This window comes from Notolepis coatsorum (genome assembly GCF_963971535.1).
Source record: "Notolepis coatsorum genome assembly, chromosome: 4".
In the NCBI taxonomy this organism is placed as follows: Eukaryota; Metazoa; Chordata; class Actinopteri; order Aulopiformes; family Paralepididae; genus Notolepis; species Notolepis coatsorum.
The window spans coordinates 45567776-45639864 of NC_140168.1; the positions used below are offsets into that span (position 1 = coordinate 45567776).

Sequence of the window (72089 nt, forward strand, 5' to 3'; positions counted from 1 at the left end):
TGGAGACCAGTGACAAGACAATTCACACATAACTCGCGTCGTATCCTAAATGTAGTGCAGCAACACTCGTTTTGGAAAACATCGTTATTTACAAAACATTTAGAAGGGAAAGCAAGAAGAAGTGTTCAAGGTCTGGTCAGGACCCTTCCTACCGTGAGCGCAGATCAAGCGAAACTGCAGTCTCTAACAAGGCACCGTAGTAAACACAGCCGTCCTGTGTTGTCGACCTGGGCAGCGTCGCCGCTCCATCCCGCCGAAACCGTCCCCCTTGTTGACGCAGTCCTCGCCGGCTGGCCCCAGGGTAGGTTCGACTAACATCCTCTGTCAAAGATGACGTCGTAGTCAGAGTGTTTAAGCATGTTATAGTCTCAGAACGTTCAACAGTGTAGCATTAAGCTAACGGCCGCACTCGGCCGATAGCAGCAAGCTAACGTTACCTAGCCTAGTGACACAACAGGCTCCTGGTAAACACAGCGAGCTAGCGCCGCAGCTAACAGCTGACTGGCTAACACAGTAGGCCACAACTAGCACGCAAGCTAAGCAGCTATCACCTGAACTCGTACGCAACGATATAACAAGTCACACTCAGACAGGCCGCCGTTCTGAAACCCTCCTCACCTTTTAAGAGAGAAGAGAAACGAGATGTTAACACAGTTTTACAACGGTGATTTTACCATCCGGCGGAGCCGGTACAATCCCATCTGGGCTGTAGCCGACTTGAACATGGATTTTCCGATAACGATCATCCATGCTCACATTTCCTCGTTTAGGGTATACTCTCATTTGTATATGAAAGACGGGGCCTTATACGGTGACAGAGAAGTACCCACACGTCCAGAGATCCTGGGATCACCAGTTACTGGTCGTGTGGCCCACTAGTTGCTATAATGGGCTTCAAACCAGGATCCTCCGCCGTCGCCAAAGGACCCTAATCTGGGGCCGGTTTTCGTAAACATTGTCAGCTAGCCCCCATAGCACTAACAGACAAGTGGAGCTCGCAAGCAACATTACTCACCAACCTGGAACCCACCGCTTCTCACAACAGCGGCGCGTCCTACAGTCCAGCTGTGTCGCTGGAAGGTTTTACCGCAACCAGCCGCAGCAAGGAGGACTGCAGTTGAGAGGCATGTAGCGGCATAAACTCCCAATACGAAACCCGACGGAGGTGTAGAATGATCATCATCTTCCAGACACTCCAGTACGAAGACAATATCGCCGTATTTTCTCGAATATAGTGAGAGAGAAAATAAAGATATGATGTCAACGTATCTCTTGTTTTCCAACTTTCTCCTACTAACAACATCGTCAAGTGGGGCTATCGAGGCACTTCCTTGTGGTGAAGCGAGAAAGGAGGCGAGGGGGTGGCCCCACCCCTATATGGGAAGCTGATAGGGGTGTGGTCAGACAAATATTGGGATATAAAGGTACATTGTGGTCTTTTATTCAGTGCGCGTGCACGTGCAAGGACAGTGCATGAGTGACGCCGAGCGAGAGCCATACGATACAGAACTTGTTCCTCACATTTGACCCATTCACTCATACATTCACAGCGGAGGCAACCATGCAAGGTGCCAACCTGCTCATCGGGAGCAATTAGGGGATAAGTGTCTTGCTCAAGGACACTTCGACACACTGCCCGGGAGGAGCGGGAATCAAACCGGTAACCTTGATTGATTGAATTGATTGAACATTTTATTAACAGATTGTAGAATGGGTACAATACAGTACAGCTCAATACACACAATTGTTAAGGGGATGCAGACCAGAGAAAGACTTTTGTCTTGTTTACATCAGGGTCCCCCATTTTCAATTCATCATAACATATATGACATACATGACATACAGATAGACAGTACTGCTACATCTTTTTTTTTTTGTCTACTTTTTCTCCTCCTTTTTCTGTGATTTTTCTCCCCATCCCAATTTACCTCTCGTGCCAATTCTCCCTCCCCTGTCCTGATCGTTGCTCGCATATGCCCCCCACTGGCCGGTTGTAGGGAGGATAGAAGCCTTGCATCACATGTCCCCTCCGATACATGTGGAGGCAGCCGGTCACATCTTTTCACCTGCCAGCGCGGACTCTCATTTGGCGAGGAGTAACGTGTAGGAGGCTCACACTGCCCCCGCCATTTTTCCTGACTTTGCTGTGCAGGCGCCCCAACCGACCTGTAGGAGTCGCTGTTCACAATGACCAGACTACCACCCTTCGACTTCCCACCCGCTAACTCTGCCAATTGAGTTAGTATGATGGCCGGCCCAAGCCGGAGGCAACGCCGACAGCCGTATTCGAACCCGGTGTCTCTTGCGTTGGTGACGAGTGCAGTGTCCGCTGCGCCACCCAGCTGCCCTACAGTACTGCTACATCTATACATTTATGACATACCAGATTTACAAATACAGTACTGTTTGTGATACAAAAATAGTCTAAAAAAGAGAGTATATACATTTGACGAAGAAACTGTACATTGGAGGAGGTTGGGTAGGTGGGGTGGGGGGGCGTCTATATTTATCACAGCCGAAGAGTGCAAGAGCGCTTCCGCATTTTGCCCTGATTGGCCCCGGTAACGCCCTCCAAATGCCCATTTTCTTTTCCCCCGCTCAGACGCCCAAATGGAATACATGTATATTATCGCGACGCGATAACGTTATTTCCCTGTACATTGCAACGTTAACACAACGCAGCTGTCAACTGTACTTTACATATTATCCAAACGAGGACCACATAACAACATACAAGGACCACATAACGCCATAACACGCCATAATGTTATTTCCCTGTACATTGTAACGTTAACACAATGCAGCATTTCCCTGTACATTGCAACGTTAACACAACGCAGCTGTCAACTGTACTTTACATATTATCCAAACGAGGACCACATAACGCCATAACACGCCATAATGTTATTTCCCTGTACATTGTAACGTTAACACAATGCAGCTGTCAACTGTACTTTACATATTATGGAATACATATATATTATCGCGACGCGATTCACTTGCAACGCCATAACGTTATTCGGGCATTCATAAAATTGATTGAATGAAATTGATTGAATGAAAATGTTATTAACAGATTGCAGAATGGGTACAATACAGTACGGCTCAATACACACAATTGTTAAGGGGATGCAGACCAGAGAAAGACTTTCGTCTTGTAATGTGTGCTAATATGGCGTGTTAATATGTGATTGACCAGCGTTAATATGAACCAAAGGCTTTGGCGTGTTAATATGTGATTGACCAGCGTTAATATGAACCAAAGGCTTTGGCTTTAATATGGCATATGGATATGGCGCGTTCTGGCATCTGTGATTAATGGGGGTCTGAACCGCGTCGAACCAAGCGGCGACCTCATGCGCATGCGCGGCGAGCACCTGGGCGAAGGAAAAGGAAATGCGCATTACCGTACTGGCGTATGGCGAAGAATGCGTAAGCGATCTTGCACTCTTCGGCTGTGATAAATATAGACGCGGTGGGGGGGGGGGGGGGGGGGGCTGTACATTGGAGGTGGTTGGGTTAGGACATTTACAGGGGCCAGTTTCGAATTGCAGTATCCCGTAGCCGTAGGTGCTCTTTGAGAGTGGTTTTGAAAGTGGGTAGTGATTACCCGGATTACCCGACGACTATCTCCCGAGCCACTGTCGCCCACTTTTTTTTTTAATTGTATTAGTCATATCCCAAGTACACTTTCATCGAAGGCCATGAGGGACATGACAAAATAGGTTGTGTCAACTGAAAAAACAAGATCATTTCTGATATAAAAATAATTGATGTAGGTTTTTTACATTTTATTAAGTAGGGGATATTTGTATTTACATAAAAAGCTTTTAATGACCCAATAGATATAATACACTTAAGAATGTCAGAGGGACTCAAATCGAACCGGTTTCGTCGTTACAGTACAGACGGAAATGTATATTGTAGGCTTTGGTCAGACCAGTCCAATGTACAGTTTCTACGCCTAATGTATATACTCTTTTCTTTCTGGACTCTTTTTGTATCACAAACAGTACTGTAATTGCAAATCTGGTATGTCATAAATGTATAGATGTAGCAGTACTGTCTATCTGTATGTCATATATGTTACGATGAATTGAAAATGGGGGACCCTGATGTAAACAAGACGAAAGTCTTTCTCTGGTCTGCATCCCCTTAACAATTGTATGTATTGAGCCGTACTGTACTGTACCATTCTGCAATCTGTTAATAAAGTTTTCATTCATTCATTCATTCAAGTTTTTTTAGAGGGACTACAATTCCATAAATGCTCTGCAAACCGGATGGAACCAACCAACCCACCGGATATCTCCACGAGGCGCCTCGAAAAGGCCCTTTTCCGTCGCTGAGAAGTGTGGTACAGACTGGCAGACACAAGTGAGTTACAAATGTAAATGTTTGGTGCCACAAATGTCATTCAAATGGACATTGTCGAGTACATGGATAACAAATATCCCGTAGTCCTACGAGGAATAAGAGTAATTCGTCGTAAATGTGCCGAAATCAAGTTTAATTTGATATGACCGTTGCCTCGGAACACAGCAGTACAGAGCGTTAGCATGTGGCTAACCGCTGCTAACACACGCGTCCCTCCACAGACTCGGCGTGTTGATGTGCTGCTATCCCGTTGCCTTAGCTCGTCCCAGTGTTTCGACACAACAACGTGTATTTAAACGAAACGTCGCACCAATATGTACCGATTATATATTGTTTGCATCTTGTTCATGCAACACTTGGCGACGTTGGCGTTACTACTATTGCTAGCTGTAATTACTAGTACATAGCCCCTGATCGCAGTCACGTAAGGGGCTAACTAGTACACGGCTAGCATGACACCAATCTGCTAACGTTGGTTAGATACTGAGAGCTACGCTAGTACTTGATTCAGGCTTATATTAGGGCCCTGATATAGTAGCAAGCTTGACTTGAATCGTGGCATAATAATCGCACTTTTGATAATCATGGTCCACTCCTAGCAGAACTGTCAACGACTCTTTCGTTTTCTCATTGCTTCCTACGTTTCCCCCTCAGTGGTCTCGCAGCTGTGCGTGGTGATGGAGGATGTTGGCCATAGCTAACGTTAGCAACCGAGTTGACCTGCCTTCATTGCGAATACGATTAAATTAAACAAATATGTATTTTAAATTGGGATCTAAGTTAGCTGGATGCAAGGCTGCCACTGGCAGTATGAATGTACATACTTTCACATTGGGACAACACTTGTGATTTGATTTCCTATTATAGAACTGTTTGCAATATTTCCTGTTTGCAATATTTCATTACCACAAGGTTTATTTTAACTTTTAGCATAATAAACAAATACAAATAGCTAATTTACCACAGATGGTGATTTGGACAACCTAAATAGCATTTTGTAACATTTGTATGTGTTTGTATAATAAAGATTCTGTTTGCTGTGTAGGCAGGCAATTGATTGCCAGTAGTCCACTGCTGTATCTGAAATACACTGACTAAATCTTGGGTCATTGGATCTGTTTTTTTTAATGTCCAGCATAAACGTTCTAGCTGAAATGTGACTTGAGAATTATTTGTACCTGCTGTGTGTAAAGCGAGGCTAGAGTCACGCCTGGACACTGTCCCGTTGTCCTGGTGTGCTAGAGTGCTCGCAGAGCAAACGTCTTTGTTTATTCATTGGCTGTAGTCTGTTGTGGCCCAGTCGATCACCAACTCAGAAACATTTGCATTTTGAGATGCATGAAGATATTTTACATGTTCAAACGCTGTATTTTTCATCGCATGCTGTGATTTCTTCTCAGTGACTAGTGAGTCCTGGGAGACTGCCCCGGCAGTGGCTGAGACCCCAGAGATCAAGCTCTTTGGAAAGTGGAGCACTGACGATGTGCAGATCAATGACATCTCCCTGCAGGTAAGGATGAGCATCATGGGTGTTAAAAGTGTTATCAATTGATCAATAGGGGAGTGAAAAATTGTTCACTGTGGTGTAAAGCGAGGCTAGAGTCACGCCTTGACACTGTCCCGTTGTCCTGGTGTGCTAGAGTACTCGCAGAGCAAACGTCTTTGTTTATTCATTGGCTGTAGTCTATTGTGGCCCAGTCGATCACCAACTCAGACACACTACACTTTCTAATTATCCAAGTAAAACGTCAGCCCTAAAGCATATTGTAAATGCAACACAACCCCTCTTTCCTGACAGGATTACATCGCTGTGAAAGAGAAGTACGCCAAGTACTTGCCACACTCGGGAGGCCGTTATGCAGCCAAGCGTTTCCGTAAGGCCCAGTGCCCCATCGTAGAGCGTCTGACCAACTCCATGATGATGCACGGTCGCAACAACGGCAAGAAGCTGATGACCTGTCGCATCGTCAAGCATGCCTTCGAGATCATCCACCTGCTGACTGGGGAGGTGTGTACAGTGAATTAAAGACAGTCATACTCTGGATTGTGTCCAGAGAGCGTAGTAGTACTGTAGTCTGGCAGGTCATCTGATATGACCAGAGTACCATCCCACTAAGCCTTGGTTCCAGGACGTGGGACTATGTTTATAAAATTTTATGAGAGACTACTTAATGGTCTGACAAACGGCCAAATCTAGCAGTGCGGCTGCATTCAATTAATGTCCTTTGTAGAAGAGAGTATGCGGCCACAAGGTATTTGCGAGGTACTGCATACGCTCCTCTACATTGGAAATTAATTGTATGCAGCTGTGCTGTTAGACTTGGCTGCTACAAAATACTCAAGTAACCCCACCCCCTTTCATTTACATTTAGCTGATGCTTTTATCCAAAGCGACTTAGAATTTTGTATAACAAGTCAGCAGGAAGGGTACACCTCTGGCGGCTAAGGGTAAGTCGTATAGGTATTGTTCGTTGGACTTGCTACGTATTTCATAATAGTACAGTTTCATAGTTTTGTTTTACTGCGGGGTGGTACCTCTTTTAGGCCACATGTTTTGCCCTAGGAGGCTGAACGTGGGCATGGAGGTCAAGTGTGTATGTTCATGCCAATTGGCTAAAAGGGGAAATGGGAGGGGCCTATCGCAATATGGTTGCAACTTCTATTAATTTATTTAAATGTATTTATTTATTCTTAGTTATTTGTACCTGCTGTGTAAAGCGAGGCTAGAGTCACGCCTCGACACTGTCCTGTTGTCCTGGTGTGCTAGAGTGCTCGCAGAGCAAATATCGTTGTTTATTCATTGGCTGTAGTCTGCCGTGGCCCAGTCGATCACCAACTCTGATACATTTGCATTTTGAGATGCATGATGAAGATATTTGACATGATTGGTGCCTGAAGTTGGCACAAGGCGATTCGTGTTGGTATCTGCTTTGGCTGTTCCGTCTTGACGGGACGTCTTCCTAAATATGTTTGTTGTCTTTTTCTCTTGTCCTCAGAACCCCCTCCAGGTGCTGGTGAACGCCATCATCAACAGTGGACCCCGTGAGGACTCCACCCGTATCGGTCGCGCCGGTACTGTCAGGAGGCAGGCTGTGGACGTGTCCCCCCTCCGTAGAGTCAACCAGGTAATATATTTAACATTTAAGACTTTCACGGTAAAAGCTCCAACCCTAGGGAGTTTATCCATTTGCGCTCTGGTCCACGTAAACTACAGCACCTTGGTCCACCTGTTTTTGAAGTGGTCTCTGTCCACTTCCAAGTGAACTCTGGGGCTGTTTGTTAGTTTGAGCTGAGAACAATATCTGATGAATGCGGGGGGGGGGGGGTGTATGCATTTATTGTATGGCTGTCACTAATGACTATTTTGTTATCGATTAATCAGTTGATTATTTTATCGATTAATCTAAACTATTAATTTACCAGGAAAATCAACAATTGATTATATTTGCAATTTCATATTTCAAAATGTTTAATGAGAATCCGATTCCTCATCCTTTTTAGCTTTAGATAAAAAATAAAAACGACCAGCCTGAGATTTTTATCGGCCATAAATAGCTTTTTAGTATATTTCCATGAATGTATTGTGTTATATCTCCACTAGGGGTGGGAATCACCAGTTTCATCACGATACAATAGCGATTATTTGGACAATGATACGATATTTGCCGATATCACAGTCTGCCACGATTCGATTCAGGTGCCTGCGATCGATATGAGACTATTATATGCCCATTTAACATTTAGATCAACTCAAAAAAGGCAACGGAAATATCATTTGACATTTTTTTTTTTTTTTTAAACATTTATTTATTAGTCATCAAAGGTACAGTTGGATACATTACACATTGAATGACATATTTTGTATTTTCGCCCTTCCCCCCTCCCTCCTGGGTTCCCACATACATTGCAAAATTAGATTCAAGGACTTTCTCAAAAAAGAGAATTAAAAAATAAAAGTGATGCAGTTCACTTTTAAGTGCTGTTTTCTATAGCAAAAATTTATAATAATTAATAAAGAGTAAAGAATACACCTTTAGTCGGATCCAATATTTCATGGCTCAAAGCCAATCTCCGACAGTTAGCGCTACCTTGTGTCAAAATACAAGTATTTAGCATTTCAAGGACCTTGTACGGACCCTCCATCCTCCCTCCCATTTCCCATTTTCCCTCCCCTATCTTGCCCAATCCTACAAATACACAACAGGAAACATAGAACATACAAACGCATATCTCTCTCACTCATCCTTCCTTCTCATTATCCTAATGTCTTTAGCTTGGCTTTTTTATTTTTGAGCTCTTCCAGACATTTAAATGAAAAACAATCTTTTTATACAAATAGACCTCCTGTTCACTGTAAAGTGCCAAGTTTTGATAAATTGAGCTTTAAACTTTAAGTTACATTTTTTGGAACTCTCAACCTAAAACCCCTCTTTCCAAACGCAGACACACAGAAAGGGATAATCCCCCTCCAAACGCAGAAATGGATAATGCCCCTCCAAGCGCAGACACACAGAAAGGGAGAATGCCCCTCCAAACGCAGACACGCACAGAAAGGGAGAATGCCCCCCCATTCCCCAGTCCCTAATGGACCTCTGCTGTTCTCTCTATGGCTCTGATCAGGTTAGCTTACGCGAATGTAATGTTAATTTCGGTCTTTAACGTGACGTGGGCATAAAGGAATGGCGAAGATGCAAAGCATGTTGGATGCATTTGACCTGTTGTAAGAAAACAACAGGCACTTATTTCTTATTTCGGGTCGCAAAGTAGGTGGACTCTGGAGCTATGCTGTAACGTCTACACATGCGGAGATATTGTTTATTAAAAAAAAAAAAAAAAAAATCCCCCTCCTTTTTCCGATTTTTCTCCCATCCCACTGTTAGTCGTTATGCCGATTCCCAACCCCCTTCCTGGTTGTTGCGCACTCCCCCCTACTGTTGGTCCGGTAGGCCGGAGACTGTCGCATGCTTTCCTCCGACGCATGTGCAGCCAGCTGGCAGCCAGCCTGGCAGCGCAAATTCTCACCGGGAGAGTGTAACGTGTGGAAGGTCACACTACCTCCCTCCAGATCCTACCCTCGCTGGCTGTGCAGGCGCCCCGACCGAACTGTAGGGGTCGCTGTCCACAACGCCCAGGACCCACCCATCAGCTTTCCCACCCCTAACACTGCCAATTGTGTTAGTATGAACGACCAGCCAAGCTGATAGCAACGCCGAGAGCTGGACTCGAACCCAGCGTCTCCAGCGTTGATGGCAAGCGCCTTGCCCACTACACCACCTAGCCGCCCTGCGGAGATATTGTTGTTGCGGCCGGGCGGATATGCTCACTAGGGGATTTTCAAAATAAGAGTATCACAATATGAATCTTTTTACGTTGCATCGATCCTATTTGATCATTGATAATAGATCGATATCTGGATCGATGTATCGTCCCACCCCTACTCTCCACGCTATGGTAGTGCTTGTGCCAGCATAGGAGATACAATTAAAATGTAGAGCTTTTCAAAGACTCAAAGTCGCTGACAATAGGCAAAAAAGAAACAAAGAAAATAAAGAAACATAAAACCACAGGGAAACAGAGAACAATAAGAATACACGGGAACATAAAACCACGAGTAACTGATAACAAATACGGGAGTGAGTAGGGGAGACAGTCGGGAAGAGAGTAAGGGAAAACCAAGGGGGGGTGGGGGGGGGGCTGGAAAGGGGAGAACGTAGGGCAGGCGAAAGTGGTGGTGGGTTGGAGGAGGGTGGTTATGGGTAAGGAAGGTTGAATGCTAGGGAGAACAGGTAGGTTTTGAGGTGGGATTTGAAGGTGGAGAGTCTGATTGTCTGAGGAAGGGAGTTCCAGAGTCGGGGTGCAGCTCATGAGAATGCCCGGTCACCAAAACTTTTGAGTGAATGTTTCTTGTGATTATGGGTGATTTCCGACCGCCAAAACAACTGAATGTCTCGTCTCGAGTTGATGTCGTCATCAGTCCGCGCACCTTCTTCTAACGCAGTAACCGCCCCGGGCCCAGTGCATAGATTATTATATTCCACCAGGGGGCAACCTACCGCCACTGGATCATATGCATTATAAGAATGGAACTAACACAGTTCTATTTCAAGGGTTCTAATGTAATATTAACCAATATATTTAATTTGCTTCAGTTTGATATAGGGGTGGGACGATACATCGATCCAGATCGATATATCGATCTATTATCAATAATCAAATGAGATCGATGCAACGTAAAAAGATCGATTCATATTGCGATACTCTTATTTTGAAAATCCGGCGACGTCATATCCGCCCCGGTGAAACTCCGTGTAGCTCTGTACAGCAGAGCGAGAGCAGGGCTTCAGTCGTCTATTTTGCTATCCGATATAAGTCTGTGCAGTTTTTCCCCGCAACAGGTCAAATGCATCTAACATGCTTTGCATCGTCGCCATTCTTTTATGCCCACGTCGCGTGGGCAGACCTAAATTAACGTTACATTAGCTGCTTAAGCTAAGAGAGAAACGGAGAGGGGAAGGAGGAGAGGAGGGGCATTGTGTGTGTGTATGCGTGTGTTTGAAAATACCAGATGAAGTCAGGAGTATTATTATATTGATATTATTTACTGAGGATGGACAGATGTTATTTAAACATATGATCATCATGCAACATAAAACAATTGTAGGAAGAGTTTTTAGCTTGCGTGTTGTGAGTTCCAAAACATTTGACTTAAAGTTTAAAGCTCAATATATAAAAACGTGGCACTTTACAGTGAACAGGAGGTCTATTTGTATTAAAAACAATAGATTGTTTTTCATTTAAATGTCTGGAAGAGCTCAAAAATAAAAACGTCAATTGATATTTCCATAGCCTTTTTTTAGTTGATCTAAATGTGACTGTGTTAAATGGGCACCTGAATCGTATCGTGGCAGACTTTGTGATATCGGCAAATATCGTATCGTTGTCCAAAGAATCTATATCATATCGTGATGAAACTGGTGATTCCCACCCCTAGTTTGATACTAAGCATTTTATATGCTAACCCGGAAACGCCCCTGCAAACACTCCAGCACAATAATACGCAAATGCGCGCCAGAGCAAGCGGTGTATCCCATGTCAATGTACTAACTATCACCCTAAAATACTCCGTTCCGCCCCAATACATTGCAACGACGTCCACCGCATACCCCACACTACTCTAACCGTTACCCTCAGAATTCACACCACACACCCACTATAAAATAGCGGCGTGCAAGCTAATGATCCTAGCCAGCCTTGTTTCCTACCCAGAGGTGCACCGCGGGTCTCCTTCACTGGAATTGTGTGTGCTGATATCCAAGCTTGGAAAATCGATATATCGAAACTTTGCGACCACGTTTCATGTTTATTTCGAGGAAATAATTTATCGCGATAATTATCGTTATCGCCCAGCCCTAATTGAACTGTTTGAAATATTTCATTACCACAATATTTATTTTCACTTTTAGCATAATAAACAAATACAAATTGCTTATTTATCACAGATGGTGTTTTGGACAACCTAAATAGCATTTTGTAACATTTGTATAAATTACAAGATTCTGTTTGCTCATATAGGCAATTGATTGCCATTTTAGTCCACTGCTGTATCTGAAATGCAGACTAAATCCAAGTCATTGGATCTGTTTATATATTCTTTTATATAAATGTTCAGCATAAAAACACGTTCTAGCTGAAATGTGAATTATGTGTTGACCTGAGAATTATTTGTACCTGCTGTGTGTAAAGCGAGGCTAGAGTCACGCCTGGACACTGTCCCGTTGTCCTGGTGTGCTAGAGTGCTCGCAGAGCAAACGTCTTTGTTTATTCATTGGCTGTAGTCTGTCGTGGCCCAGTCGATCACCAACTCAGAAACATTTGCATTTTGAGATTCATGAAGATATTATACATGTTCACGCTGTATTTCTCAGTTATAGTTTATTCCTCACCCAGTCACATTCCAATCTCTGGTCTTTTAGGCTATCTGGCTGCTGTGCACCGGAGCAAGAGAAGCTGCTTTCAGGAACATCAAGACCATCGCAGAGTGCCTGGCTGATGAGCTGATCAACGCAGCCAAGGTGAGTTTTTGTCCATTTGAAAACATGCCATGGAATTTGACTGGTTTCCGCTACACTGGCCATTTATTTAGGCTGGCCAACGTGGCCGATGAGATGCATTTAATCGCCATATCAAGTAATTTAGCTGGTATTGCCTCACGTTTTCAGTATGTTCCTCTTCATTGTTAATGTTTTTAGTGGAGGAATATCGTATAAAGAGAAATTTGTTTCGCCATTAGTGTGGCCTACCATAACGGCGGGCTTTGTGTTTCGTTATTGTTGTTGAACTCGAGTGTCGCCAGAAGGTGATGTCAATGCCTGAAAATGCAATCAACCTCTCGTCGTTGTCAGGGCAGTATTCTTTTTATTCATAAATGTTTTACGTTTTCAGGCTTAAAAACAACTGGTAGCTGGAATGTGAGTTATTTGTACCTGCTGTGTGTAAAGCGAGGCTAGAGTCACGCCTCGACACTGTCCCGTTGTCCTGGTGTGCTAGAGTGCTCGCAGAGCAAATATCGTTGTTTATTCATTGGCTGTAGTCTTTTGTGGCCCAGTCGATCACCAACTCTGATACAGTAAGCCACACACTAATGTATATTCACTCGCCACAGTGAATGTAATAAGAAATGTGTTTTTATAGATGGCTGGTAAATGCCAGCTAATGGAAGTCCTGCTGATGAGGCCTGTTGTCCTTATTTGGTATTCATTGTGTTGCATTTGTTAGTCATTTAGGTATACTAATCTTACTCTCCACACCCCCATTTAGGGTTCATCCAACTCCTACGCCATCAAGAAGAAGGACGAGTTGGAGAGAGTGGCCAAATCCAATCGTTAAATATGTTTGTTGCTTTCTAAACAAATTAATAAAATTGGAGAAACTTCCTTTGCTATAATTCTTTTTTTGTGCTTTATCTTCAATACCAACCTAGGGGTGGGCGATATATTGAGTATACTCGATGTATCGCGGATTGTTCTACCCGAGATGTAGTACTGTACTATATCGCGAACATCGAGTATTTAGTTTATATGGCGCCGCCCGCGGCCGAGAGACACTCGCAGTGCTTTCCTCGAGAAGGGACGGCGGAGCTTTAGGCTGACGTTAGTGTATTGGTCCAGAGTGTAGCAGGGACGGCGGAGCTATAGGCTAACGTTAGTGTAGTCATGGCTGTACAGTGCGATATAATGTTGCGGTTGTAATTTCATTAGACAGACCAGCGCGGACCTTTAAATTTAATTGACACGAGCAATGAGCTAACGGTAGCTGCTAACCAAGGTATCCATTAGGATTATGCTAAGCTAACTAGCGATAGCTGCTAACCCTGGAAAACGGTCAAAGCGGACTCCACAAGACTAGTTCGTGAGGAAAGGGGGTGGGTTATATTGACAACGCTTGACAACAGAAGTTTAAACATAACTTCATATTTATTGGTTATTCGTTTCTGTATATCATTCAATTTCCATCTCCGTGTGTCTCCATCTCTTCCTGTTTACATTAGAGTGTGACGTCATCACCTACGGCAGACTATCAAAACGCGAACCTAGAACAAAATCCGAGGGGGGGGGGGGGGGGGGCTGGCTCGTTCATTCTCGCCCCCTCTCTACATTCAATGATTTAAAGTAGCCAAATGTTAGACAGTATAAATACTAACTGGATAGTTGATGATATAAACATTTAAAAATCATTAAGTCTGCTATAAGCCATTATACCTTTGTGTGATTATTTTCTCACAGTAGGGTGTGTGTATATATATATATATATATATATGTGTGTGTTTGGCTAGAGTGGATAGAAAACACAGTACTGTGTAAAAGTCTTAGGCACCCAAGAGTTTTTATATAAATTGTCTTAGATATACATTTTTTTATTAGTGTCAGTAGACTACTCTTAGTACATTTTCATTAAATTATTTTTTAAAGCATCTTCATGGTTTAATAATGCAAACGTATGTTGCAGGGACTTATTATAATCATATTGGCCTGACTGTATGCATCAAAGGGTTAAATCAAGCATTTAAGTGATTAGAGGAAATGTCAAAATATCGCGATATATATCGTGTATCGCGATATGGCCAAAAAATATCGCGATATCATTTAGAGGCCATATCGCCCAGCCCTATACCAACCTGTAAAATGTGTGCATTTTGATGCACAAAACAAATGTATATCTGGATATTGCATACATTTGATCAAGGGGGCACTTACCAAATAGCAATGCTGATGTATTTTGCACATAATCTCACATGTCCAAAATGTTGTAACTGACATGCACACGTTCATGTAGTTTGAAAATTAAGAGTAAATGAGTCATGTCATTGGGGGACATAAATGTGTGCAAAACTAACTTGATGTGTCAGATTTTGTGCAAAATAGATTGTAGTGTTGTATTATGAGTAGTAAAAAATCACTAGTTCATTGTAGTTTTGTAATTTATTTTGGTCAATACTCTTGATACAAAGTTAATACATACAAAAGCTAAACTAAACACACTATTTAAGAAATCTGCATTTCTACACACGTAGTTAAATGTACCATATTGGAGGCTGAGCCAGTAAGGTTGCAGCTCTGGAACAAGGATTGTGGTTCAGGACCCACCAGTACAGATCAAATTCATGTATTTGAATGTTCAAGCTTTTCAGGGTAGTACAAAGGAATATATACCATAATCCAAAATAAACTTGAGAAAATATATTTGGGTAAAACTGCTTTAGACTGAAACGTTGAATATAATTTCCTCATAGTCTTGCTGCACATTGATGTATCAAGATGCTAGCAGACTGCAGTCTTCCCTCAACAGGGTGCAGTTGTGCAAATAATACCCACAACTGGATCCCTTACAGAGCATATCTCGGCTCCGTTGGGCTGCTACGTCTACAATTAGTTCACATTTAGTTAGATCATATTCTTATATAAATGCCACGTCTTTATTAAGGATTGAAGAGTGGTGTTCAGAAATGTGTGTGCTTTCTGTTGATGAGGAGGCAGAGTGACGAGAGAGACGCTCCCAGCTTGGAAGCCTCACTGCAGGCTGTGGGGAGGAGCGTGTAGTCCTGTAACTTCTGGAATGCCTGGAGAGAGGAAACATGACGTTTGTCTCGCACAATGACATCTTTGGCAAGTGGTGGTGGACATGGATAAAAGAACATGAACAGGAGAGCTTGAAACTAATAACAAAAAAGAAGGTGCTCTTTGGTAGAGGGTATGTATATTTTGTGATGGAAAGAAATGCTAATGACACTTTTCTTTACCAAACCGGAGGTACCGCTGACGGCTGGATTCGAACCCAGCGAGTGCTTGGACCTCTATGCTAGCCAGCCGCCGGCTGCATTATTTATTATAAACATGTTTATGCTTGCATAAAGTGATTCGAGAGACAGCCTTGATGCCATAAATCTGTATATTATATTTATGCCTGATTAATGCTTGATTAATATTTATATACAATCCAATAGTCTGGCTGAACTAGGAAAACGAGACAATTTTTTTAGGAAAATATCTACTTTTGCCAAACTGATTATTTTTTTTTTTTTAACTATTTTTTAGCGTTTATCGCTTTTCTGGTCAAGCATGACCGACAGAAACAGGTTGAAATGGGATGTAGAGCAGGGGAAGACATTCTGAGAAATGACGGCGGGTCCGGGAATCGACCTCGTGTCCCCCAGATCCGTGACGAGCACGGTTTTCCCCGACGCAGAAATAGCGCAGAGATATGCGGTGAGCTACGGGAGCTCCCCCAACTGCTACATCCTGTGTTGGGCTTGTTACTAAAAAATAATATATTGTTAATAGTTACTAATTTCAAAAGTAATATTTAATGTCATGGCGGCAGATGTACTGTACCACAGCTATGAGAGTCTACTACTTATATTTAATTACAAGTTTACTTCCTACATTAATGAAAAACAAGACCTCTAATTCACTACCCGCTCATAATAGCGTTGATGATTGTGTTATTTCTAGCCAAAACTAAATTTGTCTTACATTTAATAAACACTTTGCAGTTGCTGGGAACCTGTTTGATAGAGAATATATCAGACTTCTTCCTGTTGATCTTAATGTTGATATAGACACTGATTGTGTGAATTCTGTGGATCACACCCCTCATCCATAGATCCCAGGATGGATCAATTTGGACTCTTTCTAAAACGAATTTCTAAACTCTTTCCATCTCAACAAGAAGATATCCTAGTGCCACAAGGTTCAATTCTAGATCCTGTCCTCTTCACTATTTATATTAATGATATTGTGTCTTCACTGAATGGTTGTCATCTGTATGCCGATGATACTGTTGTGTATTGTATTGCTGGCTGTACAATTGGCTATTGAGAACTTACAACTTTCCTTTATTACCCTCCAGGAAGCTCTTATTCAACTTAAATTGGTTCTTAATGCTAGTCAAACTAAAATGTATGCTGTTTTCTAGAGCCAGAAACATTGTATATGATAGTTTACACATATCTACCTTAAGTGGTTCTAGCATTGAGAAAGTCACTGAATATAAATATCTTGGTGTGTGGCTCGATGAGAAATGTACATTTAAATTCCATGTGGACAACCGTAGCTTCCTATACATAAACAGAACCAGCTTTCCTTTGATTAGTAGGAAGAGAGTTGTCGAAGCAGTCCTGAGTATGGTTATGTAATTTATAGGCATGCTACGGCCTCAACCCTTAAATCCTTGGATTCTGTATCACCCTGCCCTCAGATTCATCATCACTAATGATAGATACGACACTCATCACTGTCCTTTATGAGACAATTGGTTGGTCCTCACTGATGGCGAGGCGCAACAAACACTGGTATTTTTGGTAAGCTACCTCCTTATACTACATCATTATTGGAATGAAATTTTGGTACCTATGGAACCTGTTCTAGTGACTGGCTGGTCTCCTTACTTGTCCAATTGTTATGATTGTACATGCTATGTGATTATTATGCCTTTTTTCCTTAACTCTGTATGTACACTTGACGTGACTGTAAAGGGAAACCTTGAGTTTAAATAAAGGTTTGAAATGACATTTGTTACACTAGTTATTGGGAAAAGTAATGTTATTACTCTAACGCCCAACACTGTTCTTATCACAGGCCAAAAGAAGATGTATGTTTGACTGTACTGTAAACATGGATTCACTGTAAACCTATAGTGGCACTATATAAAATACAGTAACAAGGCTTATAGGTTAGCATGTGACTCCTTAGTAAATCTTTGTAACCCATTTTTTTCCCAATATCTGAAATGAAGGAAAAACTAAACAAACTACTAACCTTTGTACTGTCTTTTTACTATTATGCACTCTGCTACTAAGGAATCTACCTTGCCTACATTACTTGCCTATATAACTACCTATATACAACTCAAGTTCGACACTGTTTGACAAACAATGTTACTTACCCTAGCTGCGATGACTTGTTGTACAGAACTTGTAAGTCGCTTTGGATAAAACGTCAGCTAAATGACTAAATGTAAATGTACACTGAATACATCACTGGAACAGGCATGAGAGTGAAGAACCTCACAAAAGCATCTTAGCATTAAGACCATCTTAGTTCCACTGATGCCGAGATGTGTCGGACGGAAACCCAGTCCTGAGCAGAGACAGATATAGCCTTTAGGTTCTACTCACAGAGACACTGTCTGGGCACTCTTCAGTGGGCCGGTGGAGAAGGTAGTCCCCTTTAGAGGGGCCCTTGATGTAGACGCAGTTCGCTGCCGACTCCTCTGGGACAGTGAGCACTTCGTAATGGTGGTCAGTCAGCTGCTCCATCATCTGAACACACACACATGTCAAATTGACTGAATAGGTTGTAGCGTCTTAACCTCAAAGCATGCAGGCCGTCTTATGCAAAAGTGGGAATGTTTACCTAACATTTGCGGAGATTTTCTCATCCGTTTTGTGTTATGAGCGCTTCAAGTCAAGAAAATACAATGCTATGACATCGGCAAATTGCATCGTCTGAAATGTTTGAAAGAGACTCATGGACAGCCATGTTTCTGTACTAATATTCAACATCTAGATAGAATGATTAAATAATAAACATCAACATGTTTATCATAGGCATGGAAACATGATTGTTCATGACATTTTCTTTCACCCACCCATCTCAGTCAATGCAATTTGGCAATCATTTTGCATTGCATTTTCATTACAACTCAAAGTAGCACCAACTCACCATCCGGTGACCAGTCACACGCTACACCTAATTGTGGTGTCTGTTTAAACCTCCTTGTTCACCTGGTGTTGCTGCTCATTGTGCTTGTTTACCTGGTGTTGCTGCACATTGTGCTTGTTTACCTGGTGTTGCTGCTCATTGTGCTTGCTGTTTGCTGCCATGCAAGATATTCCTGCTGCGACTCTGTTGTCTTGCCCTGCTGTGCTGCTGCTTGTGTATCGATCGCCAAATGAGGTTTTACTCTCCCAACGCCACCCCATCATCCACCTGTGTACTCTGTTCATATGATCCCCTTAGGGGCCTCTTGCTATTGGTCATTCCCTATTTTTGGGGGAGGGGGGGTTCTGTATTTTTCACCCATCCCAATTTAGTCGTTATGCCAATTCCCTTCCTGGTCGTTGTGCGCATTGCCCCACTGTCGGCCTGGGGAGGGTGTAGAACTACCACATGCCTCCTCCGATACATGTGGAGTTGCCAGCCGCTTCTTTTCACCTGACAGTGAGGAGTTTCACTGGGGGAACGTAACGCGTGCGGAGGTTCACGCTATTTCCCCCAGATCCCCTCCCTGCTGAACAGGCGCCCTGACCGACCAGTAGGAGTCCACCCGCTCACACTGCCAATTGTGTTAGTAGGGACAACTGACCAAGCTGGAGGTACCGCTGACCCCTGTATTCGAACCCAGCGAGTGCTTAGACCTCTACGCTAGCCAGCCGCCGGTTGCATTATTGATGCCAGAAATCTGTATATTTATTATATTTATGCTCAATGAATATTTTTACAATCCAAGAGTTGTCTGTCGGAACTAGGAAAACGATCTACTTTTGACAAATTGCAACCTTAAAAAGGTCATTTTGGTGTAATTCTCCTTTAATGCACATCATCCTCACCATGACATACACACAGAGTTATTATTCACCACCCTTTGCATTACTCTCTTTCTCTCACACACACACATGCCATTAGTATGACATGAGCAGTCAGGAGTTGGGCATGTGTAGATCACATTAGTCTGCTGAGGAGAGACACACCCAAGACTCCCCTGAGAATGCACGAGAGAGCATTTGGACAGAACGGGACCACAGATCAAACGTTGCCTAATGATGGCTAATGGCCCGGGGTCCAAGTATTTGTATATGTTGGCTAATAAATGCTGCATGAGATGTCGAGCGGCGTTACTAAGTGTAGTACAAGTGCAATATTGTTGTATGAAGCTGTTTTCTTTTTACATGAGCAGGATCAATAGGTATTAACTCATTGGACACCGACAACGATTATATATGTGTTTGTCCGATAACCGTTGAACGCCAACCACATATATATATATATATATATATATATGTTATTTGATCGTTATTTCTTTTATTCGATATTTCTATTCATTACAGGCCCACTGACTGTTATTATTATTAACATTGGGAATCTCATTGAGAATGCCTAGGTGCAATACCGGCCGCATCACGCTAGACAGCGGTATCAAGCACCCTTTCTAACATTGTATCCTGGGCTGTGGGATGGCCCCAGGTCTCTGGTTTCATTTTTCCTTCGGGGGCGAGGCGAACGGTTCTGCCGGTTACATTGAAGCCTGTCAAATATGCCCGATCCATATGTTATGGTGGATTATGCCGTAGAGCAAATGGACATTGGATCTACCAGATGGCGATCAAGAAATTGGAATATTCTTTTTGGATCACTCCCGGCCACAGGTAAGGGCGATTTGACGTCAATTTTAGCTTGATCCTGCAATGCTTTTACACCGATCAGGCTGATAACCGTTTTTAGTGTTCAATGCGAATGCCGTTACTGACAATCAAATAATCAGAAACGACCCCCCCCCCTTTCATGCATTCATGATGGAACATAATAGCTATGATCTAGATTTGATTTCGGGATAATAGCGTATACAGGCAAGACATGGCAACGTGTACAATGGAATCGATGTATACTGCCATAACTAAGCATTTCATGAATTACCCTAGACCGCTCTAAAACCATACTTATATTCACCACGGTATAACACGGGAACGTATGGATGGAAACATTCTCTTTTTTGCATCTTGACCGGAAGAAACTCAATGTCAAATGACTATAGTATTGTATCCATGGCTATAATATAGAATATATATTTACTTAGCTCTACAAACAAGGTGACTAACTCCCATCGTTTACAGCGTGGCAGTAGCTACCACAGCATAAGGCTAATAGCTGGCAGCCAATGAGTTAAAGGATCAATAGGTATTAAAGGATCAATAGGGGCTAGGAGCTAAAACAGGCTAGGAGCTAAAACAGGCCCGCTGCTAACACATAGCTGCCTGCTAGCTACGTAGCAGGGTGTGGCTTTGGAGGCATCCTGATGTGTTCCGATTGGGAAGGGCGTTGTCGAATTTGGTTTAAGAATTTGAAAGGTTCTGGCCAAAACCAATGGCTGCACTGAGACATTATGTGACAAGTGAATCCATTTCCAGGCAGATGGACACAAACCCGCAGTGTCTTCTTGGCCCCGTCACCGTTGCTGATGATGATGGTGTCCGGACCCCCCATGGAGCAGATGGTTTTCAGCCGAGCTCCACCACACACAGGGACAGTGGACACAGCAAAGTCCTTGGATGGAGAACGAGAGAGACAGTGGTGGTGAGAGGACAAATAGAAATACACTTACACATGTAGGCACAATGGGCCTCATTCACTTATCCATATGTCCGTATGTGTAAAAGTTGATAAAGTTGGTCAAATACTGTGAAAGAATTTACTGGGGCCCTTTGCTACTAGGGATTCTACCGTGCCTATATTATGACCACTATGCCAATATGTCTTTACTACTATGGACTCAAGACTGTAGCACTCAAGTTCAACACTGTTTGAGTAACAATGTTACTTGCCCTCAAGCCTGCCAGGGTTGTACCCTTCCTGTTGACTTGTTGTACAGAACTTGCAAGTCGCTTTGGATAAAAGCGTCAACTAAAACTAAATGTAAACAAACTTGAACTTGAAACCCCACCCCCTTTTCTCAATCCTCCAAACACAACTGTCGAGTTTGTCCGAGGAAAGCGACAGTTGTGATTGGAGGATCATGGGAAGAGGGTGGAGCTGGAGATAGGTCAATTATATCGCTGTCCCCTTCACTTCCTTATTACGTAGCCACTTATAATTGTGGTTCTTGGCAAATATTTACCTATGCTACTGTTTGCACTTATTGCACTCCGGGTACGTTTCAGCTAAAATTTCTAAAATGGTAAACATAACATTAACTCATTCTGCGCCATCGCTTAATGCGCCAGAGGGCGCTAGTACGCCAGTGCTTTAATCAATGGGGGGACTGCGAGATTTGCAAGTGCTTAAAGGAAAACTCCAACATTTTGGGAAATTAGCTTATTTGCCATCTACCCTGGAGTTAGACAAGAAGATACATACCTTTTTTCTTCTCTGTGCATGCAGTAGGAGTAGGAAGACACGCACCGTTAGCCTAGCTTAGCGTCAGTCACTGGAAGTAGGTTCCTCCATTAGCCTAGTTCCCAACGTCTTCCTACTCCTACTGCATGCACAGAGAAGAAAAAGGTACGTATCTTATTGTCTAACTCCAGGGTAGATGGCAAATAAGCTAATTTCCCAAAATGTTGGGATTTTCCTTTAAAATATATCTTATAATACACCCGTCGATTATCAGTGAGTTGCTTCCAGTCAACATGTACGAAACGGATAGTTTTTTCATCCGTACATTTCCGTTTTGAATATGAATATAGTTGGTGATTCTTAGTAATCCCAGGAAAAGACGCGATAATAGCCCTTTTGTGGAATACACTAAACACGTAATTTTTCGCCTGATTATCTAATCATCCTGAAATCAATGCTAGATCATCGTTATTATCCTTCCTCATGCAAGAATGAAAAGGGCCTCGTAGCGCGAGGCTCCCCCAGTCCCCTCCTGCACCCAACGGCACACAGCCACACACACACACACAGACAGCCGTGATCGGGGTAGAAAGAAATATCAGATCAACGCAAGATTTTATATATAGTCTGATTTTCAATTTTTTCTCCCCATCCCAATTTAGTCGTTGTGCCAATTCCCCCCCTCCCCTACCTGGTTGTTGTGCGCATGTTCCTCCTACTGGTCGGTACAAGGGAACCCTGAAGTCCACCACATGCTTCCTCCGACACATGTGGAGACAGCCAGTGGCTCTTTTTTCACCTGGCAGCGAGGACTCTCATTGGTGAAGTGTAACGCGTGGGAGGTCACGCTGCCTTCACCATTTCCTGCCTTTCGCTGAGCAGGCGCCCAGACCTGACCTGTAGGCGTCACTGGCCACAACGCCAGATTACCACCCACGACTTCCCTCCCCCTAACTTCAGCCAAACGAGTTAGTATGACGACCGGCCCAAACCGCAGGGCAATGCTGACTCCGGGAATCGGAACTACACCATTTCTAATGGAGTGCAATACCAGCTGGAAGGCGTAGGCGGCGGTATTTGCCCTTTTGCGAGCTCAGACCCATTCCCAATGATAACATCAGGCTGGATGGATGAAAATGAATGGATATCGCTAATAAAAGAAATAACGATTAAAACCCGACTATACTTGTGATTGGCGCTGAACGGTCGGCGAGTTAACCCGACTATACTCGTGACTGGCGTTGAATGAGTTAACGTGGACGTTCACCTGCTTATTGCGTAGTAGAACTTTATGAGAGGAATGAGGAAAGATGATTTCAATCAATTTACCACTATAGTATCAATTTACCATTTTGCAACATAATACCGTTCCTTAGAAGAACATGACACAGCAGACCTACATACAGGCCTGCAAGCTGTGGTTTCCTCGCCACACCCAGAGTGGTATTGAATGTACAAATACAAAAGGTTATCGCGGCTCCGGCTTGCTATTGTATATTAGATTGCCATGATATAAAGTGAGCTACTGCAAGGTCATGTTCTCTCTATGTTTAGATATAAAAAAGAAACTGCTAAATAATAAGAGAGAAGGGATATACAATACATGTTGCTTTCTCTTATATGTCTCAATTTCAGTTTTTCATGACCATATCACACAAGGTCATTCACAAACACATCAACGTCAAACAAACACACAAAGTCATTCACAGACTCTCACAAACACATCAACGTCAAACAAACTCATTTCACAAACTCATCAACAAACACATTAACGTCATCAACGTCAAACAAAGTAATTCAAACTCATCACTGTTACGTTAATGAGTGTAATGAATGTTACGTTAATGTTACTAACATTAATGTTACTACTAACATGCACACGCACACACAAATGGAAATACACTTACACATCTAGGCACAATGGGCCTCATTAATTTATCCATATTTCCGTATTATGTGTAAAAGTTGATAAAGTTGGTAAAATACTGTGAAATAATTTACTTAGAGGGGCCCTATTGTGACATGGCCTTTTCCTGTATATTGCATTGTTTTTACAGAATGAGGGGTTGTCCGAACACTGAGCCAATTTTAAAATGTGCAAATTGTGCCTTTTCTGCAATTCAGAAGTGAGAAGAACCCTCCCTCTTGAAACAAACACTTTTTTTAAATGGTAAGTTTGATATGCTATTGCTGGATCTTGAAGTCATATCTAATCTGCAATGTCTAGTCTGACAGTTTGATCTGAATTACGTTCACAACTGATAGATGGTGTGTGAGCACGGCTCACTTGTTACAGGCACAGAAACAGTCCGTTGAGAACAGGACTGAAACAGAGAGGGGTATAGAGGCTGCTAGAATGAGAATATGACTGAAACAAAGGGGTATAGAGGCTGCTAGAATGAGAACAGGACTGAAACAGAGAGGGGTATAGAGGCTGCTAGAATGAGAATAGGACTGAAACAAAGAGGGGTGTAGAGGCTGCTAGAATGAGAATAGGACTGAAACAGAGAGGGCTATAGAGGCTGTGAGAACAGGACTGAAACAGAGAGTGGTATAGAGGCTGCTAGAATGAGAACAGGACTGAAACAGAGAGGGCTATAGAGGCTGCTAGAATGAGAACAGGACTGAAACAGAGAGGGGTATAGAGGCTGCTAGAATGAGAACAGGACTGAAATAGAACGTCAGCAAAACAAAGGAGATGATTGTGGACTTTAGGAGGTCGGGGTCAGGGACTACAGCCCCCTCAGCATCGACGGGGGGCACCGGTTCAGAGAGTGAACAGTTTTAAGTATCTCGGAGTCCACATATCCGAGGACTTGACATGGACCACACACATTGACAGTGTTGTGAAGAAGGCCCGGCAACGCCTCTACTTCCTAAGGAAGTTCCAAGTCAGTCAGAAGATCCTTAAGAACTTCTACTCATGTACAATAGAGAGCATCCTGACTGGCAATATCACCTCCTGGTTTGGGAATAGCACCGCACAAGACCGTAGCAGACTACAGAGAGTGGCCCGTTCAGCCGAACGCACAATTGGAGGGGGGCTTCCCACTCTCCAGAACATTTACAACAAGCGGTGCATGGGTAAGGCTACGAGAATTATCAAAGACTCCAGCCACCCAAACAACTGCCTCTTTGAACTGCTACGGTCAGGCAAGCGATACCGGAGTCTCATGGCAAGCACAGAAAGACTCAGAAGAAGCTTCTATCCCCAGGCCATCAGGATGCTCAACGAACAATAACACTATGTACTAACAACCATCAAATGCACTCACAGCACACACATCCACACGCACACACTCACTTTAAACAAACAACTCACTGCAGCACCCACTTTACACACATAAACACACTTTATATTTATTGGTAAAGAATTTGCACTACAACCCATACCTCATTACACCTTACTGTAAATTGTACCTAAATTGTACCTCATCCCATTTCTCCTTTGCACTATATAGTATATTGTATATTAGTATATTGTATAGTATATTGTATGGTAACTCAGTTACTTCTACTCTGCATTGAACATTGTACATATGTACATACTGAACACTTGTGTCTACGTACGTGACTTCTATTTTATACTGCTATACTTATTTTATACTTATCTATTTTTGTCTAGCACAGTCTCTGGAGCGTAACAGAAAGAAGCATTTTGTATAAAAGTATTCTGTACTTCTGTATGACAACAACTAATAAAGAAACTTGAAACTTGGGTATAGAGGCTGCTAGAATGAGAACATGACTGAAACAGAGAGGGGTGTAGAGGCTGCTAGAATGAGAACAGGACTGAAACAGGGGGGTATAGAGGCTGCTAGAATGAGAACAGGACTGCAAAAGAGAGGGGTATAGAGGCTGCTAGAATGAGAACAGGACCGAAACAGAGAGGGGTATAGAGGCTGCTAGAATGAGAACAGGACTGAAACAGAGAGAGGTGTAGAGGCTGCTAGAATGAGAATAGGACTGAAACAGAGGGGTATAGAGGCTGCTAGAATGTGTAATCGGCTATCATAATTTTTTTTTCAGCACAGCAGAAAACTTCAAAGACAATGTTTAGGGGACCTTAAAGACCTATTTGAAAAGGACTAAAATATGTCCCATTTAAAAAAAACGAAATATGCATGCCATCTGTACTCCTTGTAATCTAGTTTAAGTGGAAATTTGTTTGAAAGTGAACATTTAAAAAGCTCTCTGTACAAATGTATTTTGCTTGATAAATGAAGCCCAATTTATTTGCACATTAAACTTGAACTCTGACACTCTGACACACACACACACACACTTAAGAGGGGTGAGGGAATCAATACTAAGGGTGGGTCAGTCCTGAGGGAACATCCTGTGTGGTCTGCCAATGGAACACTCTCATTTATCACTGTCAGTTTATCACAGGCACAGTTCCCACAATGCAATTCGGCAATTGCCACCTGCTCCCTCTTGCAGCTACATTGGATTTCTAAGAAGTAGCTTGACCCTTAAAGGGGAACTATTTTACTATTTCTTTCACTATTTGGGCACTTTTACACAATTCCTGTGAGTTTATGGAACACCTCTGTAATTTTGTATTTTTTTTAATTCATTGTTTTGTATTTCTAATCAAGTCCTCAAAAACAGAATTTTTCTACCTCAAGATCTTAAGCCGTTTTGAGCCTGGGCTCCAACACTGTGTGGTAACTGTGTGGAGTGTGTGAGTCTCAACAGAGTCTCATGCAGCTGAGTCTATCTGACATCACAAATCAGCACATTTTCAGATGACTCAGTTCAGTGAGGGTGAATATTGTGAGAGGAGAATTGGAAGAATGCGCCAATATGAGAATTAGAGACATAGATCATATTAATATAAGTCCACATAGCTATAGGAAACAATGCTAAACACTGAAAAAGGCCATTTATAAGATAGTTCCCCTTTAAGATTATCTACTGGCATACAATTGAATAGAGATGGTTTTAGAATTAAAAAGGTTTTTGACCTGTCTTTGGATCCTACGAAACTGATAGTCAGATCTCGAAATCCTGTCATAACCAGTAATGGCAACAGACCTAAATCAAATGTGGCACTTCATCCTGTTCTACAAGAAAATCGAATGACAACAGGACGAATAGACCTATCTCAGACCCGCCCTCTTGTCTTGATCCTCCAATCACAAATGTCCCTTGGACAAACTTTGAGATAGGTCAATAAGGAACCCTTTGAAAGTGCTCGGAACGATCCAACAACGGATTCTTTGTTCATTCTACACTCAATCCATTCTGCTTCGCTCCCCATGTGCACTGCAGAGCGTCTTCCTCCCCGTTGCTCACCCTGAAGGTGTCTGCCAGGACCTCCGCCCCCCTGTGGTTGGTGTGAGAGGAGATGCCCACGAAGAACTCCCTCCCTGTGAACAGGACGTCGCTGCCCTCCAGGGTGGCCCCTCCCGAACCCCCCTCCTCCACACCCATCTCCACCACCGTCAGGTTCAGCTCCGACATCACCCTTCTCACCGCCTCTGCCTGGGCGGAGAGAGAAGAGCACGAGAGAGAGAGAGAGAGAGAGAGAGAGAGAGAGAGAGAGAGAGAGAGAGAGAGAGAGAGAGAGAGAGAGAGAGAGAGAGAGAGAGAGAGAGAGAGAGAGAGAGAGAGAGAGAGAGAGAGAGAGAGAGAGAGAGAGAGAGAGAGAGAGAGAGAGAGAGAGAGAGAGAGGCAAACACAAGATAAATGAAAATTAATTGACTATGAAAGATGACTAGATCGCTGAATCAATAGACTGGCCATGCATAAAGCAGGTCAGAGCCAACCCATCCTACAAGCAAATCCTTATAGGGCACCCCGCCAATAGGAGATCTAATTATTCTAATGGATACACGGATAATCTAGAAATCTTTTTAGTTGTCGTCATTTGTTGATACTGTGTTAAAGCTCAGCGTTAGGTGAAAAACCATGCAGTGGCCAAGGGAGCCCCAATCAAATTGACCTCAAACCCGCCCTCTTTTCTTGATCCTCCAATCGCAACTGTCGCTTGGGGAGGATTGGAGGATCAAGAAAAGAGGGCGGGATTCGAAACAGGTCAATGTGCACTCGGGGCTCTCGATGGGCATCTGAAGCCAACAAGTGGTTTCCTCCTGCGTCACCTCGCTGCGTCTCTGCAGCCTGAAGGGCCTGGTGATGAGGGCCGTGTCTCCCTGGATGACGGCCACGTCCTCGATCCTCCAGCTCTCCGCCAGCTCGGGGTCTGGGGGGATCTCGATCAGCTGCAGGCCCACCTTCTGCCTGAGGGCCCCCGTTAGCACCCCGAACTGACGCTGCGCCTTGGCCAGGTCCACCGAGTTCTCCCCGCTCTCTCGCCCGTCCGCTGCCACCTTCCCAAAGGTCTCCGGGATCCCGCGCACCACCGCGTGGGTGAAGCGGCCATACGGGCAGATGTTGGCCATGATGCCACTGCTGTGTGTGTGTGTGTGTGTGTGTGTGTGTGTTGTAAAGGCAAGTCTTTATGTGTATGAGAAGCTGTGGATGTGTGTTCTTCTAACAAATAGGCAATGTGTGGATTCCAGCAATAGCCTACCAGAGTGGGAGAGACGTAACAGGGGGGAGTGTATGTATGTTTGTGTGTGTGTGTGTTCCCAACTCCTTAACAGTCTGGTGGTTGTCACAAGTCCAGCCGGGTGCAGCTAGAGATATCTGGTGAAGCACAGCAATGGCAACTCTATAGGGAGTTTATTATCCAGGTAGAGATTGGCACAGGAGAACGTCTTCATCCCTTCATCTCTCTCCCTTCTCATGCCAGTGGTCCAGCTACTCCAAACCCATTGGAATCCTCTCGGACGACAGTGCGTGAAGGCGGAGATCCACTCTGGTGTTACTGTTCGCACACTGAAACAGATGACATGGACAACTTCATGAGGAATTCGAGTCGTGGCTGCCACACACACACACACACACACACACACACACACAATGGCATTCAAGCTTGTTTTGTAAATGCTCAGTCAGCCAAAACTTCTGTCATCAACTGCTCAAGCTCCACTGCACACACAACTCTGTTTAAATTATCTCTAGACGTTTTCTGGCCCCAGATCACATTCTAGGTTGACAACAGGCAGCCTATGTCATTATTTTAGAGAGATGGAACACGACAACAGTAGTTGAATAATCAACTGCTGTTGGTATTGATGCAGTTCAGACAGAGATGGTGACTTTCAAGGTAATGCTAGTTATGCTACTAACAAACACACCAACGGCAATTGAAAAAATAATATAGATACAAGTGTTGCACAAAGTAGACAAGGGGGTCATTATTGTTCAAGGTAAGGAAACATTCTACAACGTATATACACAGTATATGCCCATGTTGCAAAGCCGTCGCATATTTGGGTGAACTTGTGGCCTACAACTCGGACAATCGGTTATCATCTCCCTGGATAATCACAGCAGTAGCCTCCAGTAAAGCTGCATAGCTTGAACTGTGCTCCTCTGGCGTTCAAATTACAGTTGAAAAATGTATAGTTCAAATTGAGAGGTCGCCTTTCCAAAACTGGCGCAACAAGTGTAGAGAATTGCTGCGCAAATAATATCCCAAATCAATCTAAGAAGAATCGTTATCAAGCGTTGGAGACTTGACCCGTTCGTTATCAATAGGTTTGGAAAACCAAATATCGTCTGCGTTTTTTAGTCACCCGGCGTAGCTATGAAACAAACAAACAAACCATATACGAACATCTGCCGTCAGAACAAAACGTCTGAGATGTTTGGCTGCCAGAGTTCACGCCCAGCATGATGCGCTCCCCAAATACTTGTGACGATTCAGCTTCACATCGTTTTATTTATTTGCCATAAAATGCAACAAGTACAACAATGGGGTTCTTCTTACTCTCCGTTTGCTCCACAGCATAAATAAAGGAATAAAAAGCAACACGTAACAGATTAAAAAAGCAGGTATTTATATACAATAAACTGTCTGCGGTATGTGCAATAATAACATAAGTACAAGTAAATACAAACAAGTACACATTAGACAAGTTAAAGATGATTTCACATTATATTGATGCACGATCGGTGCAGTAAAGAAGTGGCTGAGCATTGTGTGCGAGCTTTTCGCGAATATATACGCTTTGTTGAAGTTATTATTTCCAACACGGATACTATTTTTTTACCCACCTCCTTTCAGAGAAGCGGTCCTGTTTTCCCAACTGTAATCCACGTCCGTTCCCGTTATTCGCTCTCTTCTCTTCCCATCTGCCCCCTCACTCACTCTCCTGCCCTCCTCCTCCTCACCCTCTCACCCCCCACTTCCCCTCCCCATCCCCCACACGTCCCGTCTGGATCCCTCCTGTCCCCCTCTCTGTCCCAGAGACACAGACAGACACAAGCCCACAGTCGAATGCAATATCATCATAAATCATAACTCATAATTCACCTTGTTTGAGGATGCTCAGTGCTGTGGCCTGCGTAATCCCGACCTTTGTTATTAATAAAGGAAAAACAACTATTCTTCGAGTCCGTTGTTTCTTTCTTTCCAGGCAGAACAAGGAGTAGACTAAGTTAAATATATTGTTAGGCTGATCTATCAATAGTGTTGTATGAGGTCGACACAAATTATTATTCATATCCCCCCTGATCTATTGTTTCCACGTGAGCCAGCTGAGCCACACCCCCGTTCACTCAGTTTGTATCCGCCCATCATATAATAAACTTGGACCGTTGCTGTATCAAATCAACTCAGTGTTATTCTATCCGGTTCCACACGTCTAAATAGTACATGATATAAATCAGATTTATGTAGTATCTTTAATTTACTGTAACCTATCACACTCCTGATTTATTTAATTTGGTTGTTGTTCTGTATCTCCCTTTCAAAACTCTCTCTCTCTCTCTCTCTCTCTCTCTCTCTCTCTCTCTCTCTCTCTCTCTCTCTCTCTCTCTCTCTCTCTCTCTCGGCCTGTGTGCATATTCAGACTCTCCATAGATTAAGGCCTGTACTATATGAATGCATTGTTGGCATCTGTCTTTGTCTGCATGACAGGAGAGCTCAAAAATAATCTCTGGCTTTTCTAGGAATGTGGGTCAAATTATATTTGCCCTCACAGTGGCAGTGAGATACAGTCTCTGAATAAACAGCTCTAATATATACGTATATATTATTATTATATATATATATCATTGTATATATTATTTGTTATATATATATTTTAAAACTTTAATATATGTTATTTTTTCTAAACATATTACCTTATGTAAATATTGTTGCTTTACTCGTTAATAAAATGTTTGCTGATGCTGAGTGCTGATGATTCAAAACGTATATGGCTTGTTTTTCCAGTAGATAAACACATAAACACACTCTAAGTAACGGTAACATCTCTCTCTCATAGGTAACAGGTGTCTGTGTGTGTCTCTCTCTCTTACATTTACATTTAGTCATTTAGCTGACGCTTTTATCCAAAGCGATTTACAAGTTCTGTACGACAAGTCACCAGGAAGGGTACAACTCTATCAGCTGAGTAACAATGTTCATCAAAGTGTTGATTGCCACAGTGTAGCTTAGTATAGGACAAGTGCATGACAGTAAGGTTAGTTACTAGGGTTAGATTTTTGTTTTGTTTTATTTATTTCACTCTCTCTCTCTCTCTCTCTCTCTCTCTCTCTCTCTCTCTCTCTCTCTCTCTCTCTCTCTCTCTCTCCCTCTCTCTCTGTGTGTGTTGCCTACTGCCTCACTCACTAGGCAGCACAATATTCCCTTCTACTGACCAGAGGGAGTTACTGCAGCCAGAACTGTTTCTAAACTCAGAGGATGTGTGCACGCCCATATTTGTGTGCATTTGTGTGTTGTTGTGTCTATGAACATGCGAGACAGAAAAAGAGATTGACACACTAAATGATAGGTGGAGGGAGACAGACAGACAGGATTAAATGACACCATCTGGCCACCAAGCTCCTCCAGCCAACACACAAAGCATCCCGGTGGAACATAGCAGTGACAGGCCTCTCCACTCCCCTACAATTAGAAGTCACAAAACGAAAAGGCTTTGTGCTCCACCCATTGTATTGTTATCGCTGACTGGAACCGGCATTCCAGAATTCATTCATAAGGGAGGATTTATGATGGTAGAGTCCATCCACTTAATGGAACATGCCAACATTATGGGAAATGAGCTCACAGACATTTCCAGAGTCAGACAAGATGATACATACCAATTTCCTCTCTGTGCAGTCAGTAGAAAGCTATCCGGCTGCAAGCCTAGCTTAGCACAAATTAATGGAAGTGGATACAGACCACTAGCACAAAATGGCAACCAATGTAATAAAAAAAGTCAACCAACGAACAAGATTCTTGTACCGGATCTCCTCTCTGGTAAACAAGAATATGCTGAAGACTCTAACAGGAGCACTCATTCAATGGTACTACGACTATGCCTGCACCTCGTGGTACCAAAGCCCCTCAAAGGCACTAAAAACAAGATTACAAACATCACAAAACAAACTGGTCAGACTACTGCTTAACCTCACTCCTAAAACGCGCCTCACTCCTAAAACCCACCTCACCCCTGCCCACTTTGACAACCTAGGATGGCTTAGAGTAGACGACAGAGTACAGCAACTTGCAATGGGCCTGGTCTACAAGATACACTACACCACTAAGGTACCCATGTACATGTCAAAATACTTCAAAAAGGTCAGTGAATACCACGACCACAACACCAGAACGAGCTCCACAAATCATGTTAAACCCAGATTCGGCTCAAACAAGGGACTAAACACGTGTTGCAATTATGCCACATCAATGTGGAACACCCTACCCACAGCTATAAAGGAATGTGAATCACTACCCACCTTCAAAACCGCTCTCAAAGAGCACCTACGGGAGGCTGCAATTCGAAACTGGCCCCTGTAAATGTCCAAACCCAACCCCCTCCAATGTACAGTTTCCCCCCCTCCCCACCCCACCTCCTCCAATGTACAGTTTCTTCCCCCTCAAATGTATATACTCTCAAATGTATATAATGTATATACTCTCTTTTTAGAAACTGTCTATTAATCAAAGTTTCCAACGCCAGGGTCTATATGACAGGCGTTGTACTCTTAAACAGTACTGTATATTTGTAGATCTGGTATGTCATAAATATCTGGATGTAACAGTACTGTCTATCTGTATTTCATGTATGTCATATATGTTATGATGAATTGAAAATGGGGGACCCTGGTGTAAACAAGACGAAAGTCTTTCTCTAGTCTGCATCCCCTTAACAATTGTGTGTATTGAACTGCACTGTATTGTACCCATTCTGCAATCTGTTAATAACATTTTCAATCAATCAATCAATCAATCAATCAGCTTAGCTGTTGGCCAAAAACACCCCTCCCAGAGTTTTAAGCTACCATTCCTTTGTTCTAAGCTAGGCTAGCTTGCAACTGGAAAGCTTTCTACTGAACAGAGAGGAAATTATCTTCTTGTCTGACTCTAGAGAAGATGGTGAGTTTATTTCCCATAATGTTGGCGTGTTCCTTTAAAGCTGAGTCAACTTCACTTTAAAGGAATACTTTGAAATTTTGAAGTTTAGTTGGTTGTTGGTCTCATAGATATCTATAGAACACTAGATAGCTTAAGGCGGAGTCACCAGCGTCACTGAACCGCCGCCATCTTGCTCCAGTTAGCCTTGAGTGAGAGTGAGTGAGCTGCACAGACAAAAATACTCATAACTCGCTGAAATATTGACGGATTTACAAACGGGTTGGTTTGCTATAAACATCAAAGATGTAGTTATGATACTGCATACTTATAAAAAAAAAGTTTTAAAGATTTTTTTTTTACAAACCGCTTGAATCATAGCCACGTTAATAATGCTTGTAATAAACAAAACCGTTTGTAAATCCGTCAATATTTCAGCGAGTTATGAGTATTTTTGTCTGTGCAGCTCACTCACTCTCACTCAAGGCTAACTGGAGCAAGATGGCGGCGGTTCAGTGACGTCGCTCTCCATTGGCCGGCAGCGTGGGCAAGCTATCTAGTGTTCTATAGATATCTATGGTTGGTCTTCACCAGACACATGACATAATTGATTGATTGAAAACTTTATTAACAGATTGCAGATTGGGTACAATACAGTACGGCTCAATACACACAATTGTTATTTTTATTTTATTTTTTTATTATCTTTTTTCCCCCTCCTTCTTTTTCCGATTTTTCTCCCATCCCACCCTTCCTGGTTGTTGCGCACTTTCCCCTACTGTTGGTCCGAGAGACCGGAGACTGTCACATGCTTTCCTCTGACGCATGTGCAGCCAGCCGGCAGGCCAGCCTGGCCGCGCAGATTCTCACCGGGAGAGTGTAACGTGTGGGAGGCCGCACTACCTCTCTCCAGATCCTACCCTCGCTGAGCAGGCGCCCCAACCGAACTGTAGGGGTCGCTGTCCACAACGCCCAGGACCCACCCGCCAGCTTTCCCACCCTCTAATACTGCCAATTGTATTAGTGTGAACGGCCAGCCAAGCTGGTGACAACGCCGGGAGCTGGATTCGAACACGCGAATACACACAATTGTTAAGGGGATGCAGACCAGAGAAAGACTTTCGTCTTGTTTACATCAGGGTCCCCCATTTTCAATTCATAATGACATTTATGACATACACAACATACATATATCATGAAATTTATGACATACACAGGTATACAGTACTGTTACATTTGTGACATACAAGATATGCAAATATACAGTACTGTTAAATAGAGATCCTAACAGAAAATATATACATACGAGGGGGAGGAAACTGTACATTAGGGGGGGGGTGGGTGGGTGGGAGGGGGACATTTATGGGGGCAAGTTTCAAATTGCAGCCTCCCGTAGGTGCTCTTTGAGAGCGGTTTTGAAGGTGGGTATGGATTCACATTTTCTTTACGACTGTGGGTAGGGCGTTCCACATTGATGTGGCATAATTGTGAAACGTGTTTAGGTTTCTACATCTGTCCTAGTTTCCCTATAATTAAATGTTGCTATGTCCCATATTTCTCCTGATGGCCTCTAATAATGCTAACAATGAAGGACAAAGTGTCTGGTGAAGACCAACAACCAACAAAAATTCTAAATGTCAAAATATCCCTTTAACTCCTATTGATGACAATTCAATTGCTGTGTTCTGGACAAATGAAGTTCCTACAAAGTTCTATGGCCAATTTCTATTTCTGTCCCGGCATCTGATTTGGTAAGAGTAGGGTGAAATCGCCCCAAGATGCGGATTTCTGGTCCATTTTGCAATTCCTCCCACTAATGGCTTTAGATTATGGTTACATAGAAAGTGATCCGTCATCTACATTTAAGAGTAAATCCAGCCAGGAGTGTGTCTCTTGAGGCTCCTGTGATGCTTGTTCCAAATAGCAGTGAGTCTTGGGCTTTGGCTGATGTGTGCTGTGTTATTAATCAACTGGTAAACAGCTTATTCACCCCGAGCCCGCCTCTCTCCCTCCATCACAAGACCGCTGTCAGCAGACCGTGCTGCCTGCCGGGCCTCATGTCTCCCATTAGGCCCTGATGGGTAATGCAGTTACACTATCTCTCGCCCTGACTGACTCTCTCTCTGACCCGCTGACTCACAGAGTGTTTCTCTCTTCCATCTCTGACTTACTGACTCTCACTCCCATCTATCACTCACTGACTCTCACTCCCATCTCTCACTCGCTGACTCTCGCCTCCATCTCTGACTTGCTGACTCTCTCTCTGACTTTCTCATGCTCTCCTGCTTTCTTTGTCTTTTTTTGTTGCTTGTTGCTTTGCTTTTGTTTTCTCTTTCTATCTGATTCTCTCTTGCTTTCTCTCTCTTTCACACACACACACACACACACACACACACACACACACACACACACACACACACACACACACACACACACACACACACATATAAACCATATAAACTCTGAACTCTGACTCCATTGCCTACACCCTAGGCACCCTCTGTTGCCTGTACTCAATTTATACCTACCAAATGCTTTCACTGTCTACCCATATACTCTGTATGATAGCATGTACAACAGTGTTGTATATACCGCATTTACATTTATATTTTTATATTTACCGCATATATATATATATATTTATCTGAATATATCTGCATATAACCCCCCCTTGCACTATATAGTATTGTATATTAGTACACTGCATAGTATATTGTATATTATATGGTAACTCAGTTACGTCTATTCTGCATCGAACATTGTACATATGTCTATACTGAACACTGTGACCTCATTTTTTTTACTTCTAATTTACATGCTATGCTATGCTATTTTATTTCATACTTATCTTGTCTTGCACAGTCTCTGAAGCGTAACAGTAAGAAGCATTTTGTATAAAAGTATTCTGTACTTCTGTATGACAACTATTAAAGAAACTTGAATATACTTGCTTGTACACCTGCATATAACCCATAGCTCTGTATGATAGCATGTACAATAATGCTGTATATACCATATATATACCACCACACACACACACACACACACACACACACACACACACACACACACACCTATGAGCCTATCCACTTTATTGTATTATAAAAGTGGGTCTGTCACAATTCAAACCTTGATGATTGCTCAGTCAATGAGGCAGTAGGGATAATGAAGATCTTTTTGACATGTGGGTTCCAAGTCATTCTTGCCTTGATACTAAATTAGGGCATAATCCCCCCCCCCCCCATAAACGTTGGTAGTTATTTTCTGCCCATTCACCACTGTGACTGGCTTTCATCTGGAAATGTTCTTAAACCCCACATGAACTGAAGAAATTCACCACATCTGACTAAAATGCCACGCTGACATGTCAATTGTTTTCTGAGAAGTTTTGCCACTGTGATAAAATAATAGTATTTGAGGAAGAATTGCTCTTCTTCTTTTTTTAAACACTGTATTATGGATAACATAGGAATGAATGAATGAATGAATGAATGAATGAATGAATGAATGAATGAATGAATGAATGGGAGGTTTGGCGTGTGGATATCATGGAAAAAGTGGGAGCTAGCATGGAGGGGGGTGGTTCTGGGATGCTGGAACTAGCTGTTGAACCTTCCCGAGGTGTCATGGTCCTAACTTGACGAAACACCAGTGCAGGGAGGTGTCCATTTGATAATCCTGGTGATATTCTGGTTCTCGCTGCCTATCTATGTACACATTGTGGTAGGCCCGGTAGCGCCCGGTAGGGTATGTAGCATTGGCATTGTCAATATCTCAAGCTCTCATTCTAACCATTTCCTCCTGCACCCACACTCCTTACCCTAAACCGCGTTCATATCCTACACCCCTTACCCTAAACCGGCTTCGTATCCTAATCCCTACCCCTACACCCCTTACCCTAAACCGGGTTCATATCCTACCCCCCCCCTCCCCAACACACATAAATATATGTAGCATAGATGTTTGGTAAGGGGATTGCGTTTCTTCATTGAGCGCTTATCCTTATCATTAGGGCACAAGTATCTTGTGTTTTATTATAAACGAAATAGAGCAACTTTTCAGCGAAAAAAAAACTAAACCCTTTCAGGAAAATAAATGCACATCAAATGTTCGCACGGCATTTTAGTCAGATGTGATGACTGGCATGGGGTTGTATTCAGATACAATGGAAGCCTATGGCAGTGGCGAATCAGCGTAAAATAACCTCTGAATGTTTTCAGTAACGGTAAAAGCAACTGCAGCACTATATCAAATAAATTAGTAATAATTGGTCCCAACTCATTTGTTTACTATTTCAGTTAGTTAGTTTGACTGACAGGTAGACTGCATCTACAGAGTACAGTGCCATCGGTGCTGCAGCCAATTGGCTGTTGTATGTAGTATGTAGTATGTTGTATGTAGGTCACGCTGACATTCAATGAAGTGTTGAACACCCTACTTGCCATAATAAATTGCAAACATTTAAATAGTAATTTTTTTGCCTTTCGACTAAACTCAAAACATCACTGGTTTATTTGCGATTAAAAGAGGTAGAGCAGTCGTCTGGTAATCAGAAGGTTCCCGGTTAGATTCCGGCCCCCCCGGGCAGCATGTCGATTGTCGAAGTATCCTTGAGCAAGACACTTAACCCCTAACTGCTCCCGATGAGCAGGTTGGCACCTTGGACAGTTGCCTCCGCGATGAATGTACAGTATGAGTGAATGGGTGAATATGAGGCATAAGTTGTTAAGCACTTTGGATAAAAGCGCTCTATAAATGCAGTCCATTTACCAAAAGCAAAACATTTTGTAATGCAATTGCCCATCTCGCATATCCTCTGTGTATCACTCTAGTCTAGATTAATTCCATGGCACACATCTTAGGATAGATTTGGCTTGTGACTTTATTGTCCAAACACATCAAATCTCCTGTCCAGGTTTGTAATTTAAAGGGGCACTTCACCAAAAAAAAACAATGCTGATTTATTTTGCACATTTTTGCTCAGTTTTGCACACATTTATTTAGTTTGACAGTTATTGAGAGTAAATTAGGTTAAATGGCCACCAGTGATGTCATCGGGGACATTGAATTCTTGTGTTGTGATAATTACAGCACCATGAAATTATGTAGATGAAAGAGTAGCTTGTCTTACAGGGACTGCTACCTTATATATACACCTATTTTATTTCATTTTAAATGTTTAAATGTTGAGCGATTTGCAGTGTCAAATTTCCCACGGGATAATAAAAGTATTTCTATTCTATTCTATTCATTGGTGGCCATATTCAAACTAATTTACTCTCGATAACTTTTAAACTAAATGAATGTGGATATGTGTGAGATTATGTGCAGAATAAATCAGCATTGTTTTTTGGTGAAGTACCCCTTTAAGCTTGATTGTTCACTTCAAATATAAATTACACAAATTTCCTGAGGGCTGTCAGCTGCACATAGTTACTGGCAAAATGAAATTAAGACTTTTCAGGGAGGAGGTACTGGCACAGCGTAACATCCCTATTTGTCCAACTCAGGCTTGACTAAAACAGAGGGAGAAAAATACTCTCAAGAAAGACAGGGAACGAGAGAAAGTTATTGAGTAGGAGGTGAATTGAAGACAAGGCCGACAATACCAATTGCATTTGAGAAGTTATTGCATTATCAGCCCAAGAAGAGAAGCTATAGGACGTCAAAGACAACAGGTTGGACTTCAAAGAAACAGGGAAGGAGAAGGATACTGTAAGAGAAATAACATTTGTAGACGAGTGGGAGACGTGTCCTCGTCATCTGGGTTGTAGTTATCATCTGGGGTGTAGTTAGTTGAAGGAGAGAGGCGTAAAGGACTGAGGCAGAGTCAACCAGAGGACTTACTGCGAACATCATGTTGCTGCGTTCACAGCTTCTCCTTGTATTCCTGTGTTCTCTCCCTTTGGCAGGTATGTGGGGGAAAAAGAGAGAATTTGACTAATACTCTGTTTGATGGCTACATCGTTCAAAACCCCTGAAAATCTAACACATTGACAGGATGATTTGATCAACAAACCGAATGGTCTGAATGAGCTCCTGTTCTCTGCGACAAGCGCTCCACAATTGTTTCTATCTCTCTGTCCATCATCCCTACTTCCCCTCGTCTTTAGGGTCAATAGCACTGATGAAATGTGGTGTGCGTTTGGAAAACTACAACTTAAAAGTCAGTTGATTGAGTATTTTAATTAAAATCTCCTGAACTTGCTTTTCCTCACTTGAAAGATCCTCTTTGTAAGGTAATGCTCTCCTGCGGTTTGGTTGATAGTGTTCCCCGTTTCCTCAGTATTAAGGTTAATAATTCATGTTTTTTTTGTGCCTTTGCACTGTTTAATTAAAATCACTTGGAAGATATTGTTTTTCTGTGGTTTGGTTGATAGCATTATTGTTTCCTCCATATTACATGACTTGATGTGTTCTTTGTTTGTTTTTTCCACATTTCCTCAGCTGGTCTGCACTGTTATACATGTGTATTCCCTGCCATCTCTCCCATGGACTGCCTTCAGTTCCCACAGGAGTGTCCAGCCGGCCAGCGCTGTCTTGCCAGCACAGCGGTGGGGACACGAGGTAAGAGCCAAGAGAGAGAGAGGGAGAGAGAGGGGGGGAGAGCGAGAGGGAGATAGAGAGAGGGGGATAGAGTGAGAGGGGGAGGGAGAGAGAAGGAGGGAGAGAGAGGAAGGTAGAGAGAGGAAGGTAGAGAGAGAGAGAGAGAGAGAGAGAGAGAGAGAGGGAAAGAGATATAAGGAGAGAGAGAGAGAGAGAGGGGGGGGGATAGAGAGAGGGGGGAGAGAGAGAGTGAGGGAGAGAGAGGGAGGTAGAGAGAGAGAGAGAGAGAGAGAGGGAAAGAGATATAAGGAGAGAGAGAGAGAGAGGGAGGGGAGAGAGAGAGAGGGAGGGGAGAGAGAGAGAGGGGGGGGGGGAGAGGGAGGGAGAGAGAGATAGAGAGGGAGGTAGAGAGAGAGGGAAAGAGATATAAGGAGAGAGAGAGAGAGAGAGAGAGAGAGAGAGAGAGAGAGAGAGAGAGAGAGAGAGAGAGAGAGAGAGAGAGGGGGGGGGAGTGTCCATGAATGTTTCTTTATATGGGCACATTTTGTTGTGAGTTCAAGCTGTTTCACAGAGTGAGAGTGACAAACCAATACAGCCAGGGCATCATAAGCAAGCCCAATGTGTAGGAGTGGCAAATGTATGGTATCTGATGGTATCTATGATATGAGTGTAAGAGCTCTTCATGTGCTCTCAGTTGTACCCGCTGAGACCCTCCTATAGGTTCCAGCCGTGTACATACTAGCACATGAGACAATGGAATGAATAGAAATGACAGCAGCATTCTCTCACCAAGCAGGTCGTAAGCTCACTAATGCCAGTAAAATGTTGTCTAAATATAGCCAAATAGCTCTACGGGTGGGGCAGAACTATCCTCGTGCCTCGTCTGATGCTTACGAGGAGACAAAACACTGTAGAAACACCACACACTTCCTCCTAAGTGAGGTGTCTCAGTGGTGCCACACACTTTAGAGGGCGAAAAGCCACTTCTCTGTATATGCCAATCACTTAGCTTTTCATAGGTGTTATAATAGACCAACAGGAGCCAAGTCAAGATGTGACACATGATTAAATACGACTTCACTAAATGGGCCATACTTCATGACGCCTGTGGACCAGTTCACCCTATCACATGACAAATGGACTGTGTTTACATCTCAGCTGAATGACACCAATGATGTTGAAGATGACAATATTATACATATTATATATAAAAATTAAATGTACCCCCCCCCCCCGACGTGTTAGAATTTGTATGTCATTCTTTTTAAAACACAATAAATAAAAAGGGAAAAAATAAAACATGCCTGCATCACAACAAATATCTCGCATCTTCCTCCTCGCAGGTGCGCTGCGCCTGACCCTATATGAGAAGAGCTGTGCCGCCGCCACCCAGTGTGGGCTGAGCGGACAGAAGCATGCCGCGGGACTCAGCTTCAACTACAGTAACGTGTGCTGCGACACAGACCTGTGTAACGGGGCGGTGTCCGCTGCTGCCCTCAGCTGGGAGGCAGTAGAACTCTGCCTGCTGCCTGTACTCTATTTTCTAGTGTTCTGAAGCACCAGGCTGAAACAAAATGAAGTATGTTTCAGTATGTACACTAGAAAACAGAGAATATCTATAATATACACGTGAACTGTAGATACAGGCATGTATAGATGGTTTAAATTGGAATTGTGTTGCTAGGGAACAGCTTGGACCCATGTCTACTTCCTGTCAGCTATTGTTATTACCAAACTAAACCCACATTTACTTCCTGTTCTAGTTCAAGGAAACTATAAAAGGAAGGGTCATTAGGTCAGAATACCAGCGTTCTATGCTGTGCTTGGTGCCAGTTCTATTGTAGCCTGTATTAAATTTCAAAATATACCAGCTATCTGAGGAAATATAAATCAACCAATATCAAATGTCAGCTAGTTGACAAGGCAACACATTGCTGATGATTCTGACATCCGAGGTAATAACCTGTTTAAATGACAGGTCATAAATGAGGAGATGGCTGATCCCATTCAAGTCAATGTCGGCCGAATTGAAAACGTCCACACTTGGCACCAATGTGCGTTCACACAGTGACGTGATGGCCCTTCCTTCTTTTATAGTTTCCTTGAACTAGAACAGGAAGTAAACGTGGGTCCATTTTGAATGTTTATGTTGTCAGGTTGAATGGTCTGTACACAAACAGACATATGCATAAACAACATATCATGAGGTTTCAGGTTCTTTATTATCTTTATAGAGAATCAGACAGTGGTGAATTAGCAACATATCATCTTTATATTTAAAAGTAACTATGACCAGTCTATGACCACATTAATGATCATTGTATATGTTGATAAAATGCTCTAACATTAACCACTACATGCTACTTTTCAGGTTAAAGTCCAAAACCATGCTATGGTGCTACATTTGAAAGATATGACTAAATAGATGTGTAGTGAGTGTATTTTAAAAAGAAGAAATACAATAAACGTTAGCACTTTTGTAACTATTGCAAATTTGTTTTATGCCTGTGATGTCATGTTTTATATGCCGTCTCCTCGGCCAGGACTCGGAAGCAATGTTTGACTCAATCCGTTAATGTTAATGTTAAGTTAAATGACTAGTGATCAATAAAGAAAACGCTATTGTCATTTGTGGTTTTATTAAGATGTTTTCTTTATTGAAATGATTAAGAAAAGAGTGTCTTTTACAGGAACGTTTCAAAGTACAAAAATAGAAGACCTTTCTGCCGTGTTCATTAGTCAGATCGTGGTCAAACGTTGATCTAATCCAATTGCATCGGTTCAATGTCCACAATATTCTCTAGGTCCTGTGAACTGTGCATCTGCAATTAGCTAAATGGACGATGGCTGAAGAAAGGCTAGAATGTGTGGAGGGGAAGGAAGAAGTAGTGAAAAGCTGTGAGATAAAGAGAGGAAAGGTTAAGAGAGAGTAAATAAAAACAATATTTTCGGGAACGGTGATAATGACAAAAATAAAGGTTCCCTGAAACAATTTATTTACTCTTACAGTAAAGAGTGAGATAAGAATAACAAAAAAAAAGACAACACTAGAACACATCAGCATTGAAATTATACAGACTTGGTCCCTTTAAACGTACAGTACAGCCATAACGTTATAGTAGCACTATAGGCGTGCAGCCCTGTAAAAGTCGGTCCATTGTTTAAGATTTCAATGAAATGTACAACAATACAGTTTTCAGTCAAGTAAAACACATGTTTTTTGATCGACAAATTCATTAAATCCATGCAGGAGTTCTTATGTTCTTCTATGATTACAATACAATACAGGAAAATACAGGACATACTCACTTTAGGTTCCTAATACAATGAAAGAGACATAATGCAAGATTGTCCGATTCAATTGTGTTAAATTGCACTTAGGTTAGAATTGTTCTTATAGAACTTTACCCGGATCTGATTTAAAACACTATGATTCCATAAAGCAAATTCCATATATCTCACTACAAAAATGCTTGCATTACTATAAATCAAGGCATGATAAATACAACCTCTAAAATGGAATTAAAAACAAACTACCGGTAGTGCCTTGCAGTTACACAAATCCTCTATTACAAAAAGCTATGTGTTGGATGCACATGACCTGTTTCCAGTTCTTCCCAGATAGACTGAATTTCAAGTCAAGGCGCATTTAAGGGGCATCTTGCTACTTGTAGGCCTATGTTTGGGGCGACAGTAGAGCAGTCGTCTGGTAATCCGGAGGTTCCCGGTTCGATTCCCGCTCCTCCCGGGCAGCGTCTCGAAGTGTCCTTGAGCAAGACACTTAAACCCTAATTGCTCCTGATGTGCATGTTGGCACCTTGCATGGTTACCTCTGCCATCAGTATGTGAATGGGTCAAATGTGAGGAACAAAATGTAAAGCACTTTGGATAAAAGCGCTATATAAATGCAGCTATTTACCGTTTACCATTTTATGTTCAAAACTGGAATGTACAGAATGGCTGAGATATAATAGAGGAAGTCCTCATGGCAACACTCTGTTCATGGCAAACTCTCAATTTGTATAAGGAGTTCCCTTAGATTACAATTAACCATACAATTACTTTTTTGTATACTGTTTTCTGTCGAAGCACCATGCTACATTTCTTTTCAGCTGAAGGAGTGTGTGACAGAACTAGGGCTGACCCCTATTAATCGATTAGTCGACTAATCGGTCGAAAGGAGCCATAGTCGACTGGCCAACCTAGCCCCGTTTAGACGGAAACGCTAGCAGGTGAATCCGCAAAAATATTTTTTCGGATGTGCCTTTCGTTTATACGGAAACGGCGTTTTTACGGGGTGAAACCGTAAAAAAGTGAGACCACCTTCCAGGGTGGAATTCCTAGAAACGCTAAACCTTTGCGCTCTCATCTAAACTGTCAAACCGCATAAAACGATGACGAAAGGGTTGTCAAGGCTCTTGTCGCGTGTACTGCTTACATCACAGGCATGCGCCAGTAGCCTAGAAGCGTAAATAAAGCATGTCTGATTCTATCCATGGCGATCACCTGAAGGCTACATTGGCAGTACTTTTAAATACACAAGAATCTGTCCTGCGGCGTGACTGGACCCACTGTCTGTGAGTGACTCTGCTTTGGTCCAATCACATTCCTCACCCACAGTCTGCGAATCAGAGGCAGAGTAGGGCGGGTCTTCACAGCACGTCATGTGACATATGCGCCAATCGTGTGACAGCGGGGCTCCGTTGTCTCGAGTTGTTACAGCCTCGTCTGCACGGAGAATTCCATCCCAAAACGCTCGTCTAAACGCAAAATTAAAAGTGAAACCGTAAGACGACTTTTGCTATTTCTGTTCAGACTCTCTCCGTCTAAACGTAGCCTTAGTCGAATATAATAAAAAAAGAAAAGAAAAAAAATATAAATATTTTTTTATTTTTTTTTATCATTCTTTCCAAAAGAAAATAGGCCTAGAAGCGTGGCTAACGCTAATGGCACGCATACCAGAGGCTAACTGCCTACGAAAACAGGCACAGAGGCACTGAAAGAGGATTTCACCCATCTAATGAACACACTAGACTAGACAAATATCAAGATGTATCCATCAGTGGACCAATTGCATGCTTTTGCAGAGGACAAGAAGCCTTCAGTCGACTCCTTCAGACATTCATTTTTTTTAGGTTGGGGACAGCCCTAGACAGAACAGGCCGTGTGCCTCCGGGCTATTGGAGGAGGCAAGGCGGGTGCCGTCAGTCTCCGCAAAAAAAGAGCAACAGTTGCTTCACTACATCATCTAAAAGAAACCACCAATAAGCTTACAATTTGAATCCTTAAATTGTATAATACAATTATTTTTAAATAAAACATCCTTCACATAGAATAGGCAAAGCGAGTGAATCGCTGGCCCAGAGAGTCTCGGTGAGGATCATAACAAGTTTGATCATGTGAACTAATTCCATCACTGCCACTGCTCAAGGAGAACAGAAAGAGGAAGCAGCAGCCTATTGAAATCATTTCCTGTCTCTGTAACTGTTCTCAGCTACGCCTCCCAGCAGTGTGTCCCCAGTCTATGGGCCAAAGAACAGCCTTTCCCTTCCTCCCAGAGTCTGAGCCCATTAAATTATTTAGATGCAAGAGGCCCTGTTCCCTTCTACAGTGTAATATCTGTATATATTCTGTCCTCAATGTGACACATCTGTGTAATCACAGACACACCTCAAAAAGAGACTTGGCAGTTGAGCTGGTATTGGAATGCATGTCTGTCATAAGCTAACGATGCATTGTTCTAATGGGGCGAGTGACAGTGAATAACGAATGTGCATATATGTGAGGCTCGTGGATACTAGTGAAAGTTGAATCCAGCAGGTAGCTGCATATATATGCAATGGGTTATGATACAAGTACAAAAAAATGTAATAAAAAAAAGATATGGCATTTGTCATAAAAAAAGGGAACAATGGTTTGCCTCTGCTAAACTCAGGACCAACTGAGTCTGAAAAAGACAATGAAATGTTTCCAACTTTACAGATTATATCTGCTGGTGATGAAATTCTGTACACAAGCAAGGCTGTAGTTTTTACGTGTCTGTGTGTACGTGTACATGCAAGGTGTGCTCACATGTATACAGTGTGTGTGTGTGTGTCTTTGTGTATTGTTCTGCTGTTGTGTGCTCCTCCGCCTCCTACTTGAGAACTTTAGCCACCGAGGAGTAGGCGATGTGGATCTCCATGTCCACCGGACAGGTGGAGGAGAACTCCTCGCGGCCATACGCAGCGTCCAGGTACCTCCACATGTTGGCCAGGGAGCGAGGGATACTGAAGTCACGGTACTTCAGACACACCACCTGACACAGGGAAGAAGGGAGGTAGAGAGAGAGAGACGGAGGGAGAGAGGGATGGGGGGGTCAGAAAGGAAAGGTGGGATGGAGGAAGGAAGGAAGGGAGACAAAGTGGGAAGGACCGAGAAGGAGAGGAAGAGGGAATACGGAAAGTAGAGAAAGAGAGACAGACAGGAAATTGTGAGTAGAATATAATAGAAGTGGCTAGAGCAGGACATAGACATAGAGCTCAGCGTGTCGGCCCACACTCCTCTGTTTGTTTGTGATAAAATGGAGCATAGACTCGTGCTTAATCTACAGTGATCCACCCAAGACCGCATGCTGAGCTACACAGAGGGGGTGGATGGGTTTAAAACAAAAGATTACCTTCACAATATGGAGCTTAGGCAGCAGGTTGCAGTCAGCGAGTGTAAGCTCTTGGCCGTCCAGGAAGGGGCGGGAGGAGGAAGCCACGTCATCAGCACTATTCTCGTCGATCTCGTCAGGAAGCGGGGAGCCGAGGTAGTCGTCCAGCTTCTTCAAGGCCTTCAGCAGGCCTTTCTCTAGGTCTGAACACACACAGAAACAAACTATTAAACTGGATCGCTACTATGATAGAGCCTCACACAGCAGAATACACTAAATACTGCCTTTATTGATTCTTCAAAGTGGATAACAAAAACGTGTTTGAGTCCTGTGCTGTTCCGTCAAAGCACTTGAGGCTGAGTGACTAAATACACAGAGAAGCGGGCGACCTGTTTGCCAAGTGGCAGACAAGCCAAGGGCATAATGTTACAGTATTAACACAAACGGTCCCTACTAGTTCTCTGGCCCATTAGCGGGACACCAGCGGGAGATCTTGCATTGTTGTCTGTATGATGGGTACCAGTTTAACTCGCCCCAGTTGGTCCACAGTGACAGAACAGAGCCTATATTGAACGAGTTGCCTCGAAGTCTCTCGCTGGGACACATTTTAATTACAAATGCAGAACCTGGGAACTAGTACCGCTTCTAATTCACATGATAATAATAATAGTAATAATAATAATAATAATAATAATAATAATAATAATAATAATAATAATAATAATAATAATAATAATAATAATAATAATAATAATAATAATAATAATACACTTTATTTGTATAGCACCTTTCATACAAGAATTGCAGCATTAAGTGCTTCACAGCAGCAAAAAAGACAGGCATACAAAATTGGCATAAAATGAGCACAGAATTTACAAAAAAGTGCAGACACAAAATAAGTATAAAATAGACAGCAGTGAAACAGACCACAAAAAAAGTCCAGGCAAGGCACAGAACATCAAATCACATAGTCCTTCATATTAGGATCTAACATCCCAATAGGGAGGTGTAGTGGTTACGTCATTGCTGTTTCCGGCCTGTTCACCTCATGAAATTGCAACGCATTTCCCCATTGCCCATTTCTAAATCGTCTCGTTTAAAACAAATAAAGCATGAACATTTGCATGGTGTACCTTTCTGTGCATATTCATCCACAATCTATAGCTCAACATGAACATATTCGCAATTAATCATCAAATAATTACGTCTAATTTTATTTTAACCAAAAATGCTTAAACAATAATGTTAGTGATAGAAGGGAACTGTCCAATGTTCATGAGGCAGAATTGTTACAATAGCCGATAATCCATTTTCCCAATGATGAATCCCTATACGGGTGGACCTCGCGGGCGGTCCAAAGTGATGTCAGACTACACCTCCCTATAGGCCTCTTTGTTTACGGTTTGATTATCACTGATACACATCTGTAGCTTTAGTGATTTATGATCACAGGGACTTTGACCCACAGGGACTTTGACCCACAGGGACTTTAACCCACAGGGACTTTGACCCACAGGGACTTTAACCCACTAGTAATTTTTACCTGAAAATGACTCTCTATTATTGCATAAACAAAAATCCCTATGTACTGTTTTGACACCAAGATGATCCGAAAGGCATCAGAGATCTCATTCCAGCACTTTCACTATTCAGACTTATTTGCAACATTTGTAACACAGACTCAGATGAGTACAGGCCCAGAGACGTCACTGAAAATCCACAACGGGTTTGGTCTGACTCACTGTCGTTGAGCTGGGGGTTGGAGTTCTTGACGTAGGCGGAGAACTTGGAGAACACATCCATGCCTGCTGTATTAGACTCAGGGTTGCGAGCAGCCAGACGGGGGTACCTGGGAAGGAGGTATACTGATCATCATATGCTGATCTATGCATGTTCGTGCTAGAAATTACAAGGGCTGTCCCCGACTAAGGATTTGTATAGTTGACTTTGATTTGCCAAAAAATAAAAAGAAAGATTATTAAAAAATAAAGCATAAATACTTTTTTTTCATTCCATTTGGGCTGTGGGGGTGCTTAATGTCTGAAGGAGTCGACTGAAGGCTTCTTGTCCTCTGCGAAAGCATGCAATTGGTCCACTGATGGATACATCTTGATATTTGTCTAGTCTAGTGTGTTCATTAGACAGGTGAAATCCTCTTTCAGTGCCTCTGTGCCTGTTTTCTTAGGCAGTTAGCCTCTCTGGTATGCGTGCCATTAGCGTTAGCCACGCTTCTAGGCCTCTTTGCTTTTGGAAAGAATGATATATATTTATTTTTTGCATTAGACTAAGAGGTTGGCAGTCGACTACGGCTCCTTTTCGATCGATTAATTGACTATTCGACTAATCGGTGTCAGCCCTAGAAATTACATTGTTAAATTTGAGCAACGATACCGTAATTATGTGGTTACTGCATGCATGTTGTTGTTGTTGTTACTGTGTACATATAAATAGACTGCATATATATGATAGGTGCCTTAACAGACACATTCTTTGCAATGGCTGCTAATACTTAAAAGGATAGTACTAAAACATTTCTTACTTACCAATGATGTTGTTGATTGGCAAGAGTCCTTTCTCAGTGCAATCCATGCTGTTCCTCATACTAGCTCCAGTTAGTTAGCCTCATACCAGTAACCACTGTGAAGTCAATGGGGACAAGCTCCTGTCTGTACAAGCTGACTGAAGCTCACTGAAATGTACGCCACAGTGGATACAAAGTAGATTTCAGGGAGTTTCATGCAGACAGGAGTTGTCCCCCGTGAGTTTGCATTGGTTTATAGCTGACTAGCCAGAGCTAGTATGAGGAACAGCATGGATTGTGCTGAGAAAGGATTCTACCGATCTACATCATCACTGGAAAGACATAGGTCTATTGTTATTTTTTTTTAATCAGAACTATCCCTATAATGCACACACTATCTCATGCTCCTTCTATATTCAGTATATATATGAATCTAAAATACTATCTGAACATAAATAAGTATTTCTGATTGTAATAACAAGAAAACGGTTTAAACCTGTGCAGCTCAGAGCAAGAAGACATGTGTCTCACAAGCATGTTTGGTCCATCAGGTGGATGGAGTCATGATGTCAGAGACAGGTGGAGTACAGAATCAGAGTGGTACAGTGACAAAGTGATGGAGTGACAGACAGATGGAGAGGTGGAGTGATAGAATGCTAGAGTGGTGGACTCAAGAGTGATACATTGACATAGTGATAGAATGGTAGGGTGGTGGACTCAAGAGTGATAAAGTGATATAATCATAGTGATAACATGATAGTGATAGAATGATGGGAGTGCTAAAGTGATTACTTTGGAGGGCAAAGGTTCTCCTCCAGAAACTCTTCGATCTTGTTGGTGTCAGTTTTCACCTCTGACCCGTAGATCAGGAAGGGAGGCTGAGCACCAGGGGCTAGGTCTTTCAGGATGTCTGGTTTCCTGCAGAGAGAGAGCGAGAGAGTGAGAGAGCGAGAGGAAAGATAACGTAATTCTTAGGTTTTGAGGTTGGTTAAAGTTAAGGTAAGTGATATGTAACAACTTTTCAGGTGAAAATGATGATGAGTTATAGATTTGTAGCTAGATCAAAAAGTGACAATTCCCATGGAAACGTCCCTCTGGGCTATGGGATTCTAGACACTACCGCTTTGCATCCCTCTAAGTAGAAATCTTACTCAACCGAACACACAAAATGCCACAAGTGAAAGCAACCTATTGGGTTCAACAATTCCAAAATGGAATTATTTTTTGTTTAATTATCTTTTTCCCCCTTCTTTTTCAGTTTTTCTCCCCTCCCAATGTTAGTCGTTATGCCAATTCCCAATCCCCTTCCTGGTCGTTGCGCACTCTACCCCCTACCGTCGGTCTGGGAGGGCGGAGACTATCACATGCTTCCTCCGACACATGTGTACCCAGCCCACCACTTCTTTTCACCTGGCAGCGTGGACTCTCACTGAGAGAGTGTAACGTGTGGAAGGTCACACTACCTCTCTTAGATCCTTCCCTCGCTGTGCAGGCGCCCCGACTGAACTGTAGGAGTCGCTGTCCACAATGACCCAGACCCACCCACCGGCTTCCCTCCCGCTGACTCTGCCAATCGAGCCAGTATGACGGCCGGCCAAGCCGGAAGCAATGCTGACAGCTGGATTCGATACCAGTGTCTCTTGCGTTGGTGACGAGCGCCTTGTGCCACCCAGCCGCTCCAAAATGGAATTCTGTCAAACAGTTTGAAAAAAAAAAAAAAAAAAAAACACTCATGCGCAAAACAGTGAGTGGACGTTTTCTCTTGCCATAAAAATATGGAAGATGTGTGAACAGCAAGATTAGTGAAAAAAAGTCAATAACAGTTCATACCTCTTCATATCCACGGTGGTGACGTCAAAGGTGACCCCTTTCAGCCACAGCACCATGAAGAGACGCTGGGAAAAGGGACAGTTGCCAATGCTCTGGCCATCGCTGCCTGCCTACAAGAGGTGTGCACGTAAATTAAGCATGCTAAATCACAACTAATTACTCAACATATACTAATTCTATGACATTAATATAATTATCTACCCCACATTGAGAATTAAAACACTGAGCACACTCCATCCCTGGGCAATAGCCTTACTAGCACATTAATCTAATTGTTTGGGTGATACAGAGCTAATAGAGGCAGCCTTATTTTCCTACATTTAAACACAGGATGTAGGTTTCTGAGGTACACACTGTATGAGTTTATACAACTCATATTTCATGTTTTCATAGGTTATACTGTAGAGTATCTCCCTGTGGGTCTTAGTCATGGACTGGTTATAGGGCAGGAAAACCCCTCAACCCCATTTTGCCCAACACCCATTTACACACGTTTCATCAAATAGGCCAACTATGGTTATTTTACAGCAGAAGATTAGTTTCAGGTGTTTAGTGAAAAATGGCTTGGGATTGGGAAAAGTAGACCGTAAATCAGCATTTTGAGAAGTTACAACAGCATCTTTCATAGGCTCTATGAGAGCAAAAGAAGGGGTGGGGTGGGTAAGCTCACGTGTTCACACAGTGGAATCATTGTGGAAACGTCTGTAGGACTATGAAGAAAAAAGTGTCATATTGTTTATTTTAATTTAGACCATGCTTTCCCCTCACGGACAACGCCTCTAGGATAGCCTGCTTAGCCAATTTACTAAATATAGATTAAAGTCGCCTGTATAGGCTACACATAATTTGATTAGTCTTAGTTTTAATAAACCACGAGTCAGCAAAGGCTGACAGTGGACTTATTGGCACACATATTAATTGATAACATGAAAGTAAACATGTAGGCTACAATATGTGATGCCCTCAAGTTTTAAGTTTTGTTTTATTTATTTGTATATTATAGTACATGTACATGTCATTACAGTTAAATGCTTGGTTCTGTTCTGTATGAGTTCCCTGAGAATGTGCTTCATACAGGAAAACGGTCAAAAGAATAAAGTCCAAACACTATACAAAATATACAATATACCAAATAAAATACAACCTAAAGTACAAAATGAGGTACAAAATGCAAACACTGAGGAACTAAATGCAAACCTTTTAAAATGCAAAACAAGGTATGGAGGTATGCCCTCAAACAAGGACAGTCACCGATATGTTATCAGAAAAACACGCAACAAGCATCCTCCTCGGCGGTTATTACGTGGTCTACAAAACAATAGACATCCAGTTAATTGGATTAATACTGTAACACATCATCGTCGTCATTGTAGGTCACTGGAGGATATGGAGTGTGCGTGTGTCATTCAATCGCTTACCTTCACAAAAAGTTCAACTTTAGGTTTCTCCTCAGTCATCTCGGCTGCTGTTGTACGACGAGATATTATAAGCTATAAGCAAGATACATACAGGTGATGAGCAAGAGTTTGGATTGAAAGTGCAGTCATGCAATGTGTTACTTACATTTTCGGTTATAACAATCTGGGCAGAATCGCAACGCATGAAGCAGCAGTACAGTAGTAGACTGGCCTAATTAATCTTTTACCGCTACTATGTCACAACAAATAAAAATAACACAACTACATTTACAGTCTACGTAAACGCCAACGTTAAAAAGCACCATAACACAATGAAGTCACGCAAACCTTGATTTAAAGTTGGTAATATCGGAGTAATACACAACTGTATCCGTTGGCTACATAAAGTCTCGAAACTTGCCGTTGACGCCTAGTTGGTTTCCCCTCCCTCTCTCGGCTAGTCATTCCTCCATTTCCTGATGGTGGTGATGGTCGATGGTCTTTGTGCAAAGCATGTATTATGATCAATGGTGTTCGGAAATAAGCCTTTTTCTGAGAAGAAAGACGCCCGATTGAAAGAATGAGAGCGATGTGGGGCTTGTGCGAAGCTGCATTGTATCTTTATTTTTGCTCATTGCTTTTCCAAAAGACAAACGTCAATTAAGTTTCTAAATTTGTGTGGAGTCAGAAAGTGTTTGGGCCCACATATCTTCAACGGGATTCTGAAAATAAGTAGGTTGAGAGGTGCTATGATGACACTGGGTGGTGCACCCATCTGTCAGTAATAAGCTTATGTAACAGCTAACAGTCAAGGCCACTATTCATGTAGCCCAGGGATTGCCTGTGTGTAAAATATTGGGGCCCCCAGTAATGTAGGCTTATTCAGAAATACAAAACATCCTGAAATATGACATGACATGAATTATGATTAGGACTCATGTATAAATATAAGTTAGATAGAGTTATCCACTATCTGGCTAAAGCAGGCCAGATTTTAGACCATGTTCCAGAATTGCAGATCCACTTGTTGATTGAGAGGAAGAATCAGGTTTGATTGATTGAATTGATTGATTGATTGATTGATTGAAAACTTTATTAACAGATTGCAGAATGTGTACAATACAGTACAGCTCAATACACACAATTGTTAAGGGGATGCAGACCAGAGAAAGACTTTCGTCTTGTTCACATCAGGGTCCCCCATTTTCAATTCATCAGGACATATGACATTGACATACATGACATACAGATAGACAGTAGGCCTACTGCTACATCTATACATTTATGACATACCAGATTTGCAAATACAGTACTGTTTGTGATACAAAAATAGTCCAGAAAAGGGAGTATATACATTTGACGTAAAAACTGTACATTGGGGGGGGGTTGGGGGGGGGAAACACTACAACTGTACAAGCAAAACTGTACATTGGAATATTGACAACCATACTAGGTAATTTACTGTACCTTGGAGGGGGTTGGGGGGGGGGGGGGACTGTACACTGTACTGGTGAGCAACACCGGCGCCCCCCAAGGAACTGTGCTGTCACCCTTCCTCTTCACCCTCTACACCTCAGACTTCTGCCGCAACTCAAGCGGGTGCCACCTGCAGAAGTTGGCAAGTTACGACTCCTCCATCGTAAGCTACATCACCGACGATGATGAGGAGGAGTACAGAGCCCTGGTGGAGAGCTTCGTGGGGAGCTTCGTGGAGGTGGAGGTGGTGGACTCATAAGTTCCTTGGGGTACACCTGAACAATAAACTGGACTGGTCGGATAACACAGAGGCCCTCTACAGGAAGGGACAGAGCAGGCTGTTCTTCCTGAGGAGACTCAGGTCCTTCAACGTGTGCAACAGACTGCTGCAGTCATTTTACCAGTCTGTAGTGGCCAGCGTCCTCTTCTATGCTGTGGCATGCTGGGGAGGCTACATCAACTCAAGGGACACCAACAAGCTCAACAAGCTGGTGAGGAAGGCTAGCTCCGTGGTGGGAGTCGAGCTACCTAGACTAGAGGTGATGGCAAAGAGGGGAATGAGAAGGAAGCTGGCTGCCATCATGGAGAACCCCTACCACCCCCTCTACGACGAGCTATCAAGATGAGAAGCTCGTTCAGCCACAGACTCATACCCCCCCGACACTCAACTAACCGCCTCGGACAGTCCTTCATACCAGCGGCCATCAGGCTCCACAACAGTGGGCAGCGACTAGCGGCCTCCAGGCTCCACAACAGGGGGCAGCAACTGCTGCCAGACATTGACCTGGGACTTATAGGAACCCAAGGAGGACAATTTACACTGTCTTAGGCATACTGCACCTTATGTGGATACTGTGATACTGTGAATAATGTATATTTCAGTGGCTACTGTGAATAATGTATACTCAGTAGAATTATAACACTACCTCATGCATACTGCACCTTATGTGACACTGTGAATATTTTTTTTTCAGCTAGTTAGATAGTAAATTATATTTACCTATTTGTTTACACTGCTTGTGTTGTTTTTACTACCTGTACCCCCCCCCCCCCTTCCCCCATGCTGCTATGATGCCTGAATTTCCCCAAGGGGATCAATAAAGGAATATCTTATCTTATCAAACAAGCAAAACTGTACATTGGAATATTGACAAAACCATACTAGGTAAATTACTGTACATTGGAGGGGGTTGGGTTAGGACATTTACAGGGGCCAGTTTCGAATTGCAGACTCCCATAGGTGTTCTTTGAGAGTGATTTTGAAAGCGGGTAGTGATTCACATTCCTTTACAGCTTTAGGTAGGGCGTTCCACATTGATGTGGCATAATTGCGAAACGTGTTTAGTCCCTTGTTTGAGCCAAATCTGGGTTTAACATGATTTTTGGAGCTCCCTCTGGTGTTGTGATCATGGTATTCACTGACCTTTGGGAAGTATTTTGACATGTACATGGGTACCTTGGTCGTGTAGTGTATCTTGTAGACCAGGCCCATTGCAAGTTGCTGTACTCTGTCGTCTACTCTAATAATAGGTCATATAAAACTAGAATTGTAATTCTCATTTTAGGCTTGTACTTTACTCAAACAACCACTAACCAAAATTTTAATTGTGCCATGCCCAAATAAAATAAGTAAACATGCCGTCCCCCACCAGGGTCCCCCACCACCAGTGATGTAGTTCCCCCCTTGGGTCAGTGAGTGACTTAAGTCAGGGTAAAGCAATAATAAATATGTGTTCTGAGTTTGTCACACCACAGAAAAAAGTGTTATTGTTATGGTTTGTAACCGACCCCAATCGCACAACACAAGACAGGTATGATGGTTTGCCAAGAAACAGATATTTATTTAGAACAGGGAAAAAGGGCACTGTCCCTTTAAGGGAGAAAACACAAAACACTGGAATAACACAAGAGGGGAAGGTAAAGTGCCTTTAAGAGGCGGGCAGGAAAAGGGAACACTATGGGAAGGTAAGGGAACGCCTAAGGGAAGGTTAAGGGAACGCCTAGGGAACAGAGGAACTAGAGACTAGGAGAACTAGGGAAAGAGGACTAGGGACTAGGAGAACTAGGGATAGAGGACTAGGGACTAGGTGGAACTAGAAGGGGAGAACTTGGGACAGAGGGGAATGAGGCCCGCGGAGGCGGGCTGGGGAACAGGGAGGAACTGGGGACAGAGAACCGCGGAGGCGGGCTGGGGACAGGGAGGAACTGGGGACTGGTGGGAAAACATCTGGGCCGCTCTGCAGAACAGAGGAGAGGGTTAATATTCAAAGGGAACAAACAGAGCAGATGCAGAACAGTCCAAATAACAAAGTAACAAAGTAAATACTATCTTCGTGTGAACAAACACACAGTGGGAGATGAAATGTCCAAAATAATATCCACGAGAGAACAAAACAGAGTGGGAGATGAAAAGTCCAAACAAATAACTAAGTGAGAACTAAAGGAGGCAATACGCTGGGTGAGTGACATCACAATCAAAACTCACCCAGGCGTATGCGTAATGGTACAGGAACAGCAGCGAGACGGGGGCAAGAGGCATTACGCTGAGTGAGTGACATCACAATCAAAACTCACCCAGGCGTATGCGTAAAGGTACAGGGACAGCAGCGGGAACGGGGGGCAAAAAGCATTACGCTGAGTGAGTGACATCACAATCAAAAACTCACCCAGGCGTATGCGTAAAGGTACAGGGACAGCAGCGGGAACGGGGGGCAAAAAGCATTACGCTGAGTGAGTGACATCACAATCAAAACTCACCCAGGCGTATGCGTAAAGGTACAGGGACAGCAGCGGGAACGGGGGCAAGGGCACTACGCTGAGTGAGTGACATCACAATCAAAACTCACCCAGGCGTATGCGTAATGGTACAGGGACAGCAGCGGGGCGAGGGCATCGCCACCGGGTGGCTGGCTGTCCGAGCCGAGGGACAGAGTGCTGGAACAGTGGCGGTGGCGAGGGTGTCGTCCACCGGGTAGCCGACTGTCGGAGCCGAGGAACAGAGTGCTGGAACAGTGGCGGTGGCGAGGGTGTCGTCCACCGGGTAGCCGCTGTCGGAGCCGAGGAACAGAGTGCGCGCCACACCTTGGTGTGCGCGTCGGAACAGTGGCGGTGGCGAGGGTGTCGTCCACCGGGTAGCCGCTGTCGGAGCCGAGGAACAGAGTGCGCGCCACACCTTGGTGTGCGCGTCGGAACAGTGGCGGTGGCGAGGGTGTCGTCCACCGGGTAGCCGCTGTCGGAGCCGAGGGACAGAGTGCTGGAACAGTGGCGGTGGCGAGGGTGTCGTCCACCGGGTAGCCGCTGTCGGAGCCGAGGAACAGAGTGGCGCGCCACACCTTGGTGTGCGCGTCGGAACCGAGAGACGCATCGGGGTGCGTCTGCGAGGAGGAGTGTGCCAAGCACGAAGGTCTGGAAGATGCGCGTCGGCGCGCTGAGGTCTGGAGAGCGTGCCAAGCTCGAAGGTCTGGAAGATGCGCGTCTGTGCGCTGGTACGGAGGAGCGTGCCAAGCTCGAAGGTCTGGAAGATGCGCCTCTGTGCGCTGGTACGGAGGAGCGTGCCAAGCTCGAAGGTCTGAAGTGGAACACTGGAATACCTCCCGTAGAGGATTAGAGAGCGCAGTACAGTGTCTCCCTCCAGGCAAACGGCGGCAGGTGGCGAAGGCTTGAGCGCATCTGGCGCGCTGGTCTGGAGTGGAACACTGGAATACCTCCCGTAGAGAATTAGAGAGCGCAGTACAATGTCTCCCTCCAGGCAAACGGCGACAGGTGGCCAAAGCCCTTGAAGATGCGCGTTGCGCGCTGGTGACTGGAGAGCGTGCCAAGCCCTTGCAGATGCGCGTTGCGCGCTGGTGACTGGAGAGCGTGCCAAGCCCGAGGGTCCGGGAGATGCGCGTTGGTCTAGATGTGCGTCAGGACGAACAGCTGCGCTGGGGTCTGCAGTGGAACGCTGGGGTGCCTCCCGTGGAAGTTACCGGGAGCGCAGAACAGTCTCCTCCACAGGCTACGGCGACAGCAGACGAAGGCTGGAGCAAAACATCTCAAGGCTGGAGAAATCCATATACAGCATTGGTAGACCAGAGGATCTCCCGAAAGAGTCTAGATGTTAGAGAATATGACTCAGCATGAATACAACACGACCCCACGCCGAAACGAGGGGAAGAGCCCTGGTATTTAAAGCCCACAGGGGAACTAATTAGCCTGCCACCACAGGTGCGAGAGGTAATTGATAATAGTCCAGGTGTGGCCACTGAGAGTAAACGAGAGTAAAGAACGAGAGGGTGGGGGCTAGAGAGAGTGAGTGAGAAGGGAATTTCTAACAGTAGGCTTTAAAGAAACAGAGAAAAGGTGGTGAGCAGCGGGCAAAACCTCACAGTTATTAACCACCCAGCCAAATGTAAATGATATCAACTAAGGGTGGGAATCACCAGAGGCCTCACAATACGATATTATCACGATACTTAAGTCACAATATGATAGTATTGCGATTAAAAATATATTGCGATGTGCTGAGTATTGCGATATTTATATTGCGATTTATTACCTTTTTTCAATTGCAAAGTAAAACTTTGTCAACATGTTTTATCTAATAAAATAAAGTTTTTTAGTCTGTTCATCTCACTTCAATAATTTTTATTGCAGCAAATGGGATTTTCTGTTGCATGTACCTGACAAACTGAACTGTTTGTTTTACAGTCATATTCCAACTTAACTGAATGCACACGTGTGTGTGGACTACTGTACTATTATATCGAAATGAACAATGCAACTTCCTTATACAAAAAAATATATATACAATTATAAAAAAATATATATATATATATATAATATATATATATATCGATACTTGGTGTCCTTGTATCGATACAGTATCGCCACGCAAAGTATCACGATACTACTACAGTACGTATAGATATTTTCCCCCAGCACTAATATCAATGTTAAATATGATATATAAAACCCAGTTGAAAAACAGCTCATCTGGCTGCTCAGATTATTTCACCCTAAAACTAAAACGCTTAGCTATAAACTACCACATCTATTAGAAATATTGACTCTGGCTAGGTTCACACTGCAAGCCTGAAATGTGGCCAATGTCAGATTCCAGTGTGAACTGGTCACGCTCCTGAACTGACCTGCATCATCATGCTCAAATGAACTATAACAGAGGTGGACATTGAAGTCACAGTTTATGGTTTTATTTATAAATTGACGTGGACAGTGGAGGCCAGCTAATTTGTGAGCAGATGATATTGGGGAGTGGAGGAAGTGAAAGAGAGACATGTCTTCTTTCAATATGCTTTCAAACACAGAATGGTTATGATACGTCTCCTCAAGTTTTGCTTGTACAGAAGTATCACCCCAAATGCGTATGAGGTAGAGACACCTCCCTGACCCCCCACTGACCACCTCCATCACAGCTGTCTTCCATGTTTGTATTCACTGAGTGACTCCTGACAGCGCAGAATTGTGATGAATGTCAATCTAGACTGAGTGACGTAAAAGTCGCATGAATTCTGATATGACTGTTCAGACTGAGGTCGCATTACAAAAAATCGGAACTGTATCTGATTTAGGACTACATGTATGAAAGTGGAATTGAAAAGATCACATGCTATGTGATTTGTGCTGTTCACACTGTCAAGAAGAGGGAGGGAAAGCTGATTCTAGACCAGAGGGGTAACTTCACCCTGCAGAGCCAGACCCAGACCGCCCCCTAGCGGCACAAAGTCAACATTGCAGTGTGAACAAACAAACAAACACAGATAGATCCAGTCTCAGGGTGGGGGACAACAATTATCAACTGCTGGCTTTATTTAGAAAGTTTGGTTAGTTTGTCAGTGAGTGTATGTGAAACATAACCGAACCAATAAGAACTGCAACAAAAGTAACAATGTCACTTTGGATTGCAACTAACTGTGGCTCTCAACCTTTTTTGTGCCAAGCACCCTGCAATTGACACACATTGGTACCTGGGCCTCGCCTTGCAAGCCAGAACAAAACTTGCATAATTTCACATCATTGTAAACAATTTCCAGCCACAAAATAGAATTAAGGGTGCACTGTGTAGTTTTGGGGGGATACGTTTTATTTTATTTTTTAAACAAAAATGTACCGGTTGTCTAGTCTAGTGTTAGTCCTTGTATCAAGAGCTCGGTCAATCAACTAGGGACTGATTAGCCTATGTTTATGCCTGAAAGTGCCCTTAAGTGTCTCCCGTTTTAACCTATATAAAAACACCCCCAAAAAGTTTTGAACAGATTCATGTTGGATCATGCTCCATAGGTGTACGCGGGCCGCGCGCCAGGTGAGAGGGTACCAGAGAGATTGAAGGTACCCCAGAGATTGAGGGTACCTCGGAGATGGAGTTTAGTGGTTAGGAGTCGGACCCCTGCCTCTGGAACCCTACTGTACCCCTGCCGGCCTGGGATTGAATCCCAGCAGACTTCCTCAACCTATTTTGTATCTTCCTGCTAAATAAAGACAAATGCAAAGGTCAGTTGACTTATAGTGATTTATAATAGTGTGACGCCTCCTCGTGATCGAAATGCTGTATTCCTCTCTCGAATGCACTAGATGGCGCCGTGAGTCGGGAAGTGACTGACAGGATGGTGAAGGTGAATGAATGAATGAATGAAAACTTTATTTAACAGATTGCAGAATGGGTACAATACAGTACGGCTCAATACATACAATTGTTAAGGGGATGCAGACCTGAGAAAGACGTTTGTCTTGTTTCCATCAGGGTCCCCCATTTTCAATTCATATAGAAACGGTGAGACGGTAGTGAGACTCACAGGGTGGAGAGATTTCTTACAAAGATACTCAGTCTTGGGCCAATTAATGTATTGAATTCAATAAATATTAACTAGATTTGACTTCATTATATAAAAATCTGTACCACTTCAAGACAGTATTAGATTGATGTCATGGCATGCTCTTCACCTAATATGCGTTTCAAGATGTCTTCAGACATGAAAAAAGAATTGCACAAGCCAGTTTGCTAACCCCAAATGACCGGATTTGGAGAGAATGCAGTGACGCTGGTGATGTCGGTTGACCTGATCTGCAATGCCAAGCGATTTTTCATTTTTCTTTTTTTAATTGCAGAGAGATACATGGATATTAGAAGGCTTTGTTCACGGGACTTGATTGATTGATTGATTGATTGATTGATTGATTGATTGAAACGTTTATTAACAGATTGCAGAATGGGTACATTATAGTACAGCTCAATACATACAATTGTTAAGGGGATGCAGACCAGAGAAAGACTTTCGTTTTGTTTACATCAGGGTCCGCCATTTTCAATTCATCATAACATATACGACACACACGACATACAGATAGACAGTAGGCCTACTGCTACATCTATACATTTATGACATACCAGATTTGCAAATACAGTACTGTTTGTGATACAAAAAGTGTCCAGAAAAAGAGTGTATACTGTTCCAAACCCTGACCAACATGAACATTGCCCCCTCCCTCTGTTTCTGGCTGCTGGACACACTGAAGGGCCGCAAACAAGTAGTCCGCTACAAGTACCTCACCTCTCTCCCTCTGACCACCAACATTGGGGTACCACAGGGGTGTGTTCTCTCCCTGTGGCTTTTTTCCCTCTACACAAACAACCTCCGATCAGCATCCCCCTCAGTCAAGACGCTGAAATACGCGGACGACACCACCATCCTAGGGCTGATCTCCAACAACAAGGAGGATGACTACCGGCTGGAGGTGGAGCGGACACTAACATGGTGCAGAGAACACAACCTTATACTCAACGAAAGCAAGACCGTTGAACTCATCATTGACTTTCGGAAAATCACACCCACTAAAACACCCATGCTCATCAATAACCAACCCATTTCAGCCACAGACACATTCAAATACTTAGGAACACACATCAGCAATAAACTCAACTGGGATCATCACACCACTCATCTACTTAAAACAGCCAATCAAACTGTACACTGTACATTGGAATACTGACAAAGCCATACTTGGTCATTTACTGTACAACTGGGTTAGGACATTTGTAGGGGTCAGTTTCGAATTGCAGGGTACCGCTTACCTCCACCATCTGTTCTCTCCCCTCAAGGTAGGATTGCATCCAGCTCACTGATAGACTATCAAAACCAATAGTGTGCATTCAGTGTCTGTTAGTTTGAATGGGGTCATGAAGACAAGTGTTCCTGGTCACTGATCTAGAGTCAGATTCAGTCTGTTAGCTTGAATAAGATCACAAAGACAAGTGTTCCTGGTCACTGATCTAGAGTCAGATTCAGTCTGTTAGCTTGAATAAGATCACAAAGACACAGGAATGCGCTGCACTTGACTGATGCCCCAACTCGCTATACTACTTTGCATAACAATACGGCCGGTCATCAGGTGTGTTCAAAACGTTCTCAGATACATTCACACAAAACTTGTGAATGAAATGTGTTACATTCCATTCGTAGAGGCAATTAGGCGCTGTCTTTAGTCTGTGTATGCGAGGGAACATTTATGCCCATGCCCGGGAGCGCGCGCGCACTTGGCGTCATTAAAACATAGTCCAACCATGTCGTCCCATGAGCAACGCATGCCTGATGGTGAGGTGTGTGTGTGTCTGTGTGTGTCTGTCTGTCTGTGTGTGTGTCTGTGTGTCTATGGTGATACATTAGCCTTCACTGTCTGTCTGTCTGTCTGTCTGTCTGTCTGTCTGTCTGTCTGTCTGTCTGTCTGTCTGTCTGTCTGTCTGTCTGTCTGTCTGTCTGTCTGTCTCTCTCTCTCTCTCTCTCTCTCTCTCTCTCTCTCTCTCTCTCTCTCTCTCTCTCTCTCTCTCTCTCTCTCTCTCGATATACATTCTTAATAATATATTGTATTATTTGGACTGAACACAACAACGTAAAATTAAGCATTACATCACGCGCAGGAGTGGTTTGTGAACAATAAACCATGCCTAGGGGTGGTCGTTCGACTGCAAGTGGTGTAATGCTTTTATACAACTGCCACATTCATCCAACCTTATTGCTATACAATAAATACACATTAATCGAAGATTTATTGAAAAAACCATCCGCCAGAAAAAGTAGTTCCCACAACAACAAAAAAGACAAGTTGCCTCCATGTGGAAGCAGCTCGGAAGTGCATCCAACCAACTAACACATCCAACTGTGTGTTATTGGAATGATTGAGAGAAGTTGCCTCCATGTGGAAGCAGCTCGGAAGTGCATCCAACGAACTAACACATCCAACTGTGTGTTATTGGAATGATTGATTGAACATTTTATTACCAGATGCAGAATGGGTACAATACAGTACGGCTCAATACACACAATTGTTAAGGGTATGCAGACCTACTTTCTATGGAACTTCATTCTTAGATGCTTCTATAGAAAGTAGGTAAAACAAATTAAAAAGTTTTCTTTGCCCTATAGGAAAAAAAAGTTTTCTTCGCCCTATTTTTTTATTTATTTTTTTAAACCTACTTTAGAGGGCCTAAACTTAACTAGTTGGAAACCAGGCGTACAGTAATAAAATTAGCAATCAACCAATCAATCAATTCAATAGGCCATGCTCACTTAAAACAGCGCAACAACCAGCTCTCTCTCAGTCTGACTCTCCTCCGCCGTTGCAGACAGGAGTGTGTGTGTGTGTGTGTGTGTGTGTGTGTGTGTGTGTGTGTGTGTGTGGGTGGGTGGGTGTGCCAGACAGTGTGAGAGTGAGCTCTGCAGTCAGGGGGAAGGAAGAATTTTTTTTTTAAATTGCAAATAATCAATCAATCAATCCGCGATTTTTCTTTTGTTCTACAATGACTCATGACCCATCAATTACATCATCCAACATTGTTTAAAGGACTAAGACATTCGCTGTGACAGAATCGCTTTATATTTAGTCGTTATGACGCTATCAACATATCCATTTGTTAAAGATTATTGTCCGCCATCTTGTTTTCTCCGAAGAATCCGCACGGCGGAGTGATGTGATTCGGTTGTGGGCGGGTCCTGGGACCAGGAGCGTGGATTGTGCCCTATACATACGTGTAAATGGACTGTTTCAGCCAATCAGAATCGAGAAATTTGCATGCCGTTGTATAAGTGGCAACATCATATGTTTAGTTTTAGAACGACTTATCTGAACGCGCACCAGATCAAGCATCCGGACGCAGCCATGATCGTAGCCGGGGACTTCAATCAGGCGAATATGAAGAAAGTCATGCCGTCTTTCTTCTAGCACATCGTCTGCTCCACAAGGGGAGGAAATACACTCGACCACTGTTACACCCCGTTCAGAGCCGGATACAAGGCTGTACCGGCTCCACCATTAGCAGGAGCAACAAACATGTCGGATCATGCCGCCATCTTTCTTGTCCCAGCATATAAACAGAGATCACGTGACGCCGTCGTGTCACGTGAGGTAAAAAAATGGGACGACCAATCAGAGGCCACGTTTCAGGACGCACTAGATGACGCCGACTGGGGAATGTTCAGGAGGAGTAACAGTGACGTCAGCGATTTCACAGACGCTGTGGTGTCATTCATAACAACACTGGCTGATAGTATCGTCCCCACAAAAAAGGCGAGGGTGTTCCCAAACCAGAAACCATGGGTGGACAGTACTATCAGAGCAGCCCTGAACTCTCGCACCACTGCTTATAACCGGGGCAGAGAGTCAGGAAACATGGAAGAGTACAAGACAACAGTCTACACTCTGCGCAAGGCTGTCAAACTTGCTAAGAGGACGTATGCCGACAAGATGGAGGCACAAATGGCACAGAATGACACAAGAGGATTATGGCAAGGATTGAGGGCTATAACTGACTACAAAGTCAGCGCCCCCTCAATGGGGAGCGACGACGCCTCCCTTGCGGACCAGCTCAACATCTTCTACGCGCGGTTTGGTGCAAACAGTGGCACTGCTAGCCCAACGGCTAGTGACGTCACTGGTGCGCCGGCTGCTGTGGAGGGGGGGGGCATCCGCGGGGGGGCGGGGACGCTCTCTCATTGACGGTACACAGTGTGAGAAGAGCATTTATGCAGGTGAACACCAGGAAGGCTGCTGGCCCAGATGGAATAACAGGATGCATACTTAAGTCCTGTGCCAACCAGCTAGCCCCTGTGTTCACCGCCATATTTAATCAATCCCTGGCGGAGTCGGTGGTCCCTGCCTGCTTCAAGATGTCTACCATCATCCCTGTACCGAAGAAACCCTCCCCAACATGTCCAAATGACTACAGACCGGTGGCACTCACCTCTGTGGTCATGAAATGTTTTGAGAGGCTGGTCAAGGACCACATTTGTGCCTCCCTCCCCAGTGATATGGACCCTATGCAATTTGCATACAGGACAAACAGGTCCACTGACGACGCGGTCTCCCAGGTACTGCACAGCACCCTCTCCCACCTTGACCGTCAGAAGGGGGGCTATGTGAGACTGTTGTTCATTGACTACAGCTCAGCGTTCAACACCATAGTCCCCACCAGACTGGTGGACAAGCTGATCGAGCTGGGTCTGAGCTCCGCCCTGAGCGCCTGGGTACTGGACTTTCTGAGTGAAAGACCCCAGGCGGTCAGGGTGGGGGGTCAGACCTCCAACACCATCACCCTGAGCATCGGGTCCCCCCAGGGCTGTGTTCTAAGCCCCCTGCTGTACTCACTCTACACACACGACTGTGTGGCCAAGTTCAGCTCCAACTCCATAGTGAAGTTCGCAGACGACACGGTGGTGGTGGGGCTGATCTCGGACAACGACAAGAAGGCCTACCGGGAGGAGGTTGAGGTACTGGAACGCTGGTGCCAGGACAACAGCCTGCTCCTGAACATTGGTAAAACCAAGGAGCTGATCGTGGATTATAGGAGAGGACAGCAGGAGACACACACACCACTGATGATTAACAGGGCTACCGTGGACAGGGTGAGCAGCTTTAAGTACCTGGGGGTCCACATCTCAGAGGATCTGACATGGTCAACACACATAGACACAGTAGTAAAGAAGGCGATACAGCGCCTCTACCACCTGAGACAGTTAAGGAAGTTCAGAGTATCGGGGAAGATACTCAGGAGCTGTAGAGAGCATCTTGACCGGAAACATCACTGCCTGGTATGGAAACAGCACGGCACAAGACAAGAAGGCCCTACAGAGAGTGGTGCGCTCAGCCGAGCGTACCACGGGTATTGCACTACCTCCCCTGCAGGTTCTATACAACAAGAGGTGCAAATCCAGAGCCTGCAGGATAATGAAAGACCCTCACCACCCCAATAACAGCCTGTTCCAGCTGCTGAGGTCAGGCAGACGCCTGCGAACCCCAGCTACTAGGACAGAGCGGCTTAGGCTCAGCTTCTTCCCCCAGGCCATCAGAGTCCTGAACAATGAACATTGAGTACCACTGTAACACTTTAGCATGAGCGGGCACACACTCAGGCCGCACGCACCCTCACTTATTGCCAAAAGGAAAGGCCACTTAAATTAGTATTAGCAACAGTAACAGTGTATTGCACTACTATTACTACTACTGTTAACTGTCAACTGTTACCCGTCATTGCACAAATTTATTGTTACCTGCTACCTGTTATTGCACAATTTTATTGCACATTTTTTTTGTATTGGATTCTATTATATGTTATATGTTGTACCAATTGCACATCGTTGCGGGCAAGACCACCCGCATTTCATTGTATATCCGTATGCCGTGACAAATAAAACTCTTGACTTGACTTGACTTGACTTATCATTGCATGTACAAGTATTTGCTGTCCACGTACAGTTGAAACACGACAAAGATAATGTCGCCGTGGCTTTTTATCTCTACAGATTGTGTCGGTCTGTGTGTTCTTCAGCAGTTACCAGCAGCAGTCATATCTAACACTGTTGTGTTCCTCCTCTCTCTTCAGACACGATGAAATGCTTTGGATGTGGGCTGGAAGGTCATATGATTAGGTCCTGTCCTACTAGGAGGCCTGGGTCGTCTGATCAAACGCCGCCATCACCCAGGGCAGGTCCAAGTGGCTCGAGCACCAACAAGGGTCGAGAGAGAACCTCTGGGAGGAAAGGAACAGGAGAAGGTCTGGTGGAGAAGACAGGACAAGGTGAGAAGGCGCAGGGGGGGGGGAGAGGCCTGGTGGAGGGAGTAGAACAGGGTAAGCAGGTGCAGGAGGAGAGGAGAGGCCTGGTGGAGAAGACAGGACAAGGTGAGAAGGTGCAGGGGGAGGGATGGGGCCTGGTGGAGAAGACAGGACAGGGTGAGCAGGTGCAGGAGGAGAGGAGAGGCCTGGTGGAGAAGACAGGACAAGGTGAGAAGGTGCAGGGGGGGGTGGACCTGGTAGAGGGGGCAGAACAGGGTGAGAAGGAGGAGGGGGTAGACCTGATAGAGGGGGCAGAACAGGGTGAGCAGGTGCAGGAAGAAAGAGGTTTGGTAGCGGAGGCAGGATTAAATGTGAATTCTAATTGGAAAAAAGTGGAGAAAAAGGGAAGAGCGAAGGCTGTTGAGGAGATCACTGTGGTCGAGGAGGGTGAAGAAGTGGGAGGTCAGAAGACAGGGGTCGGAGGTGAAGAAAGAACCAGATTGGGCAAATGCACTGGATCAGCTGCTGGAGAAGTAGAGTGTAGCATAAATGAGGAGGAAATGGAACTTGATGCTGATATTACTAAAATTTCCCAAAAAAGGAAAACTGAGGTCAGTCAAACTGACTCTAAAGCAAAAAAAGAGTGCCAACCTGAGCAGCAAGTAGACAGTGACAGTGGAGACTCTGACTTCAGTGATGAGGCGGAGTCTCTGCCTCCCACTCAGTCTCAGGCTGACAGCAGGAGGGATGGGTATTCTTTAACTAGAATAAAAAGTTTTCTACAGGATACTAAAGGCTCAAGGGCAGTTAAGGTGGAACGTTTTTTTCCTGACGTAAAGCTATTTGTTGAGTCCGCTAAGTGGCTAATGAAACGCAATGACAAGATTGACGAAGGTTTCTCTGATCAGGAGATTTATCGTTTAAGGAAACATGTTCAAAGGTCAAGATAAAAAATCTCCAATGATAGTTAAGTTATCTGGTCTCCTTTTATTATTTTATGTCCTGCAATTTGGATATTTTCTCATGGCAGAATTTAAAGTAGGTACCCTACATTTAAATGGTGCAAGAGATGATGCAAAGAGGGCATCTCTTTATCAATTAATGGATTTAAAAAATATTGATGTGATGCTTGTCCAAGAGACACACAGTACTGAGGATAATACAGTGGCTTGGAAAAGAGAATGGAATGGAGAAATAGTTTTAAGCCATAACACCAGTACTAGTGGAGGAATGGGGATTTTATTTTCCAGAAATTTTTTGCCACAGTCATGTGAGATTGAGGAGGTTGTAAAGGGACGTCTTTTAAAAGTAAGAGTGTTATATGAGAAGGTGAAAATGGTATTTATTGTTGTTTATGCCCCAAATATTGGTTTGGAAAGAATGTGTTTTTTAGATTCTTTGGCTGATGTTATTAAAGGTTGTGATAATGAAGAGTTTTTATTTCTGGGAGGGGATTTTAACTGTACTGTTAACCCCGTTTTAGATAGGAACCATCAAGAGCCTCACTCTGCATCTCGTAGTCGTCTCTCTAGGGTGATTGAGACGTATGAGCTGAGTGATGTGTGGAGACGAATGCATCAAAAGCAGAGGCAATACACATGGGTTCACACTAGAGATAATTTATTATCATTGGCCAGACTTGATCGGTTTTATTGTTTTAAAGGGGAACTCCAACATTTTGGGAAATTAGCTTATTTAACATCTTCCCTGGAGTTAGACAAGAAGATACATACATTTTTTGTCTCTGTGTGTGCATTTTAGCTTTGGGAATAGACGCTCCGTTAGCATAGCTTAGCTTCATCACTGGAAGTGAGGCAGGACAGTAGCCTTACAGTGCCTTACAGTGTATTGCAAGGTCTGACATTGACCAAACTTGATATGCATGACCTTGGTGGGCTCTAGGTCAACTCCTGAAAAGGGGGTCAATGTCAGACTTTGCAATCAAAAGTTAGGGGGCTAATAACCCTTGCCATAATTTCAGTGCGCCCCCTAACTTTTGATTGCAAGGTCTGACATTGACCCCCTTTTCAGGAGTTGACCTAGAGCCCACCAAGGTCATGCATATCGAATTTGGTCAATGTCAGACCTTGCAATACACTGTAAGGCACTGTAAGGCTACTGTCCTGCCTCACTTCCAGTGATGAAGCTAAGCTATGCTAACGGAGCGTCTATTCCCAAAGCTAAAATGCACGCACAGAGACAAAAAAGGTATGTATCTTCTTGTCTAACTCCAGGGAAGATGTTAAATAAGCTAATTTCCCAAAATGTTGGAGTTCCCCTTTAAACACCATTTTAGTGTTTTTAACAATTGTTATATAACCCCTGTTGGTTTTACTGACCATTCTCTTGTGTACTGTTCTGTTTTTATCAAGTGTGTAAAGCGACAAAGTGCTTACTGGCATTTTAATACGTCTCTTTTAACTGATCAAATTTTTGTGGACGCTTTTACCTTCTTATGGAAGGTTCATAAGCAGACAAAGGCCAGTTTTATCTCACTACAGCAGTGGTGGGATGTGGGGAAGTGCAAAATTAAGCAGTTCTGCCAACAGTACACTCTAAATGTTACTAGGGATATCGCCAGGTCTATGAAGGCTCTGGAGATTGATGTGGAGGAGCTTCAAGAGCTAGCAGAATTCACAGGAGATCGAGGCCATATTGGAGCTCTCAAAGTTAAAAAGTCTGCTCTGGCTGACCTGTTAGGTATTTCAGCACAGGGTGCTCTGGTGAGGTCACGTTTCAGAAACATTTCAGAGATGGATGCATCTTCCCGTTTTTTTTTCGGTCTGGAGCGCAAGAATGGGCAGAAGAGGCTCATCCACAGCATGCGCTCAGACACAGGTCAGATACTGTCCACTGACATCAGGAGGCATGCTGTGGGTTTTTATAGTAGCCTTTTCCAGTCTGAACTTGGAGAGGAGCAGGAGGAATCTCATGGTTTCTATGAAGGCCTACCAAAGGTAGAGAAAGAGTCCAGTGCAGAGTTGGAGGCGGATGTGTCTCTTGATGAGCTCCATACTGCCCTGCAGAGCATGGGAAATGGGAAAGCTCCGGGTATAGACGGATTACCTGTTGAGTTCTATAAGACCATGTGGGCAGTGTTGGGGGAAGATCTCCTGATGGTGCTCGGAGACAGTCTTATTGGAGGGCAGCTGCCGCTGAGCTGCAGGAGGGCAGTACTCACACTGTTGCCAAATAAGGGAGACTTAATGGAGATCAGGAACTTGAGACCTGTCTCACTTTTGTGTACAGAATACAAGCTCCTCTCCAAGGTGCTAGCTACCAGGCTGAGAGAGGTAATGGGGCAGGTGATCCATCGTGACCAGACCTATTGTGTGCCTGACAGGTTGGTCAGTGACAATGTGTTTCTGATTCGGGATTTTTTGGACATCTCCAGTGCATTGGGTTTGGAAACTGGTCTTATTTCCATAGATCAGGAAAAGGCTTTTGACAGGGTTGAACACCAGTACTTGTGGAAAACTCTAGAGGCCTTTGGTTTCAGCCCAGGTCTCATAGCCAAGATCAAGGCCTTGTACAGTAACATTGAGAGTGTGCTTAAGATTAATGGTGGTTTGAGTGCTCCTTTTAAAATCCAGAGGGGTATTAGGCAGGGGTGTTCATTGTCGGGAATGCTGTATTCCCTGGCATTTGAACCCCTGCTACACAGGCTCAGGGCAGGCATCTCGGGGGTAAGTGTCCCTGGTTGCATTGCACCTTTTAAGCTTTCAGCATATGCAGATGACTTGGTTATTTTTGTAAATAAACAAGAGGACATCAATGTGTTAGTTGAAAATGTGGGACGTTTTGCTTTGATTTCCTCGGCTAAGGTCAATTGGGGGAAGAGCGAAGCACTCATGGTGGGTACGTTGTGCAGCAGACTCACTTTACCAGGGGGCCTGCATTGGAAAAAGGGAGGTTTCAAATATCTGGGAGTGTTTTTAGGGGATGAGACTTTTAAAAGGAAAAACTGGGAAAACGTACTGGAAATAGCTCAAGGCCGTTTAAAGAAATGGAAGTGGATTGTGCCAAACATGTCGTATAGGGGCTGTGTTCTGGTAATCAATAACCTAGTGTCTTCTAAACTGTGGCATCGTTTGATGTGTGTTGATCCCCCAATAGACCTTCTCCCTAAACTTCAAGCTTGTTTTTTAGATTTTTTCTGGGACAAGCTGCACTGGGTGCCCCAGAGTGTTTTGTACCTGCCCAAGGAGGAGGGTGGGCAGGATCTTGTGCATCTGTGCAGTAGGGGTGCAACTTTTCGACTCCAGTTCATTCAGAGACTTTTTTATGGACCAAAAGACTTGGTGTGGAGGCCGGTGGCTTGTGCCATACTGCAACAGCTTGGAGGACTGGGACTGTCGAATTCTCTGTTTTTGATGGATTTTAGCGGTGCTCGGTTAAATGTTCTGCCTGTTTTTTACTGTGTACCTTTTAAAACATGGAGTTTGTTCGATAAAGGACCGCTGGATTACTCAAAATCACTGTTCTGGCTTTTGAAGGAGCCAGTTGTGCTGGGAGCACGTTTGGACGTAGCTGGTGGGCCAGGTCTGACACTTTCCGGGCAGCTCTGCAGGTCAAAGATCACCACACTGGGCCATGTTGTGGAATTGACAGGAGCGAACATGGACAATGCTGCTGCTCTTGCTTCACGCTTGGGAGTGAAATCCATCAGGACGGTCAGCATGATGCTGGGAAAATGGAAGCAGGGGCTCAGTGAGATAGAACGTTGCATGTTGACACAGTTTAAAAACGGGTCTCTTTGTCCTAGTGATGAGGATATGTTTCCTACGTTTAAGCTGCAGCCTGATTTAAAAAATTGCACAGGGCCTCTTTTAGCAATGGGAGATGTTTCTGGTGTGTTTTTTGATGAGGGTGATGGAAAATGTTTGTACAGACTGTTAGTCAAGGTTCTCAACAAGGAGAAGCTCAACGGGAGAGGTGACACTCCCTGGAGAGCGCACCTTGGTCTCAGTGATGAGGTGAAACCAGAGTGGCGAGCACTGTACAAACCACCGTTATTCAAAAGAATTGGCGATCTGCAGTGGAGGGTTTTACATGGCATAGTGGCTGTCAATTCTTTTATTTCCATATTGAACCCTAACGTCTCACATGACTGTCCTTTTTGTGTGCAAAGGGAAACAGTTTTCCACTGTTTTCTGGACTGTTCCAGGCTGCTGCCTCTGCTAGGGTTACTAGAGAGACTTTTCCAGTCCGGTGAAGAAGTGTTCTCGAAAGAGAGGTACA

General features: G+C 43.6%; 4 protein-coding genes across 6 annotated transcripts; 2 read left to right on the forward strand and 2 right to left on the reverse strand.

Moving 5' to 3' along the window:
* Positions 1 to 4320: 4320 nt before the first annotated feature.
* rps5 (ribosomal protein S5) lies at positions 4321 to 13310 on the forward strand. The gene is made up of 6 exons (XM_084312668.1): positions 4321 to 4377; positions 5778 to 5887; positions 6176 to 6385; positions 7374 to 7502; positions 12351 to 12449; positions 13195 to 13310. Coding segments are annotated over exons 1-6 (618 nt in total). The 5' UTR covers positions 4321 to 4376; the 3' UTR covers positions 13264 to 13310.
* Positions 13311 to 14848: 1538 nt separating this feature from the next.
* Positions 14849 to 30487, reverse strand: ddah2 (DDAH family member 2, ADMA-independent). Of its 2 annotated transcripts, none has more exons than XM_084312784.1 (6): positions 30373 to 30487; positions 28091 to 28829; positions 27285 to 27473; positions 21075 to 21194; positions 18050 to 18193; positions 14849 to 15493 (listed from the first exon to the last, which is right to left on the reverse strand). In XM_084312784.1, the coding sequence occupies exons 2-6, from the start codon at positions 28388 to 28390 to the stop codon at positions 15374 to 15376; spliced, it is 873 nt and encodes a 290-aa protein (XP_084168910.1). In that variant the 5' UTR covers positions 28391 to 28829; positions 30373 to 30487; the 3' UTR covers positions 14849 to 15373. The 2 variants fall into 2 exon arrangements, with proteins under 2 accessions (XP_084168910.1, XP_084168909.1); XM_084312783.1 differs by lacking the exon at positions 30373 to 30487 and adding an exon at positions 30114 to 30231.
* An 8445-nt stretch (positions 30488 to 38932) lies between these two features.
* On the forward strand, positions 38933 to 42516 carry LOC311227752 (uncharacterized protein). The gene is made up of 3 exons (XM_084313536.1): positions 38933 to 39314; positions 39850 to 39969; positions 41292 to 42516. Exons 1-3 carry the CDS (start codon positions 39260 to 39262, stop codon positions 41501 to 41503), a joined length of 387 nt encoding a protein of 128 aa, XP_084169662.1. The 5' UTR covers positions 38933 to 39259; the 3' UTR covers positions 41504 to 42516.
* Positions 42517 to 42586: 70 nt separating this feature from the next.
* On the reverse strand, positions 42587 to 52808 carry clic1 (chloride intracellular channel 1). Of its 2 annotated transcripts, none has more exons than XM_084312392.1 (7): positions 52682 to 52808; positions 52355 to 52426; positions 50937 to 51046; positions 49899 to 50024; positions 48328 to 48434; positions 46607 to 46788; positions 42587 to 46246 (listed from the first exon to the last, which is right to left on the reverse strand). In XM_084312392.1, the coding sequence occupies exons 2-7, from the start codon at positions 52391 to 52393 to the stop codon at positions 46085 to 46087; spliced, it is 726 nt and encodes a 241-aa protein (XP_084168518.1). In that variant the 5' UTR covers positions 52394 to 52426; positions 52682 to 52808; the 3' UTR covers positions 42587 to 46084. The 2 variants fall into 2 exon arrangements, with proteins under 2 accessions (XP_084168518.1, XP_084168519.1); XM_084312393.1 differs by lacking the exon at positions 52682 to 52808 and adding an exon at positions 52500 to 52547 and having other exon boundaries at positions 52355 to 52401.
* Between the last annotated feature and the right edge of the window lie 19281 nt (positions 52809 to 72089).

Coding starts and splice junctions, on each gene's coding strand:
- clic1 (XM_084312392.1), bottom strand. CDS start 52,393: ATGACTGAGGAGAAACCTAAAGTTGAACTTTTTGTGAAG. Junction 51,047..52,354: donor AAGTTGAACTTTTTGTGAAG/GTAAGCGATTGA, acceptor CACCTCTTGTAG/GCAGGCAGCGATGGCCAGAG. Junction 48,435..49,898: donor GAGAACCTTTGCCCTCCAAA/GTAATCACTTTA, acceptor CCTCCTTCCCAG/GTACCCCCGTCTGGCTGCTC.
- rps5 (XM_084312668.1), top strand. Junction 6,386..7,373: donor TCCACCTGCTGACTGGGGAG/GTGTGTACAGTG, acceptor TCTTGTCCTCAG/AACCCCCTCCAGGTGCTGGT. Junction 12,450..13,194: donor AGCTGATCAACGCAGCCAAG/GTGAGTTTTTGT, acceptor ACCCCCATTTAG/GGTTCATCCAACTCCTACGC.
- ddah2 (XM_084312784.1), bottom strand. CDS start 28,390: ATGGCCAACATCTGCCCGTATGGCCGCTTCACCCACGCGGTGGTGCGC. Junction 27,474..28,090: donor GGCTGCAGAGACGCAGCGAG/GTGACGCAGGAG, acceptor CTCTCCGCCCAG/GCAGAGGCGGTGAGAAGGGT. Junction 21,195..27,284: donor TCCTGGCAGACACCTTCAGG/GTGAGCAACGGG, acceptor TCTCCATCCAAG/GACTTTGCTGTGTCCACTGT.
- LOC311227752 (XM_084313536.1), top strand. CDS start 39,260: ATGTTGCTGCGTTCACAGCTTCTCCTTGTATTCCTGTGTTCTCTCCCT. Junction 39,315..39,849: donor GTGTTCTCTCCCTTTGGCAG/GTATGTGGGGGA, acceptor ACATTTCCTCAG/CTGGTCTGCACTGTTATACA. Junction 39,970..41,291: donor CACAGCGGTGGGGACACGAG/GTAAGAGCCAAG, acceptor TCCTCCTCGCAG/GTGCGCTGCGCCTGACCCTA.